The sequence below is a fragment of the Artibeus jamaicensis genome, unplaced genomic scaffold (genome assembly GCF_021234435.1).
Source record: "Artibeus jamaicensis isolate MK-2021 breed Jamaican fruit bat unplaced genomic scaffold, CSHL_Jam_final contig_2259, whole genome shotgun sequence".
NCBI classification, from domain to species: domain Eukaryota; kingdom Metazoa; phylum Chordata; class Mammalia; order Chiroptera; family Phyllostomidae; genus Artibeus; species Artibeus jamaicensis.
In genome coordinates this window covers 4627950-4688897 of record NW_026521468.1, presented here as the reverse complement: position 1 = coordinate 4688897, position 60948 = coordinate 4627950, and the positions used below count along the sequence as shown (strand labels likewise).

The following is a 60948-nucleotide window of genomic DNA, read 5'->3' as shown; positions in this document are numbered from 1 at the left end:
AATGCAGACAACGGTAATTGAAGAACAATAAAATAATTTTTAAAATAAAACATTCACATAGAGAAACAAACAAACTTTCGACTTAGGAGAAATACACCCCATACTCTGAACGACCGTTTATTTAAAATGGATCGAAACACCATTCAGAGTTGAGAGACAACCCCTGAGGCCTCAGGACGCCCTTTGCAGCCACTTTGAGACCCCGACTCGGAGAGAACGAGCTGCGGCTGTTTCTTTCCTGCCCAGTGATGGCGTCTCTCAGGATGTCCCCACCCCCTTGGACCCTTCCAGCGTCTCTGCGCTCATCTGGGGTCACGGGCAGGAGCATTCTTTAACAGGAGATCGCGGATGCAGAGAAGGCACTGTTCAAACAATTTCCCTCCTAAGGTATTTTATTTCATTTCATTTCAATTGTTCAAGTGCAGTTTTCTGCCTTTTACTCCCAATGCAGCCCACCCCCCCAGCCCTCCCATTCTCCCCGCCCCCCCCCCCGCCCTGTTATTGTCCATGTGTCTCTTATACTTGTTCCTGCAAACCCTTCCCTTTTCCCCTGAAATTCCCTCCCCTCTGGTCACTGTCAGTCTGTTCTCTATTTCAGTGTCTTCAGTTTTTTTGCTTGTTTGTTTGTTTTCTTGATCAGGTTCCTGTTACCTACCTCCTCCTAAGGCATTTTAAACATTATTGATGTCTCTTATATGAAAAATAAATCTATGTTAGAGTCCAGGGGACCTGAGGCTGCTGCCCGCTGCCGGTCTTGGAGCCACAGGCAAGCTCTCCTTGGCCACCGTCTCCCCGTCTTGGAGGTTAGGGGTCCCCATCTCGGTGCCCTGGTGACCTCCTTCAGGTCCCCCCTCCCCGGCAAGCCCAGATGCCCCCCACGAGCCACATCTCTTCCTGGACTCCCACGGGACGGAGCTTCCATCTCACATACGGCTGAGATGAGGCAGAGAGACAGAAGATGGGACAACAGCCGGCAGGACGGCAGGGAATCCCACAGGTCCCCAGTGCGAGAGGGACAGCCCGCAGGAGCCCGGCTGCCTTGTTGATCACCGTGGAGGGGAGCAGGCTGGGGCCGGGCCTGGGCTCCCTGTGGCCCACCGAGACTCCGGGCGTCGGGGCTGGAGTCAGGCTTAGGTCTTCTTGATCACGCTGTACACCGGTTCTAGCTGTGGAGGTCTCTGGGCAGGATCACTGTTGTCCTTCGAATCCTGATTCTGGGAGTTGAACACCACTGTGGTGTACTGGGGGTCTTCCTGGGGGGCTTGCTGGGGGAGAGACCGAGACTCAGGGACAGGTGGGGGCATCGTGGACCCCAGCCCAGGAGGGGAGCGGGACACCCGAGGGGGCCACAGGGAGGCTCCCCTGGGGAATCCAGCCTTCCCCACTGTCCTGCCCTCTTCCTCCCAAAAGGCCTGGGCTCCGGGACCCTGTCCGCCCGCCTGCTGCCCCACCCCGCCCGGTCCAGCACACGGCATCGGAGCCGGGGGTCCTGAGGCCCACTCTGAGATCACTGGTCTCTGCGTTAGAGAGACCAGGGCGTTGCAGTCCCAGGGCCACATGTCTGATGCTTAACTCTCTCCCCTGCGTCTCCCCAGCTTGTCCCCTTTCACTAAGGGTGGTGTCGTTTGCTGAGGGAGGTCCCTCCACTGCTTCACTTTACAGCGGCTCTGCCTGGGGGTTGGCTTGCGGCGGGTCATCCATGAAAACCTGAAAAGCAGGCTTGATGCCACAGAGGTGATGGGACAATGGTGAGAAATAACACACGGGCTTTAATAGTGGGCCCTTGGTACACAGTAGGTGCTTAAGAAAAGCGGTACTTTGTTAGCTATTAGGGCCATCGTCACCAGGCATCTGAATAGCCCCTCTGTGTCCCTGTCCCAGCCCCCACCCCCATGCCCAGCCACAATGGCACCAGGATCCGGCAAAATCTACACCTGCCCCATTTCCTGCGTGGCTCTGTCCCACAAAGACACGAGATCACCGTGCCACCCCCACGGTGACGCCTCCGGCCTACTCCGGGGTCCCCGTGCCGGAGCCGGGCCCTCGCACTCACCACGGTGCTGTATTCCGCCTCCACCTGCTCCGGCCGCACGGGCGCCTCCAGAAGGGACCAAGTCTGCAGCTCCAAATTGGCATAGCAGGGCTCACTCTCCTGGGCGGCCTGGGGTGGGCGGGAGTGGCGAGGTTTGGCGACCACCCATGGAGCCCCCACACAGGCCTCTGTTCTGGATTCCCTGAAGATGTCTCCCCTCCCCTCTATGCTCTGGGGGCCCCAGGGCCAGCTTCCTGCCCTGTGTCCCCCGTCCCCCTCTGGTCCTCCGTGGGCAACGTGTGAACGCTGTCCAAGCCTTCCCTCATTCCACTTTCCTGGGAGGTGGCGGGCGGGGCAGACTGACCAGAGCTCAAGACAAGCCCCAGTGCCCCCATCTCGAGGGCGCGGGTCTTCCTGTTTGTGTGAGCACCCCATTCCTCCATCGATGACCCACCCAGACCTGTACTGGCTGGTGGGACGGCCCAACCCAACGCCCCTGTGCCCTGCCCATCCCCCAACACTCCCCCTGGTGGCCTTTCTTACCTCGCTGGGGTTCCGGGGTGGCTCTGGTTTCTTATCAGCTAAAGAGACAAGGAGAGAGTGAGGTTTGTCCCAGAGCAAGGCAGGGACAGTGGTCCCTGTGACCCATCTGGACAGAGGTCTTTCCCCAGAGACTTCTGATCTGCAGGGCAGCTGGCACTCAAGGGCTTGTTGAGAGGGTCCAGGAGGGGATGAGGAAGTGAACCAAGGAGTGAACAGGTGAGTGAACGAATAACCGAAGAAGCAGGAAGGCCTGGAGAGTGGCAGGCAAAGCTCGTCTCCGCCCTGGAGATGGTCCCCAGGAAAGACAGGCTGCCTGTCTGAGAGGCCGTGAGGGCAAGACGAGAGAGTTCCGGGGGTCTCTTAGCCAACAACACGAATACGCTTAACACCACTGAGCTGTAAACTTGAAACTGGTTAGGATGACGTGTGCTTTTAACCACAACAGCAAAAAAAGTGCAGATCCATAGGCCCTGCCCCAGACACACGGACTCAGAGGCGCTGGCGGTGCGGTTCAGCAGCCCGGCTTGAAAAAATCCTAAAATTAGTGAAGGGAACTGTGCTTGAAAAGACTTAGGCCTGCATCAAACCACAGGTCACCATGGTCTTCCGCACCGCCCCTGGCCTGGGGGTGGCCTGTCCCTCAGGCGCAGGAGGCCCAGCAGCTCAGCAGGGTTGCAGCTCAGGGACATGGCCTGTCACTGCTGCTCCTGCAGGGCAGCTCTGCAAAAGCCCTGCCTCTGCGCACAGCTCTGCGCTCCCTGGCCCCTCCAGCCTGGGCCCTTCCAGCCCGGGGCCCCGGGCTCTGGGGGCAGTGGGTGATGTGCACAGTCGAGTGCCCTTGGGGTAGGTGCATGGCACCCCTGAGTCTGCAGTGGGTGCCGCAGGTAGGGGCACTATCCACCCTGCAGGGATCCCCCCAAGTCCGTGATGAGATACCCACAGTCAGGGACAGGAGATCACGTATGACAGACGTGCTCTCCGAGCCTGCTCAGTTGAACCGACAGAACCCACACCCAGGAGCCTGAGGTGTGAACACGCTCTGTCCCAAGTGCTGCATGCGGGTCCGCACCGCCCCCACCCGCTCTGTGGGAAGGACGGAAAGAGCAGGCGGCAAAGAGACAGGAGCACATCCCCGGGGAGGGAAGGCGGCATTGAGGAAGTTCAGCAGTGGCCAGCTGGACAGTGGAACCCAGTCGACCCTGAGAACGACAGTGACCCCCAGCACCCAGCACAGGGCCTGACGCACAGTAGGTGCTCAGGACTTTGCTGTGGGAGTGAGCGAGGGAGTGAGTGAATATGTGCGTGAGTGAGTGAGTGAGTGAATGAATGAATGAATGAATGAATGAATGAATGAATGAATGAAAAGAGCAGGCTGAAGGGGGAACTGGAGCGGCTGAGGGGACAGGAGTGGGGACCATGGGAAGTCAGCCTGGACGAGGTCAGGAGACAGGAGCAGAGACCAGCAAAGCTGGGGGCGCGGGGAGAGTCCGGGTATTTGAACAGAAAGCCCGACTTTTGTCCCAGGGAAAAAATAATCCATTAAGTGCAGAAAGAAAACAACGGGTTTAAAAGAGGAATAATGGTGTGAAGCAACCTTTTAAACAAGATGCGCATAAACAGGCACCCAGAACGAGACTGGAGAACACACCTCCACTGGGCTGGTTTTCTCCGGGAGGTGGGAACTTTAGTTTTTATTTATAATAACTAGTTTATTTCCTCTGTTGTGCCTTCACTTACTTTTGAGTTGCCTACAACCATCACTCCCCCCTCTTTTGTAAAAGGGGAACTTTTCTAGGCGAAAGGGCACTGCAGGGATCGCTGGGACCCGCAGATTTGGGGACCAGGCTGGGAAAATCCCCACGTGGCAGGCAGCGTCCACGAGTGGATGGAAGTTTAAAGGGAGGCCCAGGAAAATGAGTGTGAGCGGCAGATGGGGAACAGCAACTGGCTGATGGCCACTCCGCTTTCACAGGCCTGAGCGTGGTGGGGGCGGGGAGGCTGGGGGCCCTTGGCAGGGTGGAGGGGCTGGAGAACGGGAGGCAGTGGTCCCCCACCCCGTGCCAACATGACGTTCCAGCGCCCAGGTAGCGCTGCAGCTGCGCGTGGAGGGAGACCACCCTCCCCGCTCACCTTTAAGAGGCTGAACACAAAGATTCCCCGGAGAACCCTCTGCTCTGGAAATCAAGAAAACTCTTAGGCTGGGGAGGAAACTCTAGGCTCGCACTTGGTCTCAGGCAGAAGTCTGCGCGTCACGTGTGACTGTGGGCCTCCAGCCAGCAAGGGGGGAAGGCCACGCCCTCCCTTCGTATCCAATTCTCTCTCCCAGTGTTGACTGAGCACCCACGCACTGAGTGTCAGGCTGGGTGCTGGCTGCACCCACATGTGGTCTCTTTGCATCTGAGCCCAGAGGAGAGTAACTGGGCCACGGGAGGCCTGGAGCTCTCTGGCTGCCCACTGCGGCTGGCAATATTAAGTAACATTGACATATCAATGCAACAGATACCGACTGTGTGCCTTCTCGAGTCGTGGCCCCTGATCTTAAGGGTTTGTGCGGGCTGGAGGCAGGCAGGTGAGGAAGCAGGTGGTGCCGATTTGGTGGAAAAAAGGGCGTGACGGTGCAGATACAGAGGTGTGCCCAGGAGGGCCCCCAGGTTGCTCTATGGGGGCCAGGAAAAGGCCCTGGAGGACAGGAAATCTAAGGGCAGCCCTCAGGGCCCATGAGGCGTGAGGCAGGGCTGGAGGGCGGTGCCCAGAGCGGCAGGGAAGGCGAGACTAGGGCCTGGGCCTTGGCAACTGACAGGAAGTTGGGAACGTCTACCTTTCAGGGTGCAAGGACGGGCAGGAGGGGTGGGCAGGGCCTGATGGCGGAGGGTTGAGACTGTCCTGTAGGGGCCCAGACACCTGAGGATGTGGGAGGTCACAGAAAGGTCTTACACAGAAGAGGACCAGGGCTTCACAGGGCAACCCACCCCCCATCAAGGCCCCGCCATGGGAACGGCCTCTCGGGGACCTGCCTCCCATGGCCAGTTTGCGCCATACAAGGTCGCCTGCTCTGGGTCCGCCCACTAGGGTCACCCAGGATGTGCAGCCTGAGGACACGCGTTCCATGCCCACCCTGGGGTGGGGGGGCAGAGGGACAGGGTGCAAACGCACCTTTGATCCGCCTCCGAACCATCCTCCAGGCCAGCAGCGAGGCCCCCACCAGGAGAAACACCAGGAGCACCAGCAAGGAGAGCAGCACGAGGAGCCTGCAGGGGCACAAGGGAGGTGCGGGGTGGGGCGGGCCTGCCTTCCCCCCTTGGTTTCCACGGATGCACGAGGTCACGCAGAAACCAGACAGTGGAACCCTTTCTGCACCTCCCCTCACCCGCCCAGGTCCCTGAACCGCACACATGGCGCACCCTGCAGAATCCTCTGGAGGCTCTCTACTCAGATGCAAGAAAATGGGCATGAATGTTACTTTCCTCCTTTTGTTCACACCAAGGACAGTATAAACTCTAGTTTTTTACTTAACAGTGCATCATGCGCCCTGACTGCTGTGGCTCAGTGGGTTGGGCGTCATTTTACCAAGTGAAGGGTCACTGGGCTCACCCCTGGGCAGGGCACACGCCTGGGCTGCAGGTTCGGTTCCTGGTCCAGGCACGTAAGAGAGGCAATGGATCGATGTTTCTCTCTCATATTTCTCTTTCCCTCCCTCTCTTTCTCCCTCCCTTCCCCTCTCTCTACAAATAAAGAAATAAAATCTCAAAAAAACCCCACCAAACCCCAAAACCAATGCACCTCGGACTTGGAAGAGGATGGGAAAAAACAAACAGAAGATGCTACATCTTGGAGTTCTTTCCAAGTCAGTTTAAAGTACCCCCCGCCTGGCCTCCCCTCCCCACCCACTCTGTCCGACAGCCACACAGAATTCTGCTGCCTGGATGGACGGGCCATCATTTATTTAACTTGTCCCTCCTACTGGGCACTTCTCTTTTGCAATGACAAATACTGCGGTGAAAAATCACCTGTAGCTCCCCCCACAACACACGTGGACAGTCGCAGCAGACCTGCTGACATGAATTAGGGTTCAGGCCCCTCACTGGTTTGCTCCCCTTCTTTCACCCCTAGTTGGCCTTCATAATGTCCTAGCCTTTCTTAAAGTGGCACCGCCCTCTCCCCAAATCATCAAGCCCCTCAGCAGCTGCCTCTGCCCCCACCTGTGTACCTGCAGAGCCATTTCGGGAAGCGGCGTGTTTGGGGCCTGAGTTTCATTCTGCCTGATGTGAAGACTGTCTAGGGGGGGGGGGGAAGGTTGGGGAGGAATCTGTCGTGAAGGGTGTGACTGGCCCTGCCCCTGGCTCTGGGGAGGCAGGCCCCACACCCTCAGGTGTCTCTTGCGATTCACAAACCCCTTGCATCTGCCCCCGAGAGAGACGAGATGACTCAGGATGGGGCTGGTCACCAGAAGGAACAGCCATGGGTTTAGAGGTTTGGGGCTCTGAGCCAGCCTGACCTGCAGCGGGTGAAGGGGGCTGGGAACTGAGTTCACGTGTGCGGTCCGTGGTTCGGCCCATCAATCTACATAATAAATCCCAAATAAAACTGTGGAGCCCTGGCTGGTGTAGCCCAGTGGATTGCGCGCAGGCTGAGAACCAGGGGGTCGTGGTTCGATTCCTGGTCAGGGCACATGCCTGGCTTGTGGGGGCCAGGTCCCCAGTGGGGGCCCTGGGAGAGGCAACCACACAGTGATATTTCTCTCCCTCTCTTTTTCCTTCCCTTCCCCTCTCTCTAAACAACAACAACAACAAACTGTGTACACCAGAGCTTGAAGGAGCTTCCCGGTTGTCAGACACCTCGATGTTCCAGGAGGGGGAGGCCCCCAACTCTACTGGGGGGGTGTGGAAGCTCTGCAGCCAGAACCTTCCATATCTCTTTATTTGGCTGGTCCCAGCCTTTATTTCTAAAACTGCTATGGCTCTTTCTTGCATTTTTGCCAGTGATCTAACCAGTTATCAAAGCCCAGGGGGTTGGTGGCCCCCTAATTTGTAGCCAGTCGGTCAGAAGTGCAATGGCCTGGGGATCCCCGAAGTGCTCTGACGTCGGAAGTGGGCAGTCGCATGGGACCGGGCCCTTAATCTGCCGGCCTGTGCTCACTCCAGGGGCCAGTGCCGGGCCTGAGTCACCAGCCACCAGGTGGTGACCCAGGGGTGGCTTAGGACAGGGTGCATTTTCCTGGTCAGATCCTCCTGGGGTTTGCAACCCCAGAGAAGGTCAGGAAGTGCTTGTTCAGAAGGAAGAGCCTAGGACTTTGGGATCACATGACCCTGCGTTAGAAGCCCAACCGGCCTCTGGTAGCTGCGTGACCCAGCAAATCGCTTCGCCTCCCCGAACCTCAGTTTACTCATCTGTAAAGTGAGAGCAGTAAGGTGGAGGGTGACAGTGAGGGGCATATGGGGTCACTCATGGAGGTAGTTGGCCCCTGTCCGGCAGCATGACACCCTGAGAAGCCTCTCTCAGACCCCAGGGCAGGCCCAGCGTGGCCTCACCAGCCCGAGCTAAGAGACAGCGCGGCTTCCGGCCCAGGCCTGGCCAAGGACAGCCGGCGATCCAGCCGGCAGGGAAGGAGGTGGCAGCCATGTGCTCCTCCTGGGGAGCAGGCCCACCTCCAGGATGCGGGGACCTTACCCGTGGCTCGGTGGAGGGTCTTCCTGGCCATTCAGTCTGTGGGTGACCTTCACTGTGGTTGGAGCTGTGGACACAGTCGTGATTTGGGCTGTGGTTGTTGTCGTGGTTGTGGGGGTGGTCCAGGTCCTGGCTGCAGTAGGTGGCTGCGGTGCTGGTGTTGATGCTGGTGCAGAAACACAAATCAGACCCACGGGTCTCTCTTCTGGCTCTCCCGCCCCGGACAACACCTTTGTGGTCTGACTTCACACAAAATGCTCACTCAGGATGGCCAGAGTCTCCCTAGGACCGCCCTGGGCCAAGTTCGAGTTTTCCAATAGGATGCAGCTACCACCCCTGAGAGTCCCGATTCCATCCTGCCCAGGAGGGTCACGGCCTCCAGAGAGGCCCTACGTCACCTCTGCACCTGTCTTGTCCCCCCCGCCAGCCACTGCCACGTGCTCCCTGACATAGGTGCCTGCTCAGGGGCAGATCTGTCACTTGTTGGAGCTCCCCCTGCTCTCCGCCTCCTCAGCCCCCCCATGCAGCCCTGGGTTTCTGCTGGGCTGACCCACGGAGTCTCCTCTCTCTCTCTCTCTCTCTCTTTCTCTTTTGCATGCTCAGCTCTCTCAGCCTCCTCTTCACCAGGCAAGCACCTTCTCATCCTTCAAGACTGAGTGCAGGTGCCAGCTCCTCCAGGAAGCCTTCCGATGTTCCTTTCTCACTGACTCTTCCTCTCCTTCTCCACACACACACACACACACACACACACACACACACTCTCTCTCTCTCTCACACTCACACTCACAGTTTGCTCTGGTCTGATCCCTGCCTCGGCTGTTCCCGCCTGAGATTCTTCAGGCAGCCTGGCGCTGGGACAAGGGCAGGGGGCGTGGGGCTCACCTGCGGACACAATCACCTCAACCTCGAAGTTGGGGTCCAGAATTCTTTGGCTCAGTGATGCATCGATCCCACACCAGTATTTGCCTTCATCACGCTTTGTGAGTCCCTCCAAGGTCACAGTGAAGGTGAGGTTTGCTGGATGGTCCCTGATGGACACGTGGCCGTTCCTCACTTCTCTCTCTGACCTCGTGGTCTCCACGATCTTCTTCTTCAGCAGACGCAGACGTGGGCTTTCACACCAGTATTTGTTATTTTCTCTGAACTCCTCCTCGTACCGACACTGCACGCTCAGGGATCCCCCCACGGTGCCCCTCACGGTGCGGGGGCCGCTCAGGGACCAGCAGCCTGGAAGACACAGCCCAGTCCCCACTCCTCACCAGATGGACCTGGGCCGGGGTACCCAGGGACCACCACGTCACATCAGCCAGATCACATCGTGAGTGTCCTCCCCTTCCTCTCTGTCCCCCCAGTATGTTGATCTAGACCCCAACCTCCGTTCTTGCTGCCCTGCCCACTCCTCACTGCCCAGGGGCCTCCCACTTCCAAACGTGTCAGGACATAAGGACTGGCCCCCGCACCCTGCTCTCGCCACAGTAACATTTCAGTGTGAGCCCCTCCCCCACCCCCTTGCAGCTCTGTGTCACGGTGCCACGACCACAGAGTCCTGCCAGTCCCTCTCCAGGGGGTCCACAGGGCCTCCCCCACTGGCCTGGGTGAGCAGGCGCCCTGTAGAGAAGCCAGCTGTGCCACAGGTGTGACATTTACCACGATACTAATGACTGCAAAGGTGGGTGAAGGGGGCATCAGAGTGTACGTCTCAGCTCTGTCACAAATCAGCTGTGTGTCCTGGGGCAAGTTACTTAACCTCTCTGAGCGTCCGGTGCCTTATCGGCAAAGTGGTGATAATTGGTGGGCCTCACATTGTATTTGGGACTCTGAGTGAGATAACAGGTGTAAAATGCCTGGTAAATAATATTGGATTGAGATGCACGAAATTGCTGAATACCTACCTATGTTTGCCCAAGGAACCAGGAATTTCACACGATCCAGTCTAATGAACCCGTTATCCCTCTGTCTAGCCAAACGAAGAAGTGAGCAGAGAAAACAACCCAGATACAGAGAGAATGAAGAGAACCAGGATGGTACTTGGCACAGATTCTGGGCGGGTAAGTGTGGGGCTCTGGGTGAATGTGCGGTTTCCTAGGAACACACAGACCACTAAGATCGACAGAGACCCAGTGCTCAGTAAAAACGCGTCCGCTTCCTTCATCATCCCCGGCGAGGTTCCTGGTCCCCGTGTTGTGACTCTGCTCCCCACTCTCCTCGGTTGTCCTCTCCTTGTCACCTTTCTCTGCCTGGCCCTGGCTCCCCTGCCGGACGTGGGTCACCCCATCACCCACCCACAATGCCCAATCCTGTCCGTCTGTCCAGCTCTAGTGTCTGGCTTTCTTCTGTGCTTGTTCTTTTCTTTTTAAATCCTCACCCCAGGCTATGTGTTTAGTGCTGGGAGAGGGAGAGAGAGAAATATCGATGTGAGAGAGAAATATCGGTTGGTTCCCTCCCACACGCAGCCTGACTAGGAGTGGAATGCACAGCCTAGGTGTGTGCTCTGGCCGGGAATCAAACCCGCAGTGGTTTCGGTGCAGGGAACAACGGTCCGACCAGCCGAGCCACCCGGCCAAGGCTCCTTTCTGCTTGTTCTTCTGTGTCCTCCCTCTGTCCCTCCCCCCTTTTCTCTGTCCGCAGCCCATCACCCCCACCATTGGCTTTTCTCCACTTTACATCTGAAATCTTGGGGGGAATAATGTCATCACCTTCTCCCCTAAGCCTCTGCCCCTATGAAGGTGTCATGATAACTTGAGAGACAGGGAGGCGTCAGGAAACCTGCGGCCCGCCCCCACCCACACACCTGCAGCTGTCACGCCCACAACCCTCCTGCCTGGGTCTCCTCGTTTGACTCCATCCAACAGTTACCACCTTCCCCTCCCTGCTCACCAGCCACAAGGAGCCTGGGTACCACCCTGGGGCCAGGGTCCCCGCCTTTCCCAAAACTCTTCCAAGGAAAGGTCCCTCTGTTGTCCCGTTTTTTACTTTAGGGTCACAAAGTCCCTCTTCACCAAATCCCAAAGAAAGGAACAGATCCTCCCACTCAGACAGTCAGAAAGGGGCACACGGGAGCCCCCGACCCGGGAGGAGGGGAAAAGCAGAGACAAAGCAGAAATCAGTGAGTCACGAGACAGAAAAACAGCGCAATCAGTGTGCACGTTGGAAAACGGATCCTTCTGTCGGGAGAGACAGGTAATAAAATAGACATTCTAGCGGGTGGTCTGATCAAGGAGAAAAGGAGAAGACTCACACACACTGACACACACACACTCTCTCAAACACACACACAGACACATACACACTCACACACACAGCCAGAAAGAAATTAACCAGGGTGATCTGCAAATCTCTACAAATAAGTCTGTAAACTTGGATGAAACTGGTGATTTTCTAGGACAATACGAATGACCAGCATTGGCCCCAAACGCGTTTTTAATGCAGACCAGTAGTGAAAACTATGATCAACTAGGGGCCCTTCCCGGCGATGACTGTGTGAGTTAACGTGCGGGTCACTTCACTGTGTGTCCGCACCTCAGGGCACTGCGCGCAGCGTAAATATTCCATTTTTTTTTTTTGTTAAATATGCCTCAGTAAAGCGGGGTTTGGGGGAGAAAAATGTTTTCCCTTAAAAAAAAAAAAGAAAGAGCAAAACCCAGACAATTTCCCAAGTTAGTTCTCTCAACCTTTCAAGTGACAGACTTCCAACGGCAGTTCGGCATTTGCAGAGACTAGAGCAACAAAATAAACCTCCCCAATTCTTTTCGTGAAGTCGGCATGATACTCTGACACTGAAATCCGGCCAACCCTCTTATATCACGCACCACCTTAATGGTTTAAAGGAGAAAAGTATCATCAACTCCACGGATAATGAAAAGGCACCTGATGCCAATCAGCAAATGTTGTTGCTGATTTTAAAATGTTTCATAAAGAGACACAGCAGGTCTGCTTCCTTCAGACCTCATGGGAAGCACTGGGCCCCTGCCCTGGTCAGTGACAAGGCAGGGGTGGCCGTGCTACCTTGGTCCTGGGCATCATTGGGGCCACCCCCGGCTCGTGGCCAGTGAGAGAAAGTGAGGAGGAGTCAGGTGTCAGGAGGGAATCTCGAGCTCCCTGGCCGGCAGGGCAGGTCCCATGAGAACCCCGGACACCTGGCAGGGTCGGTGCACAAACGGTGGGGAGAGGACGGCTCTGTCCAAATGAATTCACAGAGTTGTAACTTCCCGACAGACAGCCAAGTTAGCAAATGAAACAGAAGAAAACGCGCCATTCATTTCTGAGCAAAACGACCAGAAAGATTGCAGATCTTCCAGGGAGAAGCCCGTCCAACTGCAGGGCCTGTCTGAGGAGGCGCAGAAGATGAGTGGGGGAGGGGGGAGGTTCTAGTCTTTCTCCCTGGAGAAAGCTTCTTCCCCCACTTCCTCCTCCCAGCCTCCCCTCTGTCCCCATCTCCCTGCTGGCCCCCAGGCTCTCTCCTCTCAAGGGGCCCTGCCTACAGCTGTCCTTGTTCCCAAGACCACAAGAGCACCGTGCTCCCACCCAGCCCCCACCCTTCCTTCACACTTGGGGACCAGGAGGGCGCCTCCCAAACAAATAGCCCCCTAGGTGTGCTCAGGGCAGCCTCTCAACCTCCCAAAAAGCCCCTCCTCCTGCGCCCATCCCTCTGCACCATGTCCCACCCCCACCGTGGCTCATCTAAGATTGGGTGGATGCCAAGAAGTCAGGCCCTCGCCCCTTCTGCTCCCCTGGGTACGGCCCTTTCATCCGTCCCTTGTGCCTGGGGGACCGAGGGGGCCCCATCCTGAGCTCATACAGAGCCCAGACTGAGACTGCTTCACGGAACCCCTCCCGCAGGCGCCCCCCCCTCAACCGACCCCTCACCTGGGACCCAGAGAAGCAGCAGAGATGCCTGAAGCCACAGAGCCGGGTCCTGCCGGGCCATCTCCCCAGGAAGTCACCTGATGCCTGCAGGACCTGGGGCTGCGGTCCCCCTCCAGGGGAGGGCCCAGTCTCCCGGGCTTCCACTTCTGCTTTCCTTTGTGCCGGCTGCTTCCTTGTTCAGCTTCGATTTAGTTTTGTTCCTAGAGCTGGTCAGAAAATGGAGAAAGCCTGGGGGGCCGGCTGAAACACCCCGGAACCCGCAGCTCCCCTCTCGCACATCCTGCAGAGCCACAGGGCCACATCTCCTTCCAGTCGGGCCCTCGTGGTGGGTGGTCAGGGTGGGACCTTGACCCGAGGTGGGGGAGCCCTGGGCAACGCTCAGGAAGGCCACCCCGGGGAGCTCCCTTTCCACAAGAACCCAGTTCAAGGCCTGGACCCCCTGATGGGCACAAGGACCTCAGAGTCCCTAGACGCTCTCTAGTCTTGGAACCAGGCCCTCAACTTCACCCGAAGCCCTTCGGGCTGTGACCTTTCTCCCTGTGCAACCCCCCACTGGACCCAGCTCAGGGCAGGACACATGTCGGGGACAAGGGTACCTTTCCCGGGGGTGCTCAAGGGAACTAAAGAAACTTGCTGGTTCTCCTTCTGGAAGGTTCCACGGACACTTTGGTAGGAATGAGGAGGATGTTTGTAGCAATGCAGTCATAGACTAATTAACGCTCGTAAAGACCTTGACCTTGAACTGGACAGGGAAGGGCAGAAGAGGTATCACACTTGTCAGTCTACATGACAGATACTTGCAGAGTTTCCCGGACAATGTTTATTTTGCAGTCCAACCACTGAAAGGCGTGGTGAGGAGCATCAGGGTGAAGAGGGGGGTGCCCTGGACTGAGAAGTGGGAGACGGGGTGGGTTCTCCTGCAGCTCCTCCGCGTACCTCCGGTGCGACCTTGAACAACACCCGTGGCTCCCGTCGAATGCCGAGAATAATAATAGCTCATCCGTGGGAATAACTAGTGTAATAATTACGAAATACTCCACTGGGAGGCAATTACATCCGTGGGCGCCCCCTCTCCCCGGAATGCATCTCTGATGAAAAGCAACGGGGAACTAGGATTCGATCCCGAGAAGTAGGCTTCACACACACAGTGGGATCTGCCACTCCCTGGGGGCCCAGACACACACTGGAACCACAGCGGAGGGAGAAGAGCCAGGGCATCGAACCCGCCACCCACACCCGCGGAGCCCACGGCAGCCTGTCTGTGTGGTGTCAGAAAATTAAGGGAGGGGAAGGGGTGGTGCCGGGGGAGGGTAGAAGATGGTAAATCCGCGGGGGGCGGGGGTAAATGTTGGTGGAAGGAGACTTGACTTGGGGTGGTGAACACACAATACAGTGTACAGATGACGTATCACAGACCTGTACACCTGAAATGTTTATCATTTTGTTAAGCAATGTCACCCCAATAAATTCAACGTAAAAAATTAAGGAAATGGCAGTTTTCCCGCTGCTCCCTACTACCCATTGTCAGACATGCAAAGGCTCCCCTCCCCCGCCCCTGGGTGTAGCCCCGAGTTCCCTGGTCAGGTAGGGCCCTGCGCCCACAAGACCTCTCCCCAGTGTGGACCTGGGCCCAGTGGGCGGGGCCTTGCCGGTGCCGACCGGGGCTCTCTGGGCAGGCCTGCAGCAACTTCGAGCCCTGCAAAGCGTAGGGGCCCCAGAAAGGACTTGGGGAGGATGGAGTGGTGGGACTCTCAGCAGCACTTCCCTCTGCGGGGCAGCACAGTCAGAGCTGCCCTCTCGCCAGGCCGATCGGTGGCTCCCCACTCGCTCTGCCTCTTCCTCCCCCTGAGCGAGGGGCCCAGGGGCAGCCTAAAGGCCGGGAGGCTGCCCCACGCCAGCAGTGCGGTGGGAGTGGCCCCAAGACGAGGCTGCGTGGGAAGAGCGGCCAGGTGGGTGATCCTGCCAGCCCGGTGCCTGGGTCATGGTGGAATGGACATCCCCAGAGATGGATAACTGCTGTCGATCACAAGGTACACGGGTGACTGGACGAGAAGCAGTGGGGGAGGGGCAGCAGGGACCCGGACAGAGCCTCTGGTTTCCCTTCCCCTGCAGTCCCCGTGTGAGACCAGCATCTGTGGCCTGGCCCCGCCCCCAACTGGCCTGCCTGCCTGTGGGCCTCACAACCCTGGGGACTGCCCGACCCCACCCTCCTGCCCACTTCTGGGAAAGCTACCCCATGTGGCTGGACCTTCAAAACAACTTGAAAAACCCCTTTTCCAGTGCACCCCACAGGCCACCACCTGCTGGTCAGGTCAGCCTGTAGCACACTGCCCTGCTGGGCCCCGCGCGCAAGGTTGGGCAAACAGAGAGGAAGAGGAAGCTGCGGCTGAGGGGTGGCAGTCCCAGCCAGAGGCCTGGGAGCTCCACCATCCCTGGGGCCACTACCCCCTGCAGGCCCTGTCCCAGCCCTGGGCGGGGGCCCTAGGACTGAGACCTGCTCTGATGGGGGTGGCTCAGGAGAGGCACACCCTGCTGTCATGGGCCTGGGTCCTCAGGGTCACAGTCACAGGGATCGGGGCACCCACAGCTGGAGGGTGACTCCTCAGAAGACACCCCAGCCTCCCCCAGGCCCCCCCTCTGAGCCCACCCTGCCCCCTGCCCCCTGCCCCCTGTCCCTTACAGCGTCTATTTCTGTATTTGATCACCTACACGGACAGGGCTGTCACCACCTGTCCCCTTTTCACAGTGAGAGGGTAGGACTTCACAAAAGCGGGGACCCCACGGAGCCCCCACAGCCCCGGGCTCAGTGCCCACTGTGCTTCCCACGGAAAGGGAGCCGGAACCAGGACCTCTCCCCCCTCGCCAAACTCCGCCCCCGGGTGAAAACAGCGACAGAACTGAAGTGGCGAGAGCAGCAAGAGCACGTGCAAGTCCACCAAGCGGAGCACCAGGGTCCCCACAGTTCACCCCAGTTCCGCCTCTGTGACAACCAGGCTCCAGCAGAGGCCAGGGGTCCCCACACCTGGGCGGAAAGCTGCAGGGAGCCACCCACCTCTCCCAGGTCCCCAGGTGTCTGCCAGGTGACATCACAGGTAACACCCAGGGAACCCTCCAGGGAGCAGGACCAGGGCGGGTGGTGGGTGAGGGGAGCTTTCGGGGAGGGCCCCTGACCGTGACCGTGGGGCAGAGCGGGGCTGTCCGGCCCCGTGTCCTGGCCCTGAGTGGCATTCTAGTCCGTTCCCCCTGCCCTGATGTTGGGACACTGCTCCACGCCCACGCCCACTTCACAGGAGGCTCAGCCTGAGGACGGAGGCGGGGATTCATCTACGTCACTTAAGCTGTGATTACTGACCTGCCACCACGGACACACGTCCACCTCGACTCCTCACGACTCAGAGAGATGAGACAACCTACCCGAAACTCGTGATTAGTACATGCATCCTGTTAACCCCTGAACTGTGTACCGTGACTCTGCTGGGTGGAGTCCAGTGACGTGTACCACCTGTGTACCGTGACTCCCCTGGATCCGTGACTCCCCTGGGGTGGCTGCACAGGGAGGGTGGGAGGCCCTGAGAGGCGGTAGAGGGTGTCCCATGGTCAGCATGTGGAGGGAGAGGGGATTGGGCAACTGGGGACATGAGAACCCAAACTGACGGGCTTCCCCTGCTTCTCCTCTGCATTCTCCTCCTTCCTTGCCCAGGGGACAGCCCAGGGCGAGGCCAGAGGAACACAAAACACACCCTGTCAGCTCTTGCTGCTTTGCTAACCAAGGGTAGGGTGAACCCGCAGGCAGCCGGTTCAAAAACCTCTTATATTTGGCTTCGGGAGTCCCATTCGCCCTTGACCTTGACTATGTGAGTTACCGGCATTCTGGGGATGACTCCAACTCCCAAGGCCTCAGCAAGGTCGGAAGCGCCCCCCAACCCCTCCCATGCAACCACCTTGACCTCACTGCTCATCTGTCCCAGCACCTCGGTGGTCTTTGCACAGACACTTCCAGAAGCTGGTGGAATGTGTGCCTTTCCAAGGGCTACTTCAGGCAAGCCCAGGGTTAACAGGGCTTTGTAGGGTGTGAGCGTTAACTCTGGGTGGACTGAGCCTCTGTGCCCCTTCCAGGCAGCTGTTGAGTATTAGCCACGCTGCCAGCGAGTGAAGGGCCCAGAGAGGGCGCTCGGCTTCCTGAGCCTGGTCCTCTCCACTTCCCTCGGGTTTCCGGCTCCTCTCTGCCCAGGTGGGTGGTGCGGCGTGCTGAGAGGTCCCGCGGTCCCTGGTCCAGCCCACTTCCATTCTCGGAGTCTCCTGGTACATTACGCAATGGAGAGGTTCCAAAAGAGGACTCGACGAGCCCAGGTTTTTGACAGGCAACACACGGGGGGAGGGGGGGGCAGGAAAATAATAAAACCGGGCTCTCACAATCACAAGATCTGTGACAAGACAAACTGTGGTGTGGGCCGGCCGTGGGATCCAGGGACACAGTTGTAGGAGGGTTACCTTCTCTCCTTCCCACGCACTCTGGGACTGCAGGGAGACATTCACCCGTGAGAACCTTAACTCCACGTTTGAGGGAGTGCTCTGAAACCGGGCTTGGGTCATGGTTGTGCGGTGCTGTGAATTTACTAAAAGTTATTAAATTGTATGTTTGAGATGAGTTGTTTCCTGGTGCGTAAATTATACTTAAACCTTCGGAAGGCAACTGTGATGCTGATTGTGAGTATGAGTCAGAAGACCCCCTCTCAGAGAGATGCAAATTCAAACCACAATGAGATACCACTTTACACCGGTCAGGATGGCCATCATAAACAAAGCAACAAACAACAAATGTTGGAGAGGTTGTGGGGAAAAGGGGACCTTAGTTCACTGTTGGTGGGATGGCAGACTGGTACAACCATTATGGAAAACAGTATGGAATTTTCTCAGAAAAATAAAAATCGACCTGCCTTTTGACCCAGCAATTCCACTGCTAGATTATATCCTAAGAATCATAAAACATCAATTTCAAAGAACCTATGCACCACAATGTTCATAGCAGCACAATTTACAATAGCCAAGAGTTGGAAGCAACTTAGGTGCCCGTCAGTAAATGAATGGATCAAAAAATTGTGGTACATATACACAATGGAATTCTATGCAGCAGAGAGAAAGAAGGAGCTCCTACCCTTTGCAACAGCATGGATGGAACTGGAAAGCATTATGCTGAGTGAAATAGGCCAGGCGGTGAAAGACAAATATCATATGATCTCACCTTTAACAGGAAGCTAAACAACAAAACAAACAAGCAAGCAGAATAAAAACAAAGATACTGAAATAGAGAACAAGTGGGCAGCGAGCGACCAGAGGGGAGAGGGAAGGGAATTTAAGGGGGAAAATGGGGAGGGATTTTGAGGAACAAGTATGAAAGACACAGCGATGAGGACTGGGGGGCGGGGGGGGGGAATGGGAGGGAGGTGGGGACACGGGGCAGGGGGGGCTGGGATGGGAGAAATAGACAAAAAACTGTACTTGAAAAATAACTAAATAAAATTTAAAAAAAAAGAAGACCCCCTTTCCGCCCCACCCCAGCCCTCCGCCATCTTGGCCCCGCGGGGCTTTCCCACCTGCTTTATCCCCCTCCCCCTGCCCCCCAGACCCTTCCCGGCCTGACGAATGTGCCTACAGAGCTGACTCCCTTTCCTGCAAAGTGAGAGGAAATAGCGGGACTGTCGACAAACCAAGGGCCCAAGTGTGTGGTCACAACATCCAGCTGAGGCCTGGGCATCTCCACCTCTCCTGGGGGCGGGAATCCTCAAGTGGTGTTGCTGCTGTTTGCAGGTGGAGTGGAAGGCAGGGTCCGCTTACCGCCCTGGCGGGGCCTGGCCTCCATTCCCAGCTCATTCCGATCCAGTTCTGTCGCGCTCTGAGTTCCAGCACTTTCCATGCTCTGCCTCCTGCCACCTGGCTCCATCCCAGCCCATCCCTGCTGGTCTGTCCCATCTCTGGTTGGTCCCAAGGGGACACATAAGGAGCCCAGAGACTCAGAGTGGTGGGGAGGGAGCGAGCAGGGACTAGACAGTGGAGCTGAGGTGGACCAGATGGTCAGACCCAGCCCTGTGGCTGGGAGGCTGTAGGGCACTGCTGGGAGGTCCAGTGGTTCCTGGTCCTAGTTCCCGAGGTGGCCAGAACCAGGAAATGCAAATCGGGCCGTGGGACCCAGCAGCCAGGAAGCAGCGGAGTCTGCACCTTATGGAGAAGCTGCTGTGCTTAGAACCCACGAGCAGGCCCTCTGCCAGCCGTTGGTAGTTACCAGAACCACCAGCTTTCTCTCTCGGGCAGGTAAATGCCTCCATCTGCAAGTCAGGAAATGGAGGCGCTTCTGGACAGGTATCGGGGGTGTGGCACCAATCCCTCCAGATGCCCCAGGCAGTGGACTGGGAACAAGGAGGAAGTTCCAGCCCCTGGGAAACCGGGCCTGCAGGCTTCAGAGAGGGGGGCTGGCCCTCCATGCAGGTAGAGGAACGAAAGAAGGGGTAGAAGTGATGGAGGAAACAGGACAGTGCCCAGCTCAGAGCAGGCCACCCAGGAGGAATGCGGGACACTGAACTCAGGCTTTGGGGTGTCTTAGAACCCTGGTTTACAGCCAGTGAGACCCAGTGGGCCCTCAGATACTCAAACAGACCACCCACTCTGAGATCAGCCTGGGACCACCCAGCTGCCCCACCAGCTGGACTGTCCTGGAAGAGGGGTGGGGTGGAGGCTGCAGGTGGGGGTGAGAGGGCAGCAGCCTGGCCTTGGGAACTGAGAAGGCAGAGAAGGGAAACAGGTCCCACCCCTCCCTGCCTGCTCCTCCTGGTCAAGTTCTCCACCAGAAGGCTCTGGGTTGGAGGATGCAACACCCAAGGCTCCTGCTGACCTGTGTTTTGGCCACAGGAGAAGGGACCCAAGAAGGAGACCTTAAGCCCTGCAGAGACTTCCAGCTCTAGAGAATAGGGGACTCAACTCTGTGGCAGGCACTTTCAGGGGTCGGCAGCCTGTGAGGTCGGCGGGGGGAGGGCTGGTGGGCAAAGCAGTGAGAGGTGCAGCCCTCTAGCTCTCCCAACTGCTGACCACCTGTGTTTACAAAGCCACCAGGGGCCCCAATGCAGCATGTATAGGGGTCTCCTGGGGAGCTTCTTTAAAAAGGCCCCTGCCTGAGCCGCCTTCCCTTTTCCTACCTACCTGCGCCCTGAGAGTCTGACTCAGCCCGTCTGGGTGGAGCCCACACTCTCAGGGACAGGGAGGGTGGAGAATGGTTGGGGCAGAACTGGGGTTTCAGAGACCCAGCACCCGCCCAGGAGCAGGTGGAGGAAACACGGAAGTCCGAGGGGGGATCTATTTTAGTCCTAACAACGGACCACCGAAACTCTCCCCGCAGAAGGGGGGGCTCCTCCAGGGGAACTGGGTGGGGCTACAAAGCGGGGCGCTGCGAGACCGGTGTCCCTGCCCCGACCCTTCCGTGGGGTCGGGTCCATAAAGTCAAGTCAGCTCCGGGGATGGATGCCTGGGTGGGAGAGTGAGTGCTGGGCCTCGCTGCCCAGCTTTCAGTCCCAGCCCTCCCTGGTCTGCAAGTGGACTCAAACTGCTTTCGACTCCTCCTCCTGTTTTTCTCCCGAAGAAGCTCGGGCGCTGCTTTCCCACCTGCCCCTCATTATCCTATGATAAGCACACCTTTCAGAGGCCCAGCCTGTCCCTCCCCACGAGACTTTGCCCAGGGACCCCTGTGCAGACCCCAGCCCACGCTGGTCAGGCTGCCCGGAGCCAGGGGGCCAAGCCACCACCTCCCTCCAAGTGGACTGTTCCAGCCAAGATCCAAGACACTGCCATGCTCTCTTCCTCCAGCAGGGGGCACTCCAGGCCCAGGCAGCATTTATTTGTTTGACAAACATTTCCTGGGTACCAATGTTGTGCCAAGCACTGGGCCCCGAGATGGGGACATGAAGGTTAAAAATAAAACAGTTCTTCTGTCCAGGAGTTTGTGGTTTTAGTGGGAAACATGTAAAAACAAAGACAGGAAAACAGAGGGTCACCTTGGGAGGCAGACGTGGTGCCGGGGGCCCAGGCACCATCTGGAGGCCTGGGTGAGAGAGGGCCCCTCCCTCCGTCATACCCAGGGAATGGCACAGACAAGGGACCCTGGGGGCCCAGACTCCCGCTCCGGCCCTCCACCGTCTCAGCCCCACTCATCTCTGTTCTCCTTGAGGAATTCTGGGAGCCTTGAAAAGTCCAGAAGGATGCCTGGCCTGGCTCCGAAAGGAGCCCCAGTCACGGGAGGCACTGGGGGAGCTGCCAGAGGTTGCCTCCTCCCTCTTCTCCCCCACACGCCCTGCCCCCACCACAGCCCCAGAGAAGGTGAGCAGGCGTCTTTCACAAGTTGCCACAGCCACCACGCTCAGCCCCTCCAGCCCTCCCTACAGCCCCTTGGGACCTCGAGGTCAGGGGCGGGATGTAATGATACACCTCATCTAGGCACCCCCTACAGTGGCCCGAGCTTGACTGGCTGTGCAGAACACGCGGAGCACTGGTTAACAATACAGACTCCTGGGCCCAACTCAGACACCCTGCATCCGGATTCTCTAGGGCTGGGGACCGGGAATCCGTCATTTTAACAAGATCCCCAGGTGATGTCAACCATCAGACAAGTTTAGGAAGCTCTGCTGTGAGGGCTTGTGGGAGGCCTGGGACCTTCCTCGTGCTCACAGGGGTTGGAGGGGACAGGATGGGACAGGACAGGACCTGCACATGGTGGCCAGCTCAGCAGGTACTGGCTGAAGGAATGAACCGGTGGGCCTGGGCTCAGAGAGCTCTGTGGTCCGGCACAGGCCCTAGGAGACCAGCAGGGCTGCAGCCTCCCCAGACAGCCCCCCTGCATTGCCCTCGGGACCCCAGGAGTTGGAGCATTAGGGTGTGTGTCCTCTGGAAGGAGGGCCGGGGCCCAGTGAGAGTTTAACGCTGCCCTCACTGGGCCTCTGCAGCCCCGGGCGTCAGAAATATTTGTTAAACATAGTGCGAGCATCAGAGAGACCACTGATGGCGTGGCCTCCCAGATTCTTCCAGAGCCGGGTCAAGAGCAGACTAACTGCACTCACTGGCGAAGTCCTAGCTCCTCACAATGGCACACGATTGAAGGACGGGGTCTTTACAGGGCAATCAACTTAAAATGAGCCTCCGGAACCATGAGATGACACGTTTCTGTCGTGTGAGCCACTGAGTCCGCGGCCCTTTGCCAGGCTGCCCAGCAAACTAATACACCAGGGCCCTCCCTGCTCCCGGTCCCCGTGGAGAACGGGCCTGGTAATGGCCCAGAAACTCCCCTCCAGACCTTGGTGGTTAGGACCAGGGGAGGGATGCTTTCACCCCAGCCCCACGGTCCCCTTTGGCTCCACTCTCCAGTCCGACAGGACCTCTTCCCAGGAAGCCCTCCCTCCCCACCACCCACCGCCAGGTCCGCAGACACCTGCACACCTAGGGGCGGCTCTGCCCTGTGCCCAGCTCTGCCCTGATACGGTCAAGTCGCTGGAGAATTCATGCAGAGGGGAGGGCAGGTGGCTGCCCCCAGGGACATGTGACACACCACTGAACTGCGTGCCAGACGGTCCTGGGTGCAGGGACAGAGTCCCGTGTGGGGACTGATGTTAATTAGAATGACGGCAGGGAGCAGCCTTTAATAAATATTGATGAAGAGTGGATCGAGGAATGAACGAACGAGCCAAATGTTTTTCCCGGGTCTGTTTTGCCCGCCCTGCGGCATGCGGTGTGTTTATAATGAGCTGCACACGGAGGACTGGCAAATGGCGGCCGCACACCCATCTGCTCTAAATGTGTTGCCCTCGGCCAGTCTCAGGGAAGGGCAATTACCTAGCGGGGTGGGGGTGGGGTGGGCATAGGGGCCCCGTGCACCTACGTGACCCCACCCCCATCCTCAAGCCCCTCAAAACCCCCCAAGGGGAGACACTGGGCAACGCTGGGCAGGGTACAAGCCGCCTGTCTTTCTGGGAGGGAGGACGAGGGGCAGAGTGTGGCCCGGGCCTGCTGTGAGCCTGGCCAAGTAACGGGTGGCAGTGACAACACAGGCTGATTGGAGAGGGGAGAGGCTGTTTTTCACGGAAAAGGGAAGAACGAGAGAAAGGAAAAGAGAGGAGGAGAAAACGGTAGAAAGTCTTCCTGTCCTGCATGTCCCAGGTCCTAGTGACCAAAGTCTCGGGCGAGGGCAATGTGACCCCGTTGCAGGGGCAGCCGGCAGGAGGGCAGGCGGGCGGGGGGCCTCCCACTCGGCCTCCCCTTCTGGTCTGCAGACGTCTGACTTTTCCAGATCCTGCCAACCCTACAACATTCCTCCGTGTCACGGGTCCCAGCATCTTGCAGGTCCCTGTTCCCAAGAAGGGATCTCCTGGGAGGCCCTTTGGGTTCACTACGAGTTCCAGGTGGGCATCACGGGGCCCAGTGGCCGGGGAGCCCCACTGCTGCCGTGGGTCAGGCTCTAGGGCAGGGCTCAGCCTCCCGCTGCTGATGTTTGGGGTCTGATCCTTCTCTGGGGAGGGGCCTGCCCCAGGCATTCACAGTAGGACGCGAGCAGCACCCTCAATGCCAACAGCACCACCACCGTCCTTGTGGGGACATCCATGAAACATGAACTCAGAGTGTTAGTCCTTCCATTTCCACAGATGAGCAAACTGAGGTGTCAAGAATCCCACCCAAGGGTTTCACAAAACTGGGAACCAAGGGCTGGGATCTGCACCTGCAGCTGTCAGATTCCTGGGTCACGCTCTCTCTCCTCCGACAAGCTGCCTCATGTTATAAAGGCAACTGGTCTCTGGCCCCAACCCCCTTCCCGGAAGTCACCGATGTCCTTCCCTCAATCACCCACTCACCACAGAGGGTCCCCCAGCTCACTGGTCCATCAGCATCCTTGAAAGGAAACAGAGCTGCCCCCTGAGCCCAATGGAGGAGGATGAGATCAGACTGTCCCGGGCTGGGGCTGGTGCAGATGCTAAATAATTCATGGGCTGCTGGGAGGAGGGCTGCAGCTTCCGGAGGCTTCTGTGGGTGCAGACAGCAGCCAGGAAACATCCTGGTCCCCGGTTCCTGTGTGGGACCCAGCACGTCCGGGGGCCAGAGACTGATTCAGCTTTGTGAGAATGGATCGGAAGGCCGACAGACCTTTACTAGCTGTGTGGTCATGGGCGAGTCTCTCCACCTCTGTTTCTGGCTCCCACATGAGCTGCGAGGGGCCCTGAACAGGTGTGGGAACCTCGTGTATAAACCAAATGCTGGGAGTGGCACTTGGCAGGTCCTCCTGAGCCAGGGGAGGGACTGCCCACCCCCTGGCCCGGGACACCCCCTGAGGAGCCCGGTGTTTCACAGGGCAGTGCCCTCTGCCCCCAGCATGCAAGGCGCAGCGGGACTATGACAGAGGTCGCCCCCTCTTCCACCCCATTCCCTCTCCTGCCCCTCCCCACCCCCCCGCCTTGTGTGTTGGGCAGGTGAGGGGGCACTGGTCTGGGGCTGGGGGCTCTGGGAGGCTGGGTTTCCCCTCTGAGAATAAATTCCCAACTGAGAGGGGAGTTACTTGGAATCAAACAGCCTGTCCTGGTGTAGAAGACAAAGAGAACATCTTTAAAAATATATATTATTCATAAAGCCCAGAAAAATTCTTCATGAACACAGAGGGTTCCAGTGGTAATGACCCGTTGTGAACAGGGAGTAAGGTCATTTGGTTCCGAGCGAGTCTGAAGTCCAAGTGCTCTGCGCCAGGCCAGAGTCCCACAGGGTAGCTGTAAAATGCACGGGGACATTGGCCTGACCTCACTGGCCCCGGGTTTTCGCCCCTTCGGGCCTCGCGGAGGTGCAGCTGGACCACTTCTCTCTCCGCCTGCCTGGGCCGAGGACCCGACTCAGCAGGGCCGCAGGGCCTGCCTGAACCCCGCAGCCTGCGCCTTTAGGGACCCGTCCCTCTCTGGGCCTCGCGGCAGGTCCCCAGGGGCCTGTGCACAAACCCACATTCACTGCAGGCTGCTCCCCGAGGCCGCTTGGCGCTGGGAAGGACTCACGTGATCTTCTCATCTCCAAAAGCAAGATAGTCCCTTTGTTCGTTGTGAGGGATCTTGGGGCCACTAACCTAGATCAAGAGAAGCCCGAGGCGCACAGAGCTCCCCGCCTCCCTTCGTCAGGGGGAAGTTACACTCATTCTTGGAACCGAGCAACTCAGTACAATGGATCATAAATGGTGGGGGAGCGGGGGAGGGTCACGCTGGGTGGACAGCCCTATTCTCACCTACGGGGCCCGTTCACCCCATTTAGCTCTGGAGAGATACTCCGGTGGCAAAGGCACAGGCTGCTGGGGGCAGGAGGGTGACGCTGGAACTGCAGGACTGAGCATAGAGCAAGGCTGGGCACAGCCCAACCCCCCTCGCTGCTCTCGTCCTCACCCTCTTCTTGGCACCCGGAGGTGACGCTGGGCTAAGAACGGAGCCGCAGGAGCACACCTAGGGCGACCCCCCTTGGATGAGCCATCTCTGCCTGGTACCAGAGGGCGGGGCAAAGCCAGGGTGACGAGGCTCCAGGGATGTGCCCACAGACCGGGAGCTGAGCACACTTCGGTCCTTGGAGTCAGCATCACGCAGGTCCCGCAGACGTCCCCCACTTCCCCGGGTGGCGTCAGGGCCCCCTGGGGCACATCCTGGGTGAGGAGAGCAGGACCAGCCCAGGGAGGGACCCAAGGTGAGGTAGAAGCCTCTCCTCTGCCCATCAGGAAGCGGCACAGCATTCAGGTCCGGATGCCGCTTACCTAAGGGGCCTCCCCAGGTCCCACAGGTCTGTCCCGGAAGAGGCCTGAGCCCCAGTCTGCGTGGTCCAGGACTCTCAGCTGGTCCCTGAGAATGCAGCCCCAGCCTTTGTCTTGAGTCTTGACAGAACCCAGTTCCCCGCAGGTGAGAGGGTGTGGGGCGGTGCAGCACGGGGACTGGGTCCGGGCCACCAGCTCTGCGGAGGAGCGGTGTCTGTCGGGCCTCGGTGGGCTCTGCCCCAGCTTGTGGCCTCCCGCGGTTCATTCAGGGGGTGGCAGAAGGCCCAGGTGAGAAAAGCAAGGGCCAACTTCTGCCACGGCATGGCTCCAGAGACTGTCCTCGATTCACCCAGGCGTGCAGGGGGACAGCTAATGCTGGACACTAAGGGTGGCCAGGAAGGTTCACGGTGTGAAGACAGGGGCATCTGAGGATGGCCATCTGGACAGCCACAGCATGACACAGGGGCTGGGGTGTGGGAGGAGTTTGTCACGAGGGCGACGGAGGCAGATAGGTCTGCAGACAGCTCCTGGGGCCTCCACCACTTGGGGACCAGGAAACGTGGGGCAGGGCAGGTAGGGGGTGGCCCGAGAGCCCCAGCCATAAGCCTCGGGGTTCCAGAGAGACCCCCACTTGGTCCAGTGCTCCAGATCGGTGGCCTTGGGCCCTCCCAGGTGCAATGACAAGGGTAGAGAAGGTGCGGGGCCCTGCCCGGCCAGCACACAGAGGAGGGGGGCATCAGGGCGACGTGCAGTCCAGGGAACAGGGCGTCTACCATCTCGTTTTATTTTGCGGGGACTGAGCCTAAAGTAACCAGAAAGAACAACAGTCAAAGGGGACCCCCTGCTTGGGGCCCAAGTGCTACTGGCTTATGCTAAAAAAAACGGGGCTGGAGTCCCAGGGGAGCTGGTCAGTCTGACATAAAAGGAAACACTTGGGCAAAGTTTCTTTTTTTTCTTCCAGCAACCTTTCACTCCCTTTCAAATGTCAGAAAATAGCTTCTGGCTACTTGGGGAGAAACATTCCCAAGCCTGGGAGGGGCGGGCTTGAGCCAGGGTCCTAGGGTCAGGGTGCTGCTGTGTGTCCGCGCCCCGGCCCCTGGGGCCCGCTGGCTGACCCGGAGCCACAGGAAGTCAGGGTCTCGAGAAAACCCGGCCGGGCTTGGTGAGGCCATGTCTACAGACCGAGTAGGCTCTGGGGGTCAGTGTGCTGACCTGAGGGAGGAGGCCAGGGAGCCACACCCCAACTTCCCTTAAAGCCTAGTCTAACCCTAAAATGGAAATGGTTCTGGGATTTCTGATTCTGGGAAGGAGAACACTGTCCTGCCCACCTTTTGGGGCAGCTACGAGGATGACAATGACCCAGGGCGGAAAGGCCCTGTCTGTGAAGGAGCGAGCAAAGTGGCATTTTAATCATCCCTGCCCAGGAGTGAAGCCAGACACAGTGGGGCCTGACCCATGGCCCCTTGGTAAACCCGCTTTGTAAAGCAACCTAAGAGCCCGAGTGATGCTCCGCTGTGTCCCCTATAGGATCCGAACCACAGCCCCATCGAGAGGCTGAAGTTAAGCCATCTCCCCTTACACATGCCACCTGCAGAAATGCCTGCTGGTGTGTCCACATCTGGCCAGTGGAGGGGGGCCCAGAGGAGAGCTGCCCGATTTCAGACCAGCTCAGATGCTGGTCTGGCCCCCAGACAGGCGCTGACCCAGAAGTTCATTCTGATCACACACAGCAGAGACACCGGCTCAGCTGAAGAATCCTGCACTGGGTGGGGGGCGTCGGCTACTTCGCTGCCTGGAAGAAGGACCCACAACAGCTCTCCCGTGAGCTGGACGTGGAGGGAGATGGGGGAAGGAGCCACCCACAGGCCATTGGAAAACCAAGAGCCGGGTCAGAAACGATGTGCCCAGAGGAAGGGTTAATAAAGCAGAAGAGTGTTTATTAGGACCCTGCCCCTCACAGAGGAGCAGGACCCAGGGCAGAGCACGCCTGTGAAATCTCTCGAGGTTGCAGGAATCTCTCCAGAGACCCTGGAGAACGCAGGTGCTGACTGGCCGCCACCCCGAGAAGAACACTATTTAGCTGAAGGCGACCCTGGCATGGAGCCGGGGTTGGCGCCTGGACTCCACAAACACTGAGGGTGGGTAGGGGTACCTGGGACACCCTCCCAAACACCGGCCAACAGGGGGGGCCTCCCAGCTGAGGCCCAGGCTGCCCTGAGCCATCCAGGGGGCACGGAGAACAGGAGAGCCTGGGGCTCTCGGGCAGTCCCTGGCCCAGGCCAGGTCCCCGGGGCCCTCCCCACACCTGCCGGCCACCTCCTGGCGCCGACTCAGTCCCACACGTAGGGGTTTCTAAAGACCTGAGAGTTCTTGTCATCTTTTGACGGAGTGGCCACCTGGTGGCTCTGAGCTGCGTATATGTCTTCAGCCCGCAGGGTCGAGTTGGCGCTGCCCATCACCTGGCTGTTGGCGGTGGCCCGTGGGAGGATGACGTCGTAGGCTCCTTCGGACTGGAAGGAAGAGCAGGAGGTCTCGGGGCCAGGCTCCACCAGCCCCGCTGCATAAACACTCGGCTTCCTGCGGGGCTCCGCCTGCCAGCTCCCCTCCCCTGCCCCCAGCGGGCCTGCCTGCATCAGAGGAAATGGGGGGGTGACCTCTGACCCCCAGCCCCTTCTCTCCCTTCAGAGGGCCAGGTCTCTGAGCCCGGGACCGAGGCCCGAAGGACATTCCCGGGATTCACTTGGCCCTTTCCGAAGGAGCCTCTTCTCAGTCCCCTCCTGCCCTTCACACCTTGTGCCCAGTGTTGCGTGAAACACACGGAGTGGCCGTCACCTTTCTGGAGCTCCCGGCCTCCCTTCCTTGAGACTCTCGGCCGAGTCCCCCTGTTGGCCCTACCCCCCCCAACAGCGTCACAGCGGCCGCTGTGCCCGGCCGAGGACGGGCTTGTGTCAGACACTGGACGTGCCCAGGGATTCCTCATCTAGGAGTCTCACTGGAGACTTAAAACCCCAGCTCGCTGCCTGGAACCTGGGTGGAGCCGCAGCGGTCCTGTTCCTGTGCAGGTGAGACTCGGCCGAGGGCTCGGAGGGTCCTGAGGGCCCCGCCCCGGCCCCACCTGCCTTCCGGAGGGAAAGCTGCCACGGAACCCCCTGCCATGAAGGCTCCTGGGACATCTCAAGGGGCGTTCTCGGACCCGGGTGTGCGGCTGAGTGCCCGGGACTATCTCAGCCTCGCCCACACCCCTGGGGTGGGTGGGAGACTCCACGTTAGGAAGGTGAGGCCACGGAGGATGCCGACCACCGGTGCCTCCGCCCCACTCGCCCTGCCCGATGTGCACTTTTAGCGAGATGCCACGTGCTGGTGGTGCTGAAGACCTGGGGCTGTGTTTTGAGAATCACGGTTGGTCCAGATTCTCCCCCACCCCCTACCCAGAAAGTGAGGGGTGTCAGGTGTGGGCTCAGCTCCCGGAAGGGCCGGGGCTGGGTGTTTCAGAGACCTCAGCTTCACCCTGCTCCGGGCTCCCAGCGGGAGGGGGTGAGAACACCACCCTGCTGACCGCCCTCCTTCCTGTTCCCAGCACCCTGCCAAGGCGGTCACTGCCCTCTCCGGCTCGCTGCCCTCTCCCCACGGTGTCTGCCAGCCCCGGAGGAGGAACATATAAGGAGTGAGTGAATCTAACCCACCTTCCTGTTCCCATCCCCTCCCTCTGCTAATGGAGCATCTGGCTTCCAGAACCCAGGGGAGGTGTGAGGGCTGCTGCCTGAGTGTGGGGGGAGGGGAGCCTCCCCTGAGACAGCTGGGGTGGAAGAGTCGATACCCACCCAGACCTGCTACTTCCTCCTCTGTCCCTTTGGAGCCCCCCAACCTCCCGAGAATGACACCCAGCCCAGCTGGCTGAGGCCCTCCTCCGTCCCTCCCCAAGCTTCTGCGGGGAGGCTGGCAGCGCCCACTGGCTTAGAGAGCTCAGCCAGCAGGCCCCACAGCGCCCAGTCCTAGTTAGTGTGTGATGCCCCAACAGCACAGGGCGGGCGGGCACCCCCCACGACGTAACCGAAGACAGTGGGCACCTCAACTCCAGGAAAAGGGCGCAGCGAGCTGGAGCTTGGGTTCCCCGAGGCAGATGCCCCAAACGGGGACGCCGGCCTCCTCCCCACCACCTGCACCCTGCCCCACACTGGCCACACGGCCCTCCACCTGCCCACAGAGGCTGAGCGAGGCAACTTCCACCAGGGTCAGGGGACTTGGTCCACTCACCGGGCCTTTGTGCATCAGGGCCATCTCGGTGGGCTGGTACACGCCGGTCAGCAGCTGCCCGTTGTACCCGCTATACGGTGACACTGGTCTCTTGGCTGCAGGGAAACACAGGAGAGGGTTGAAGGCCAGGCTGTTGGCTCCCTTTCCCGGCTGAGAGCAAGGTTCCAGGGCAGGGAGTGGGGAGAGGACCAGGGTAACCGGGAGGGAGCCCAGCCCGCGGTGGCCACCTTGGGGGTGAGGCCGTGTGGGTGTGGGGGCCCCTCTGGAACCCAACACCCCTCTGTCCCGATGCATGAGGAGCCGTGACGCCGCCTGCCTTCCCCACGGGCTTTCCTGCAGTGTAGGAACCCCCACCCCCGCCCTTCATCTGTCAGTTCAGAAAAATGCTCCTGTTAGCAACTTTCACATCCCCATCCGCCACCCTCTGAGGCCAGAGGCCACGAGGGGAGCACAGGCCTTCGGCCGCCTTCCAAGATGGCCAGCCTCCAGCTCTGGCCTCTAGGGCCGTGGGCCAGCGGCCAGGAGCTGGGGTAAGTACAGCAGAGACCCCGTAGCCCCAGACTCCAGGGGCAGAGCTGGGTGCCAACTCCCTACAGCCGGAAGCCCAGAGTCCCCCAAGGGGCCGAACACACATCCTGTCCTGCCACCCCTGGGAGAGTCTCCAGGACCTCGTTCGGCAGCAGAATCCTTCCCGAGCCTCCGATGGTGTGCTGGTTTCCTGATCTGTCCCACCCTCTGGGCACTCCCAGGGTGGCTAAGGAAACCTGCTAACCCCAGGCCCTGAGAGCAGCCTGGACCTTGGTGTCTGTCTGTCTGTCTGTCTGCGGCAGTCTGATGGCCCTGCAATTCTGAGGGACCACAATCACACAGGGCTTCTACATGCTGGGCTTACTCAATTGATTTTTCCATTTGGAAAGAAAAAAAAGCTAAAGGAAAAAAACCTGTCACATTCCCAGCAGTATTTGCCTCGAGAGGACAAAGGCTGGGGACTGTTCCGCCCTGACAAACACGCACAGGTGAGAGCAGAGGTCAGGGCGGCTGGGGGGCCCCCAACACCGACCCACGAGCCCCTCTCTCCCGCCAGCCTCATCAGCTGCACCCCCCAGCCCACGGACACTCAACTGGCCCCACTCTGCACAGGCTGGGAGCCACCCTGGGGGGCAGACCAAAGGCCAGTGCCTGGCAGGACGAAGGTCACTCCTCTCCCCAGAGCAGAGATTATGGGACCTCGGTGTGCAAAGAAGAGGCAGGGAGTCAGTTCTTGGGTCCTGGAACTTCCCCTGCCTACAGCACGAGCCCCAGGAACTCGACAACCAGGCAGCTAAGGGCTTCAGCCCCCGAAGATCTTGACGAGCACAGTCCAGGGCTGGGGCAGGGCTCTGAGGCCGCACCTCTGGCCTTCTGGGTCCTGCCAGACGGAGGGGCTGTGGCCAGCTGGCGAGGAAAGCCTGCTCACAGCACCTGGCACATAGCAGGCACCCAGTAAATGCTAGTGGTCCTCACAGTTTACAAGTGCCAGGGAAAAGCTCCTTGTCCCGGAGAAGGGCCATGTCTGCTTCCCAAGCTGCTCCCTGGGGACACGGGGCCAGTGGCGGGGGTGGGGGTGCAGGGGGAGGACCTGGCACACACTGCTAGGGCTTCACTCCCCCCTTCCTGCCTCTTCCGCCGGTTGCCCTCAGCCGGACCACGGAGCTGCCAGGAAAGCCTGTCCCATGAGCAAAGAGCCTGGACAGGAGCTCGGAGCCCAGCTGGCTGGGTAGTGGGTGCTGCTTATTAGACCGGTATATAGCATGAGTACTTTTATTAAAAAGGAAAATGATTAGTCCTGGCTGGGTAGCTCAGCTGGTTAACGCATCATCCTGATACGCCAAGGCTGTGGGTTCAATCCCCAGTCAGGGCACATAGAAGTATCAACCGACGATTGCACCAATGAGAGGAACAACAGACCGATGTTTCACTCGTTCTCTCTCTCCTTCTCTCCCTTTAAAATCAATGCACTGAAAAGACTTTTAAAGAAAACTAAGGTGACTAGGGACACGTACACCGTGGAGAAACAAGCTCTGGAAGGAAAGTGATAATGATCATAAAATAATAGTAATGCGCACAGCTAACAGCTAATACTTCCAGAGCACCTGCCGGGTGCCAGACGTGTGCATTCATCGGTCCTCACCAGAATCCCCTGCCGCAGGCTCCCTCCTCATTCATCCTCAGGTTACCCATGAGGCGACTGAGGCCCACGGAGACAAACTACCCATCGACAGCGGTCAGGTCTGGGGACGGAACAGGAAGGAGCCGGGTGGAACTGGGGGAACGGCTGGGAGAACATTTTGTTTCATACGTCGTGTTTGAAATTTTATGGTGAAAATATGGTCATGAATTACGTAACTATAGTAAAAAATACCTTCCACAAGGAATTTAGGGACTTTAAGGCAGAACGCGATAGTTCAGTCTCAGGGGCCTTGCTGGGGACCAGCCCCTCGTCCTGCGGCAAAGGCCGCGGAAGAAGGCGGGGAGGGGCCCCGGGACTTACCCGAGGCCGGCTCGTCCATGGAAAAAGCCTTGTTCTCCACAAACATGCTCTGGCCCTTCTGCTCTTTCAAGATGGTCTCGTAGCCCACGCCCCGGGTGGGGTACAGGTCTCCCTGGTAGCTTTGCTCCGGGCTGGCCTTGGTCACCTGGGACACCTCAGGGATGACATAGAAGAGGACGAAGGCCCAGGCGTTGGCGGCGAGGGCGATGGCCAGCGTGGGGTCGTCCCAGGTGGGCCTGTCGTGCTGCCGGTTGCCGTAGGTGTACATGACGATCCACACCACCCAGATGGCGATGGAGGTGGCTGTGGCGAGCAGCACAAAGACGCCGTGCTTCCGCCAGCGCTTGAAGCGGCCACACAGGGCGGGCCAGGCCCCCGTGAAGGCAGCCAGCAGCAGCAGCATGACGTAGATGAGCGCCATGACGAAGTCCATGTTGGCGATGTCGCAGGGGGAGGCTGCCACTCCACTGGCACTGCCGTTGTGCAGAGGGTGGCCCTCGCCTCCTCCCCGGACCAGCGTGATGATCAGCCACTCCGTGTTGATGATCACCTCCACCAGGGTCAGCAGCAGGGCCACGGTGAAGATCACCCAGCCCCGGGGCCCATGGTTCTTTCGGGCCAGGAAGTTGAGGGCGAGGACGTGGGACACCAGGCAGGAGAAGCAGATGGCGAACAGGACCCCGAAGAGGAACCGCCGGGAGGCGCAGGTGGAGAAGTCGGGCTTCACCACGCAGGCAAACACGAGGCAGAAGAGGCCCAGGGTCCCCAGCAGGAAGAACACCTGGGTCCCCAGAAGGCTCCTCTTCTTGGTGTCCTGCACGAAGGGGAGGCTGGCCACAAGGATGATGGTGAGGACAAACGTGGTGACGACGCCCGCCCCCGCCACCGCCTCCAGGACGATGCCCCACGCCCCAGACTGGTCACACAGGTTGTAGTAGAGGGGGTTGAGGTCCGGGCTGCAGCCGGGCGGGGCGCGGCTCTGGGCCTGCGCCCCCGGGAACAGGAAGAGGAGCACTCCCAGGCATGTCAGCAGGGCTCCGAGGGCGGCCATCCTGGCTCCCCGGCCAGGCTCCCACTGGGTCCCTGCAGACAGAGGGAGAAGAGGCAAACTCAGTCCTCCAAAGTCAGACTCTGACGCGGGTGCAGCTTCCCTGATCCCGAACCGGGCGGACCGTGCAAGGGGAATCATGAGATTGTCCCCCTGGGCTTCAGAATCCTTCTTAACACAGAACTCTTGGGAGGTATATGGACCAGAGAGGCAAGTGAGATTCCTACCATCCCTATTCCTAGTCGTAGAAGAGAAAGAGACTGTCATTGAATTTTCAGGTCCTACCCCTCACCAACCAGAGCCTGGGCCCCAATTTTTCCTGAGGTCTTGCGGCTACGGTGGAGGGGAGGGGGTTCATGGGCACGTCAAAACCAAGCACGCCACCCATTCGGCACTTCCCCTCTTGCTCCGAGACTTCCAGGGCTCAGCAGGCCACATACCACGCCCCTGCACTCTGTCCGTGGGACACCTGAGTCCACGGTGAATCAGCCCTGAGTTCATTCAGTCCTTCATTCATTCATTCAGCAGGCATTTAACAAGCACCTGTGACGGGGGCTTACAGCCAAACAAGGAAGGAAGAGGTGGAAAGTCGTACCGGATCCTCCTCGGCACTTCCTGCCACTCCTCCTTCCCACTTCCCTTCTCTGCCTGTCACTTTCGTACTCTCGGTGCCAAGGCCTCTCCTCAGAATCCACAGTTTCTTGTCCAGCTCAAATGCTGGAGTCTCAGAATAAAATAATTTCCCAGCTAGGGAGTTAATAACTTGATGCAAAAGTTCTCCTACGAGGCATTAACATTTTAAAAGCAAGAACCCGGCAAGGGCAATGCAAAACCCAAAGGAATCAATCTATAATGAAACACTTCAAAGCGCTGTACCTAAAAGCAAGAAAAATGTCTTTTATTCACACCAGGAAGCTCACGTAGGACTCTACCCACTCATTCAACTGGTCCTGGAGAGCAGCCGCGCCACAGGAAACCAACCCCCATGCTCGCCACCACCAGGAATTTTTCTGTACGAGGTGGAGGCGGGGAACGGGGCAAGTTAAGAGAATTAAAGACCGAGTGGAGGGAGCTTTCCCATCAAAGGCTTTACACCTTTATTTGGGAGAACAGACAATTTAAATGTTCTAAAATGGAAGTTACAAATTCCCAAATTCTATGAAATGCGGGCGCTTCACATTTAAATCATTCCACAGGTTCAAATAACGAGGGATAACTGGCTATTCTTGCTCGCGCCTCTTGGGCCCAGGAATTCTCCAGAAAGACAGCAACCAAGCTTTCCTGGGCTGATAGTGACCACTAGTGGCTGGCAGGGGAATGGCACGAGCCAACCCTCCTTCCCACCATCTTGCTTCCTTTTTTGCACGCGTTACCTCCTGTGTTCTCATCATTCCTGGTCACTTAGTTTCTTTTTTTCTTCTTTCTTTGCACTTTTTAACCCTCACCTAAAGATATTTTCTCATTGCTGGGGGAGAGGGGAGAGAGAGAACATTGATGTGAAAGAAACATCGATTGGCTGCTTTCTCCTAGGTGCCCAACTGGGGATCGAACCCACAACTTGGGTACGTGCCCTGATGGGGACGAGAACCCAGGAACTTTTGGTTATGGAACAATGCTCCAACCAACTGAGCCACACTGGCCAGGGTCTTGGTTACTGAATTTCCAACAGACAGACAAAAATCCTAAGTCTCGGTTGACATAAATTGTCTCTCTGTAATTAAATGAAAGGACACCAATACTAACTTAGGAAAAAGCGAAACTGACATAATAAAGATGTATTTTCAACATCCTTTAAGATATCCGACATGCCCCTTGAAAACATTTCAGCCTTCTTGGCTACCTCCTCGTCTTTCAAGTAAGCTTGCATTTCCCACTAACTCGTTTTAGTAAACTATTTTTCAACCCCAGCTGCCATAGTGACTGGCATTTATACACCCCAGGAAGTGATCTCCCATCAACTCAATAAATTAACGTTTTAACGTGAATCTTGCTGCTACTGTTTTCCTAAATAACGGGCACTGTGACAGCGCCGGTGCCTCCTGACTTCCGACGCAAAAGCACGTTTCCCCTACGTTGTAAGTACCGCATGCATTGGTACTTACACGTGTCGGACGGGGAGAGAGTCGGGGAGAAGGGCTAACGGGCCAGGGGAAAGGCTGTGGCCCTCCAGGAGGTGGCTTACAGATAACACGCTAGGGCACCCTGAGCACCAGATCCCATCTTGGGCATCCGTGGCTCCGCAGCACAGCAGCCAGAATTGGGGGTAAAGTTGGGAGACATGGACCTGAACCCTGAGAATGGCCACCCAGGCTTAGCCTCCCAGTGCCTGAACATCTTTGAGCGCTTCTCGTTCCACCTGCCTCTTCTGGTCCGGGTTTAGAACAGGCAATTACTCCAATCTGCAAATATTTACCAGGCGCCTGGGGGCCAAGGCCCAGTTGTTCTCAGAACTTTAGAAAGTGCAAAGCGGAACAAACACGGTCCCTGACTTGACGGTCTTTAAAAATCTACTAGGAGACAGAGCGTTTAACAGCTTGCTGCGCAGCATAGGTCATCAGTTTGGCTCAACAAACTCTTACACTTAAAAAAAAATCTAACAGGACAGGTAAGATGGGTCTGTGAGGAAAGTACACATGGAAGAATAAAATGCCACACAGCAGATGTGACCTCTGCTACAGAAACTGAGAGAAGATACTCTCCTAGGGGTCAGAAGGGATGCAATGGAGACCGGCCGTCAAGTTCACCAAGCATGAACTAAGTGGCTAGCTTAAGTCAGATTAGGAACATCCCAGGGAGGGCGAGTGGAGCACGATTCTAAAGGCAATGGGGAGCCACCGGAGGCTGAGTTTTGCCCAAAGAGGGGCATCGGCGGGTTGTGCTTCAGGATTTGAGTCTGGCACACAGCACAGGCCACTGATGGGTTGAGGACATGTTTGCCCGGTTTAGAGATGGAGACCAAAGGTAAGCTGTAATGGGCAGATCTGAGAGATCCTTTCCGAAACAAAATCTAAGGCCAGGTGGAATGTGGGGGAAAGGATACTACGCCTTTGCTACAAGTTCAAGTCTGATAACAGCCACGTCGTTCTAAAATACCAAGCCAGGGCCCTTGTAGGTCACGCCCCTGGATCCACCTTGCTCTTGGATGCTCACCTGCCTGGCCCCTCCTGCCTCCTCCAGAACCCAGCACCTCACAGGCACCTGGGCCAAGGCCAGAGAAGCTTCACAGCCCTCACCCCAATTTTCTGTGAACTTTGCTGCTGGTCGTGGGCCACACCCTTCAAGTTTTGCCTCTGGGAGCTCCTACCGACATGGGAACTTCCAAGGAAGGAGACAGGAAACTGTCCTTCCTCCTCAACGCAGGTAGCTTCTGCCCTGCAACTCACCAGCCCCAGATGAAACCAACCACTCCTACCTGGTATGTCTCATTTCTCTGGTTTCCTGGTAAATGGAAGGATGAGTGGGGAGACAAGAATACACTGACTCGGGTGGGGAAATTGGGCCAGATCGGACCTGGCTCTTGTCCACTGCCTAGGAGGACAGCGGCCCCTGGAAGCCAGCAGGAGACTTAGTACAGCAAACTCAGAAGAGTCTGATGTCCAGGAGTCCAGATTCAGCCAGTCAGCTGATGCCCCCCTTTAAGCCAGTGAAAGAGCAAGGACTTCAATGAAACGGACCCAGCTCTGCCCGAGACTCTTACTCCCATGGGCCCCTGGAGCCTACACATCTAGGCTGAGTCCTCTGAGACCTGCGCACACACGTCTCCCCTCCGGGCTCTAAGGTCTGAGAGCAAGCGACTCAGGTCCCCTGCAGTATTTCGTGCCGTGCCCTGAACACCCTAGGCACCTAACAATGACTCACTGGCCCTACTCAGTGCCCACTGCTCCCATACCAGCCCTGCCTTCTTCACTTTGGAGAGCTGTCTTCGGCTTTAAGGTTATCAGTGGGATTAAGGGGGTGACCCTCCTTCTGCTCCATGAGATTCCCCCACACCAGGGCTGCAGCCCAGCCCCCGCCTCAGACACTCCTCCTCCCTGGAATCATCAGTCCTACAAATATTTTAATCACCTCTGAAACCAGCCTTTCCCCAGGCTCCGCTACTCAGCCCAATCCAATTCCAGAACCCCCTCCTGCCCTCTGTCCCCCCTCAGGGGAGCAGAGGGGCCCCACCAGTGGCAGCGGTTTCAAGGCCCAGCCAGTTCCGACTGGCTTCACTTCACCTAGCAAGGATGCGGGGGCAGCGGGGGGGGGGGGGGGGGGGGGGGGGGCCTCAGCTTTCCCAGAACAACCAACTCCCTCCCCTCCCCCAACCCACACAAAGGCTTTCGAGTCACCCCGGAAAGAGCACCCAGGGCTTTGCCTGGCTGCCCAGTCTGTCTCCCGGGCTCAGGAGTACAGAGAGACACGGAGTATGGCCAGGTTACCTTCAAGGGGGCCGTGACCCTCGAGAGCTCCCCGTGGGAGGCACCTGTGCTCGCCCAGGAATGCCACAGAGCATCCTACTTCCTCCCCGGCGCCACCACTCAGCGCTCCGTCAGGAGAGATGGATGGACCCACCGACAGTCTCCCCCCCTCCTCCGATCCATCTCTTCCTCCAGACCTGCGGGTAAGGAGCTACCTCCCTGCCCTGGTGGGGGGAGGGTGGGGGAAGGGAGGGAAAGGGCGCTTCCTAGAACCCTGGTCTAGACCCCACACTGAAGGTGCGCCTTTGGGCCAAACGTCCCTGAGCATTCTGAAACTTGAAAGTCCCCCATCCAAGGCTCTGCTCAGGAAATGTCACTCTGGAATGCGCCCCACCCCCCATTGCTCTCCCTCCGCCAGCCACACGTGAAGGCTCAAAGCCGGGCAGGGGAACTACAGGAGCACAACGCTCTGTTTCCACAGGTTCTGGCCCCTGGGCTCTAGATCCAGGCTGTGGAGCCCTTAAGTGGCTGGGTTTTCCCGGGTGTAAAATTGCGGGGCCGGGGGTTAGGGGCGCTGCTCAACCTCTGCGCTGGGAAGGGCCCTGGGAAAGTCATTGACGGTGGGGGGAGGAGGGAAGGGATCTAGAGGCCTCGTTGCCTGAAGTAGAAACTCTTCGATCGTCTGAAGTCCCAAACTTCGGACAGGAACAGAGAATGCTCCCCTTTCACTCCTCCCGCCACCCCCGCTGGGTCCTGCGCCTTTGCTCCTTCGGAACCGAAGGAGGGGGACAGCCAGCCTCCACCGGCCACAGAAACCTGCCCTCCCTGTGCACTGTAAAGGACAAGGGCCCACATTGATGGTGGATTCTGGGTTCGCCCCCGCCCCCAGTCCCTAGCAGGGTCCGGTTAGGAAAGTTTCTGCGACCGAGCGCAGTTCCAGCCGCGTCCTCCGCTCCCAGGTTCTTGCTGCCCTCGTCCACTCCCCGTGAGTCCAAGCCGACTCTTCCGGGCGGCCGAGGGGAGGACGGAGAGGGAAGGAAGCCGTCCTTACCTGGGACGCGCCACCCGCCCTGCTCCGGCGCGCGAGGTTTGGGGCCAACTCCTGCCGGAGGCGAGGCGCAGGGGGAGGTGGGAAGGACTCGGTGCAGGGCGCGGGGCCAGGCCCAGCCCTGGCCTCCGGCGGCTGGGCCGGGGCAAGGGGTCGGGGCGTGGGGCCTGCCTCTCCCCTGACCAGGGCTGAGCTGGCCAGAGATCGGTCGCTCGCTTTCACACTGGCCTCACCCCGCGCCGGGTTTCTTTCTCTGGGCGAGGGTGGGCCGGCCCCTGAATCACCGTGACATCACCTCCATTCAGGCGCTGATCCGGCAACCGCAGCTCCAGGTGTGCGCACAAGGTTTACACTGTAACAAAGCCCGCCCGGCCCTCCCCCTCCGACTCACCCCCAGGCCTCCTCCGAGCTCCAGCTAGTCGCACTTTCCGGCAGGGGAGGGAGATCAGAGTTTCTGGCTGAGCTCGCCAGTGGGTTGTTGCTGTTTGCTGCCACGCCCCCGCGCGGGGGCGCGCACACTTACACGCACTCAGTTTCTGGACTTGGCTTTCTCTCCGGAAAGCGGTTTGGGTACAGCCCAGCGCACCTCGCGGGCGGGCTCTCTTCCCCTACGTATCAGCGCGCGCAGGGACTCGCACCGGGACCACCTTGGTGCGTTTCTCTGTGGTGGACACCTAACCTTTGTCAACTTCGTCCTGGCTCTCCCGTGAGACAACCGCCAGACACAGCTCGCTGCTCTGGGCTGGAGTGAGAAGCACACTCACAAAAAGTACGCCTTTGTCACATCTTCTGTGCCCCCCGTCCCCGAGCTAGCTTGCACACGTGGACACAAGTGCGCGCACCTAGTGCAGTGGGCCGAGCTCAGAACCACTCGGGACTGTGAGCAAACATCTCGCCCCAGACCTGACTAACCCGCGCCTGGGTTTCCAGCGACCAGCCCAGACTCCGGCCGGCTCGGAGCGTGCGCTCCTCTAGCCCCATCCCAAGTCCCTGTTCCGACTTGTCTCAATTAGCTTTCACGCTGCGGTTCCCCTAGGCGCACTATTTAACCCCGCCCCAGAGGTCTCTGCGCTGCGGGCCCCTCGGTCCTAACCCCGAGTCCCGCCCCTCCCATTGCCGGGGGACTTTTCCGCGAGTTCCGGTACCTTCAGCTCTCTCCACGGCCCACGTCCACTCCCAGCCCCCCGGGCTGGATCAACGGGTTGCCTCCCTTTCCCTTCTGGCCCCAGGAATCAGCAGAAAGGGAACCGCAGAGCTGAGGAAGCGAGTCCAGGCTGGGACCTCCTCAGCCCAGTAAACAAGAGATTTTCCAGCAGCCAGACGTCCCCCGGGACTGCGAGCTCCGCGCTAGGTGGGCTGCGCTGTCCCGGGCGCCCAGCAGGGCCTAGTTAGCACTGGCGGGAGGCCCGGTGGGACCACAGCGCACCGGGAAAGGAGAGGTTGTTGGGACTGACCGGGGCCCAGGGGACACGGAGGGAGGGCAGGGCACTGGGTCTCCGGGGTGCTGGTTCTGGTGACGCCGAGTTGCCTGGGGGATGGCCAGAGGTTCGCGGTGGGAGCCAGCTGGTGGCAGGGCGAGTTCGCTCAGCCTGGAACGCCGGTGGGGGTGGGGGGCGAGCAGGCGCAGCGGGGGAGGAGGGGTGGCAGCTGGACAGGGGCCAGGGGGTGGCAAGGTTGGGGGGAGGGGTACCTCCCGGGCTGTTTGTTTTGAGTGCCTAAGTCTATGACAACCAGGAGTCAAACTCCGTGAATCACTCTGAGCCGCAGGAGCGACAAACCTCAGACGGGCTCCTCCCCTCGCACACCTGCTTTTCGGACAGGGAAGGGAGTTGGCTTAGGGCAGAGCTGATGGTGGGGCCCTGCTTTTCCTAGAACCTGCCCCTTTTCTGTGCCTTGCTCCTTGCGGCTGGGGAATGAAGATTGAATTGTTTCAGTTCTTTTAAATATGAAGCGGAAGAGCGCAATTCTATTGCACTTGTTGTGCCTTCCCTGGGTCTCCCAGCCTTAACTCCACCCCCCACCTCATGCCCCCAGGTGAGGGTGTGCAGCAGAGCTTGTAAAATCCCAGCAGCGGGGTGCCCACTAGGGAAGGGTGAGCCGCAGGCTGATCTCAGCCAGACGAAGAAGTCACCTGGCCTTGTGCTATAGTTCATTAATGAGGCTAGTAAGGCGGAAATCAGTTTGCGGAGAGGGGTCCCTCGTTAGCATGTGTGACCAGCCAGTTCTGAGAGGCAGGAAAGGTATTGGGGGAAGTGGTCCCGGAGACTGGGACTTGGTCTAAGAGACCTCATGGAGACACAGATGGGTTGTGGGTCCCTTGAAATTTGCTCTCAAGCTGTGGGCGCCCCTTCACTCAGAGAGACCTCTTCCAAGAAGCAAGTCTCCACCTACACCCTAGGTGCAGGCAAAGGGAAGGCTGGGGGACCTGATGCCTGGCCACCCACGGGACGTCCTGGGAGTCGGGGGACAGCAGCTGGGCTCAGCCCCACAGCCCTGCACAGAAGGTAGCCCTGGAAATGTAGGGCAGTTTTCTGAGAACTGTTGCTTGTCCCCTTTTCTCTTCATCTCACTCTGGAACACGATCTGCCTTCAAAACAAAGCAAGGCCCTGGGGCAGAGGACCTGGGCCCCAGGGTCCCAGCGCCCTCGTTCATTCCCCTGGGGCCTGTGCCCCAGAGGTGGGGAGACTGAGAGCCTCACCCCTGCCCCAGCCCCTTGAGTCTGAGGTGGTGGGTGCAGCTGGCCACAGCGGGCCTCAAAGGGAAGCTCTAGTGGGAGGGACTGTTGCTTTCCAAGGCTCCAACTACAGGGTCGTCTGTGCCCCCAAATGCCCTTCACCCATTATAGTAACCCACAGGCACAGAAACCTTCAAAACTCCCATTTGCACTAAGAAATAGCACTTCGAGAAGCCGCCCCACGGAGTGTGCGTCTCCCTCCCTCTCACCCGTGGAAACTGCCTTTATTCCTTGGAAGACTCCTTCCTCTCTTTGGCCTGAAACAGTCTATGGCTCTGACAAAGCCCAGGGGTCAAGAGCAGCTCTGCCATCCGCGGCAGCTCTGTGAGCTGGGCAAGTCACTTCATTTCTCTGAGGCCCACGTTCCTCCACCATAAAACTGGTAGGACGCCACCCCCACAGCTGTCAAATAATGGGCAGAGCCATTATTCTGGGGTCCAAACAATGGCAGCAAGGTTGAGATGAAGCCCCGAGACAGCCCAGGGGCCTCGGAGACAGCGCTGCGCCCGCCCCGCCTGCCCTGCTCACGGGTGCCAGGCCTTCCTGTGCAGCAGGCGAGCCCCGGGGAAGTCCACCTCCCCAGGCCGGCAGGGCCCTGCCTTCCAAGTCCAGAGCAGGGGCCTTGCCTGGGGCCCTGGCGGAGCCTGCCTGGAGTGCAGCTGGCTCCCTAGAGGAACTTCCCTTTTGCCTGGGTAGCAGAAGTCCTGGAGTGCAGGGTAGCTGGCACTGAATCTCTTTCAGGGGCCATCTCCTCCTGGGGAGCAGGAGGCCCCCTTTCCCAGCCGGTGGAGTGCCCCTGGCCTTGCAGTCTGGGCCCAGTGGAGTGAAAACAGTTCCCTTCGGAGCTGAGGGCGGGCCTCTTGGCTGCCTGACAGATAGGTGCCTGGAATCCGGTGCTGCTGGTAAACAGACTTTGCATTTGCCCTCTGCTCGCCCCTGCGGCCCCCTCCCCCTCGTTAACTGGTTACTGCCCAGGTTGCAGTGTCTGGCTGTGTGTCCTTTTTCTCAGGCTCACGGGACTGTCTGCTCAGAGCAGCAGGTGTGTCCTGGTTTTGTAAGAGGACCCAGGTACTAAGATGGCCCCTTCAGAGGCGGGAAGCCAGGGGACAGGGGGCAGGTGAGTTAAACACGCATTCACCACAACCGGCTGCCCATGGATGATCCCTCTGGAAATGTACCCGGAAGCGGGCCTTGGACAGAGCTGGAATGTTACCTGATGCCCAGCCCGGCCGCACCTCCCCCTCAGCATCCATGGCTCAGTGACCACTGACCAACCCCCTGCGGAAGAAGCAGCCTGGATTTTTAGAGCTGCCCAGGTCGGGACAGCCTCCACCCACCGACTGAATCTAGAAACCAGGGTCAGTGCTGAGGGTCCAGGACGTAGGCCCCTCAGTTTACCCGTCCCTTCCCCTCCTGTCCCCCAAATGTGCAAACAGTGCTGCCATTAGGCCCCCTCTACCTTCAGGGAGAGTCTTACCCCAGATCCTAGACCACTCCACGGGTGGGCATACCTTCTACCTCACCTCCACACACCCTGCACATCCCCACGCACTGGGGGGCATTCATGACTTCGCCCACCACTCTGCTCACGACAACTTCACCGGCTCCCACTGCCTTTATAAGTCAGAGACCAAACTCCCTGGCCCGGCATTCACGGCCTCTGCAGCCTGCATTCACCCTGGGGTCCAGCCTCATCTCTCCTCTCCCCCACAGGAAGTGGCCGCCCCAGCCTGGAGTTCAGCTCTGAATCGGCCACCACACTTGCCTTCCTGTGGCTTCTCTCATGTTGCCCCCCCCCCCACTCCAGGCTGCCCCACATTTCGGCCTCTCTGAATCAGTCCCCCTTTAAAGCTCTCTGCGCCTGGCAGAAGCGTTAGCTGGTGATCCTGCCATGGTGCTCTGTTCCCTGCTGTGCTCCCAGAGCCCCCGCCCAGCACCGCTTTCCCCTGTTAACTGCATCTCCTGAATAGAGATCTGGCCTCAGCGACGGGAGAGGCTCAGTGAGAGTGGACTGGCTGAGATTTCCTGCTCATCCTTCCCAGCAGCCCTTCAGAGGGTGCTTTATACCACAAAAGTGGGCGGTATGTGTCAGTGGGGTGACCTGCAGAGAACTGAGAGGTGCTAACTGCCTTCTCTGAGGGGCGGGGCCTAGGCTTGGCCTGGCCGCTGCCCTGAGCCCTTGGCTCCCTGTGGCCCCCAGGTCCCCAGGCCAAGCAGTGCAGAGCAAGGCTGGCTCGTCTGTTCGTGCAAGACCCAGACTAGCAGCTGAGGTCTTCAGGGCACTGTGCACCTCTCAAAGCGTCTTTTATGTGTGTTTGAGCTGTACAACGCAGTGAGCCCCACAGGGCAGATATTCTTATCTCCATTTCATAGATTTACAAACTGAGGCTCCTAAAGGCTGAGCAACTCGCCACGAATTGGAGCCCATTTGTTTGAGCCCTGCCGGCCTCGCAGGTACTGTGCTGCACCCAGGCGCCTACTCATCTCTGGTGCAGCTCTTATGTTCCTGCCTTTTTTAAGATTTTATTTATTTTTTTTAGAGAGAGGGGAAGGGAGGGAGAGAGGGAGAGAAACATTGATGTTTGAGAGAAACATCAGTTGGCTGCCTCTCGCACACCCCCAACTGGGGACCCTGCCTACAACCCAGGCATGTGCCCTGACCTGGAATCAAACCAGCCAGGGTACGTTTCCCGCCATCCTGATGCTCATTTAGGCATGAGTCTTGTGTCCCATAAGCTCTTTGACAGAAAGCTGTGTGCCTGATCCCTCTTCGGGTTCCCTTGGTGCCTTAGCTACAGTAGAGCCTCAATAAATATGTTTGCGAGGGAATAAATAGATGAAGGATCCGCACAGGCCTGCACCAGAGGACGCTGGCGGCAGAGAGGGCCCGGTGTCAAGCAGGCAACCTCCCTCCTTGGCTGTCGTCCCTTCACCCAGCCAGCCCTTCACCTTCAGAAGCCAGCCTCGATGGTCACATCCTCTCTGCACACACGAGGCCTGCCCTGCCTCCAGGGCCGCTCGGCCCCGCACCTGCCTTGCCAGCTGCCGACATAGTCCACTCCACAGCATTCAGAAGACCCACCCCCTCGCTGGGGTTTGAGGGTGCCCTGACTCTCCAGCTGAGCCAGGATGCCAAGGTGATGGAAGGGGGGGTAGCTAGCATGCCACGGGAGAGCCAGACATGCCCGCACTCACCAGCGATGGCGCCTCCAGCAGGGCAGGGCCAGCCAGCTGGCTTCTGGGCGGTGTCCAGTCCCAGCTGTTCCCTGCGTGGCTTGGGACTTGACTCTCTTCCCTCACCGGAAGCCCAGCTGCGGGGCGGCCCGAGGCTGCCGGGAACTCGGCTGTGCTATTCTGGGAGTGTGCTGCAGCTCCCGGACGCCGGGCAGCCGCTGAAATTTTAGCCCCTCCGGTTTCCACATTGCTCTCCCCCCCTCTGATGATAAGGCAGAGTTCGGCCATTATGCTGAGTTTCAGAGCCACTGATGGCGTGGCTGAGGGTCTTAATAACAGCTGTGGTTTTGCTAAAGTGGGACCTGGCCATGAGCAGTCTGTACTTCAGCCCTCTGGTGCAACAGCCTGGGTTCTTGCTGTCACTCTCCTTTAGCTCAGATTCGCCCGCACACCCACTCTGCTGCATTAACCCCTTTGCAGGCATCTGGCCCAGTCCCCTCCGCTGAAATCCAGTGAGGGGTTTCCGCTGAGGGCCTTTCTTCCTCCATTTTTGGGGGACTGTGTGATTCGATTCTGCACTTAAAGTGTCAAGGCTGAGTTCAGGTGATCAAAGACAAGAGTCCGAGTCACGCCCACCTTACAACAAAGCTAAGCCTTTCCATGATTTACCTGTCTTTGAGTAGCCCTCGAGATCACAGGGTCGGCTGTGTTATCCCCATGTGGGAACTGGAGGCCAGGATGGGAAGAGAGCCTGCCCATGGTCCCACGGTGATGGACATAAAGGTCAGACCTGGTGTCCCGACTTCCTGCCGTGGAACTGGAGCCTCGGAGCTGAAAGGGGCCCCTTCGATGTCCAAAGAGGACAGAACATGCTCCTCCGTGAAGTGGGGTGAGGGTGAGCCTGGCCACACGTGGTTGCTGTAGGGCACGGGTGGCAAACACGGGCCCTCGGGCCGAATCCGGCCTCCGCCTTGTTTGATCCGGCCGGCACCTTGTTTCTACCTGGCGACAGGGCCCAGCTCCTTGCCCCTAGTTAAGGAGTAGTTACATTTACACAGTCCTAAAACTGCATTCGTCCCTTTGAAGGCCACTGCGAGGCGGGTGTGGCCCCCGGTGAAGATGAGTCTGACACTGCTGCTGTAGAGATGACCTGAAAACTGCAGACCTGGGAGCCCCTTCGCCAGAGCGCCCAGTAATCCAGAACTTTCTGGCTCCAGGCTCATCCCCCTTTCACTGCCTGATCTGGGGGGGGCGGGGAAGCTGGTTCTTAGACGCTCTCCGACTTCGGCACACAGCTTCCGGATAGGCTGAGTCACTGGTTGCAAAAGCAGATTTCTGGGTCCCCTTGCATCTGACCCGGAAGTCCAAGGGCCTGTTTTACAAAATCAGTGCCCCCCCACCACTGCTTTAACCATGTGATGAATGATGCACACTGACCTTGAAACCCAGCGAGGCAAGGCTGAACCAAGAATCGTTCAAGCTGGCTACGAGGAAAGGAGGGGAAACAGAGGCAGTGCACAGCGGCGTGGATGCCCGCGAAGGATTCTGTCATCGCAGCCCATGGGCAGTTCCCTGCTTCTCGGGAATGAAGGACTTGGCAGGAGGGCGTAACGGTGGAGCCAGAGTGGGGAGACAGAGCCGGCCGTCCCCAGGGGGTGTAGCGGGAACTGAGAGGCTTTCTCTGTGCCTCCCCTCCCCCTCCCCTGCCCCTCTGCGTGGAAGGGATGATAAGATCATGAGAGGACGATTGGGCTTCTCCTTCTTTGTCTGGCCCTCCTGCCCCCGACCAGTGATTTGGAAGCTCAGGGGGTCTAACCCACAGGACCAGCAATATTCTCGGGCAGGCTCCTCATTTTCCTAGCTTTGCCGGTTGCTGGGCACCCGGGGCTTTCTGCCCTGGTGACCTTCTGTACCTGGCCTGTCTCCCTTGCTCTGCTCAGGTCTGTCTGACTGCCGACCACAGACCCACATGATTGGCAGGCCCCGGATTCCTGCCTGTTGGAAGGTGAGAACCTCGGGAAGAGGGAAGGGGCAGAGCTCAAGGAGAGAGTGTGAGCAAGTCCCCCAGACAAGCCCTCAGAAACACTTTCCAGGAGCAGCCCCCGTGTAGGTCTCCTCTTCCTGGAGGTCAGAGGAACCTGCTGAATCATTTCCGGTTAGTGTCCCGTCCTGCGTCCTTCTACCCAGACTCCTCTTTCTAGACACAAAAGGCTGCAGAGAAAAACCTCATCAGCTGACCTTGATGTGAGGGCCACGATGCCTGCAGGGGGCATTTTGGGTCAACGTGGTGGTGGGGGTTGGGGGGAAAATAATGTTTTCCCCACCCTTCTAAATGCTCTGCAGGGAACTCTGTAACAAAAGATACACTCACAAGAGAAAAACAAATGTGTTTATGAACATGTATACTTTATGTGTATGTGAGAGATACCCCGGCGGAAAATGAGTAGCTCAAAGAGGAGGCCCAGAACTCAGACTTAAATACCATCATCGGCCAAAGACAGCAGAAGGAAAGCTGTGGCCGGTCAGTGTGGGGGAGGGGTGGTCAGGAAGAAACATCCTAAACAAGAGTAAGTTTTGTTGTGCAGGGTCAGGTCAGCGCCTTCTCCCTTGGTGAGACCCCCGGGGTTTTCAGAGCCATCTCTCTCTTCCTGGTGCAGAGGGGGAGATGCCCTTACAAACAGAGATTTTCTTTGTTCATAAAAATTTCCCTTACAAAAGGGCAACCGTGAATGACTTTAGGGCGTCTCCAGGGTGGGCTGTTTTTTAAAATAATGAGCTCAAAATCATGCTTATGCGGAAGAGGCATGTTTTGGGAGGGTGTGTTCTGCTGTTCAGTGATGGTTTAGGACAAAGCACACCCTGTGGCCTTTCTTGGCGCGGTACAAGGGCTACACCTGGCCCTGAGGCATCGTTAGAAAGGGATGATCACACCTGGAGATTCTTTGCATCCAATTTTCATAGGTGCGGTTGCTCATTCAAAGGTAAAGTCCAAGCCCTGGCTGGGTAGTGCAGCTGGTTAGAGCGCTGTCCAGACCCATCAGGGCTGCAGGCTGGACGCCCGGTCAGGGCACGTGCGAGAATCGACCAATGACTGCATCAGTAAGTGAAACAACACATCACTGTTTCTCTCCTCTTCTCTCTCTTCCTCTCTCTAAAATCAATCGATAATAATAAAAAATTTAAAGAAAAAGGTACAGTCGAAATGCCATTGCCTTTCTTTTCTCTGCATTTGTTTCCATTGACTCATTCCTTCGCTGCAGCCATTTGCTGCTTCCTGCTCTCAGGTGTGGGGCTTACACCCAGACTCAGAGGAAAAAGGGGGGTGGGCACTTCTGGGGGACCCAGGGCTCCCAGGCCTCTGCTTGTCCACGCTCATTTTGATCTGCTTAAACGAAAGCAGCCTGCACAGGAGAGAGTTACTCCCGACAACCCTTTCGCCCTAATCCCGTATTGCATTTCAAAGCAGTTGTCCTGCTGTCCTGGCCATTTCCTAACCTGGGTTGGACCGGCTCATTCCCTGTCCTTGGACCTGCTCTGGCAATAAAGCATGATCCAGAAAAGCCCCCTCGGGGGTGCCTAACCTGCTGCTGCCTGCTCTTTGGTCCTGCCCAACACCCCTCTTCCAGGGGCCAGGGATTCTTCCTTGGGACCAAGGCCACAGTCCGGCCCCAGTAGCTGTCCCCCTGCCCCCCCCCACTCCCCCCCCACAGTCAGTATGCACAGCCAGCTGTTGACCGTGCTTCCCAGTGCGCGCCCCGGGGTGGGATGCTAGAAGCTGTTCAGTTAAACCGGGAGCCTTGGACAGGGAGTCAGGAGACCCAGGCTCAGCACTCACCTGGCTGCTGAGTAACTGGCTGCTCATCCATGCAGGTCTCACCTCGCCTCTCTGGAGCTATTTTCTCACCCATATTAGTAACAATAACTAACACTTACCACTGTGCCAGGACCTGATGATGTTACAGATTCAGGCCTTTGCTCCTTCCAATAGTCTGTGAGGTGGATACAGTAATTCACAGATAAACAAGTATAACTGAGGACACTCAGAGAGGCTGAAGTACCGTGTTCAAGGTCATTAGCTGGGAGGTGAGAGTTGACCCCAGAACTTCTAGCGGCTGTGCATGCCGCTTCAGTTGGGGCAGGAAAACATATATTGGCTCGCTAGGGCCCTATGACAAGTTCCCGTGACATGCAGTGGCACCAAGCAGTCATCGTGGCTCAGAGTGTCTGGGGTCAGGAGCCAGGGAGCGGGTTCATCGAAGGCGTCCAGCCCGGATTCTCTCATGAGGCTGCAGTCTCGGTGTCGGCCAGGGCTGTGGCCATGTGAAGGCCACACTGGGGCCGGAGGCGCTGCCTCCAAGACAGTGCCCTCACATGGAGCCGGTGGTGGGCCAGGGCCTTGGCTTCTCACGGTGGGCAGGGGGCGGGGGGGACACACACGCTCTCAGGCTGAGGAGTGACTCCAGCTCTGCCCGTCACTGCACTCGACCTTTTTCTCTGTGTCTCTGTCTTCTTTTCTGTCTCTAAGGAGGACACTTGTCCTTGGAAGTAGGACCCACCTTAATCCAAGGTGGTCTCATCTCAAAATCTGTATCTTAACTGTATCTGCAAAGACCCTCATTCCAAATAAAGGCACATTCTGGGATTCCAGGGGAACATCTCTTTCTGGGGGGAAGTGAGAGACACGGTTTGACACATGGAACCTCCCAACCGACTCCTGTTCTTTATTGCTGTGCAACAGACGACCCCAAGACTTGGTGACTTCAAACCGCAATCCCTGTCTTCTTATCTCTCATAGGATCTGTGAGTGAGGAGTTCAGGAGGGACGTGGCCGAGAAGCCCTGGCTCCCAGTCTTCCGCACAGTTGCAGCCAGCCCTGGGTGGTGCCGGTGCCACCAGGAGCTGAGGCAGCTGGACACTGGGCAAGCAGCTTTCTCTCCTCCTGTGGCCTCCCCCTGTGGGCTGGCTGGGCTTCCTCGTGGCCTGGCAGCCTGGGCAGGGGGGGGTCAGACCACTTCTTGGAGCACAAGGCAAAGAGCTAGCATTTTGTGATCTAGCTTCCGGAATCAGTGAGGGCCACCTCTACTGCTCTATCATTCAAGGCCGCCACCCAGCCCTGCCCTCCCCGCAGGTGCACCACCCACGGCTTCTCTGCAACAGTGCATCTCCCGTTACAGATGCAGAGACACGGGCCCAGCGAGGGAAGTAATGGCCGAGTCACTGGCACTAAGGGCAGAGCCACGCCTGAACCCAGGAAGGCGACCTCAGGGCCCATCACTATAACATGTACTCAGCGCCTATGGGTGGTTTCTCTTCCCCAGCTCTCCTTCACCCCAGGAAAATGGGCCTGACTGAGCCCCAGACCGCTGTCCAGGATGTTCAGGGACAATCGGGATCCAGTGTGGATGTGAGGGAGGCCTGGGGACGGGTAGCCAGGTGACCTGGTGTCCGGCCTGGCTCTGCCACAGCTGTTGGTGTGGCCCTTCTGCAGTTTCCTGTTCTATAACGGAAGGATCCATGCCCGCCCCGTCGCCTCCTGGTTGTCACAGGTGAAATGAGGCTCAGTGTGTTCGAGTGCTGGCCAAGATGGTCAGTGCTGTTCAGATAACAGGCATCGTGTGTCCCTCCGAGTTGCTCAGAAGCCGCAAGCATCCTAGCTGCTTTGCAGATTTTTTAAATTTTAATTTAAAGCTACCAACCCCAGAAGGAGGAGCACCTCCCAGCAGCGCTGCCCTGAAGCCAAGGCTGGTTCCCCGGGAGACCAGGGGCCAAGTCGTTAATGTGGGACCATGGGCTTTGGAGCCTGGAGTGGCCAGAATAAGACTGGGGAAGGGACGAATCTTCCAGGGGACTCCTGTCATCCAGGACTATGTAAACAAAGTGCCCCCCAACTCAGTACTTCACGAGATAATTCATTTGTATCTCTTAGTTGCACGGGTCGGCGGGGCTCAGCGGCCAGTTCTGCCTCAGCAGCTGGGGTGGGTCTCCACACAGCTGCAGTCAGAGAGCAGCTGGGGCTGTGGTCGGCTCCTCTGAAGGCCCCACTGGGCGGCAGGTCCCTGGTGGCAGCTCAGGCCTCCTCCACGTGGCCCCTCCTCTCCAGCAGTGTGGCCCCATCTTCGTAAGCGGCAGCCCTGGCCTCCAAGAGCAGGTGAAATGGCCAGCGTCCCAGGGCTGGGTGCGGATGTTCAACATATGGCTCAACATCCTTCGTCTGTATTGTGTTGGCCGAAGGGTCACAAGGCAGCCCAGATACCAGGGGCAGGAGGAGTGGACTCAGCCTGTCAGTGGGCCGGGGGCACATACCTGCAAAGAAGGCAGGAACTGGCGGCCGCCGCCTTCGGAGACAAGCTATGACGCACAGCAAGGGACAGTCCCCACTCCTCAGGCTCCTGAGCTGCCCAGCTTAGAAAAGCTGTGGCTATGACGACACAGGGGGCCTGGCTTTGGCAGAAGCGTGGGGACAGGAAGAAACTCCTCCATGGAAAAGCCACTGGGCAGCCTTAGCCCCCACCCCCGTCTGCCAGGTGCTGTCGCCCTTCCCTGATGATGGGAACAGGCTCGGCACAAGCCCTGGGGCTCCAAGGTCAGGGGCGAGATACACCTACAGGTGGCCACCATCCAGCCTGGCCTCGCTCCCACGTCCTGACCGCAGCTCCGACCAGGCAGTCGGATGGCTCTGTGGGAGTGGGCCTGACTGTCCGCCGGGCAGCCTGGGCCGTGCATGCGCAGCCCCAGTGGGGGTGGGGTGGGGGGAGGGCAGCCAGAGTGGGAGAGGGAAGCCAAGCAGACAGGCCTTGCATGGACTTGGCTATCGCTCTTTAATAAAGAACTTGTTGCAGCCCGCTTATTTGCAGTTCCCAGGCACAGAGGAGACAGAGCCTTGCCCAGCCAGTCCACCGGGGCCCCACCCCCACCCCAGTCCTGGCTCCTGGGCTGTGACTTCACCTAGATTTGCACTGTGCTCCCCGGCTTTCTAAGCCAACCCTGGCCCACCGGCTGATGTCTCCCTTCGTGGGTCCTTGCCCTGCTCATTCTCTCCCACGGCGTCACTGGGGTCCTCACCAGGGACACTGGGGACCACCCTCGAAAGCTCACATGGGTGTACTAAGCTCCTGTGGCTGCTGTGACAAAGAACCACAAACAGGGCGGCCCCGAAGAGCAGAAATGCCTTCCCTCACAGCTCTGGAGGCCTGGAGTCCAAATTCGGGTGTCGGCAGGGCGGGTCCTCCTGAGGGCCCTTAAGTGGGGGGCCCTTGCATTCCTGTCTCCCAGCTTCTGGCCCCCAATAGTCCTGTAGACACCTCACTCCAGTCTCTGTCCCCACCTTCGCATGGCCTTCCTCTCTGTGTCACCAGGGACCCTTTGTGGTTCTTAATAGGGACACTCATTTGTTTTAGGACTCAATCTTAATGCAGTGGGGTCTTACCTCCACCCTGACCTACTTAGAGCTGTAAAGACCCTATTTCCAAATAAGGTCACATTTGGAAATTCCAGGTGGAGATACATGAGTGATTCACACCATTCAACCCAGTACATGGGAGCGTGGGATGTTCCCCCAACAATTTCCAAAGAATCCTTCCACCCAGGACTGTCAGCTTTGCCAGGACTGACCGGCAGCCGTTGTGCAAGAGACTGGCCCCTGGTGAGCGCAGTGTGGCTCAGACCACAGCACGCTCCCTCTCCGGAAAGTGAAAACAGTCACTCCAGTGGGCTGCCCCTCGGCCCCGTCTGCAGAGGCAGCCTAGGCGAGAATGGGAGGTTGCCCACTCCCATTCTTTTCTTCTTGGATATCTTCTACACGTGCTCTAATTCCTGCTTTTAGACAAAAGCAGATCTGTGTGCCCTGGAGCAAGCAATTGCTTCTCTGAGTCTTAGTTTCCCCGCCTGTAACACGGGGTAGCTCGGAGGGTTCCTCTGAGTATCAGATAAAGTCTGACTCAGCAGTTCCTAGCACAGGTCTGACGCAGGCAAGGCGCCCAGTGAGGGAGCCGCCGGCCCCAGTCACAGGCCCGGTCCTGCCCGTTTATATTAGGTCTGGTGTTAAATGCTTTCCATGGGTTATCTGATCTGAACCTTAGGGCTCCAGGAACCAAGTACTATTTTTATTTCCGTTTTGTGAAACAAGGAAACTAAAGCTTGGAGAGATTATGTAACTTGTTCAAGGTCATTCGGACAGTATGTGGCAGCAACTCTGAGACTTGAACCTAGTTTTACCCACTGTGGCCAGTCCTAAGCCCAAGACCATGTGGATAAGAATGAAACTCTCTCTACTCCTGGGCCCAGATCTCTAGGCTCACGTACCCTCCAGGAGATATTCCTTGTTCATCTCTAAGTGGCCACAGATGTGTTCACTGGGGAGGTATCTGTTTAGGTTTAACTATATTGGCCGAAGGTGGAGTGAGTTTCAGGGGTGGGCTGGGGGTGCTTGGGTCAGCAAATATCAGCTTCATCTCCCCCCAGACAAACTCTCTGCCTCTCTGCTGTGGTGCCAGCCAGGCTCTCGGGGAACCCGAGATGGTTACTGCAGGCCCACAGGAGTTTAGTGAGGACGGCCCATCCTTAGGATGCTCAGACCTGCCCTAGCAGGGCCAGCAAACGACACTCCACAGGCCAAGCCTGGCCCACCGCTTGTTTTTATAAATAAAGTTTTATTAGCACAGAGCCGCGCCCATTTATTGATGTATTGCCTGTCTGCTTTCAGCTGCAGCGGTGTCATTGAGCAGTGGTGATGACCTCTGGCCAGGAAGTTGAAGGTCTTTGCTATCTGGCTTTTCACAGAAACTGCTGACCCGTGAATTAGAGCGAGTCTTCAGGCTGCTGTCTGCACCAGATGAGTTCTGGCTGGGCCGATACGGGAGGGAGGCGCTTGTGTTCAGAGTAAGAGGCAGTCTGTTGGCTGGCTGGGCTGGTGTCTTCCCCAACCTGGTGGGCTGGACTTGTTCACAACGAGAATGGGTGGGGGTTGGAAGTGGGGCTGATCACTGGGCGTTCTCTTCTCCTGCCCTGAGTCTCACTGGCCACGGAGCAGCAGCAGAGAATGCAGCAGGGAACACGGTTGCCCTCTGTCCCCCAGGCCCCTGGTGCCTCGGGAGGACAGGACAGAACTCGTTCCCAGTACTCGAGGAATTCCCTCCGCACACACCCAAAGGTGACTGCACAGCCCGGGGCAGGAGGTGGATTCCAGAGCCACTGTAACCTGAGCTCAGCGGCTGGAGCGAGTTGGTTTGTGTGGCTGGCTGAAGGGGCCTGGGGTCCTTGCTACCCCTGCCTCTCTCCTCCTCTCAAGGAGGTGTCCTGGGGACTTTGCCTCAGTCGGTGGGACTCTCTCCATCAGGAGCAACGGTGCTCTCCTCAAGTGGTTTCTTTCTTTGTGTCTGGAGTATCCTGGGTTCTCCAAAACCCAGGCACCTCCAACTCCTTCCCAGACCTGGGAGGGGCTGTGAGGGCTCGTCCTGGCAGACTCCAGCCACTCAGGGAAAGCAGCGCCCCCGCCCCCCATGAGAAGAGCTGTGAACAGCAAGTAAACAAGCGTGCGTGCACACGGCCCTGTGCCTCCCTGCTGCCCGCTGCCCGTGAAGGTGTGCCAGCCCCCGGCTGTGCCCTTGGGCACTGCAGGCAGCTGGCCCAGGCTGGCCTCTGCGTCTGCTGAGCCATCAGCACACCCAGAAGCCCAGCGGCCCGCTGGCTCTTGGGGAGGGTAGCATCTGCGCTGGCCCCTCACTCTGCTGGGCTGCTATCCCAACGACTGATTTTTTTCCCCCAACGATTGATTTTTTACTTTATTTTATTTTTTCCCAGTGATTGATTTTTAAAAATGTGTTCTGTGCTGACTCCGTTCTGTTCTACAGGGTTCCTCCCTCTGGCACCGAGGCTCCTGCCTGCTGGCTGGTGCGGCCAGAGAGCCCGGGAAAAACATATGTCGCCCACTGGGGGGCTTGGAGCAAGAAGGGAGGAGCTGTGGCCACGGCCAATGAGGCGTCCACCTGCCCTTTCTCCCACCTCCCCTGGAGCCCAGGTCCTCATCCTAGCTGATGTCACTGCCCCCTTCTCAGACCAAAAGTGTCCACGCTGGGCCAAGTGACCCACACGGGGATACAGAATAGAAGCCTGCAGCCTTGGAGGGCTGGACGCCTCTGAGGACCACAAAACACTTGATTCCACTAACATGTTTAGTCACTGTGAACATTTACACATTTTTTAAATCACAAAAGGAATTCTCAGTCATTTAAAGATTTGGAAGCAAACCAGAGTTATTTGAAGACGAAGAGTAAGATGCCCTCTCACTCCACTCCCCCGCCACATACCCCATTCTGTTCCCTGAAGAACTCCAGCCACTGGGCTGGAGCGTTCTAGATGTTTCTGTGCCTGATCATGTGAGTCTCGCCACGATTCACGAGGTGGGCAGCTCAGCAGCGTGGTGGCCAGATGGGGGTTTGGGATGTCAAATTCTTCGCCCCAAGTCTAGCAGCAAGAATTGAGGACCTGGGCATGCTGAGGTGGAAGGTCATGAGGCCTGCAGTTCCAGGAAGGAGCCCAGTGTAGGGAGGGCCCTGGTAGGACCAGAGGGACCAGCAGAACCCACTGCGTTCCTACTGGGAGCTCCGCTTTGGTGCTGGACCACAGCCTCGTCTGTTCCTGAAACCAGAGAACGGGAGGGCGATGTCTTCAGACCCAGCAGTCACAGGACAAGACAAGATGAATTCCCACTCCACATATAATGCTTTAGAAAACATTATAGGTGAAGTGTCTGGCAAGCGATTTGGCCCAGTGAAAAACATGTTTTCAACAGGTAAGAATTCCCTTGCAGGATATGTCAGAAGGCTGTGGATATTTTGCTGTCAAAGAGTGAACACAACTTGGTCTTGCTACTTGGTGGAGGACACTCGTTAGTCTATGAATCTTTTTGCAAACACTTATCAACTCTGTAAAAGCAAGCAAATTTGCACTCTTTACACTCCGCAGGAAAGGTACAAAGTATTCTCCCCAGGAAGCAGATGAATGGCTGTTTTGAGTTTTTCTATAAAATCAGCGTTTCTTCTTCTCTCACAGCCTACCCAAAGCCGATCTGAGTGTCAGAGTCCTACTCAGAACGAGACCGGGCCACTGTGCATCGGTACCTCGTGCTGTGAGAAGGGATGTACGCTCACCTTTATCCACAGTTTCAGTCCGGGCGCTCCTAAAATCCTTGTAGTAGGAGTCCCAAGTGATAGGAGAGACTTCTGATGCTCATAGCAAGCCCTGGAGTTTGGGGTGACTTGAGTAGGGTCCCTGCCCAGCCTCTGGACGGGGCTGGTCACCAGGAAGACCAAGTGATGAGAAGGCTGGAGGGAGCTTTCAGCCCATCGCCGGGGCAGTGCTGGCAATTACGCTGTTACAAACATTCTTGAACAACAAGTCTGAGGAGCTTCTGGGTTGGTGCCCTGCCCCCCTACCCCGTGCCTGGAGGATGGTGTGCCCCTCGTTCCACCAGGGCCGGAGCACCAGGAGGGTCCCAAACGCTTCCCCCAGGTGCGTTCTCTCTGCCTCTCTCTTCCTCCTAATCTCCAAGGACTCTCTTCTTTTCCTCCCATAACTTGTTTCCTGAGCCCATTTCTTCTACAGCTCACTTCTAACTCTGTGACTTTGTAAATGCACTTCCTCTTACAGTTTGAGGCTTGGCTTTGAATTCTTTGAGCCAGAACTCAAGCGCCGAGACTGCTGAACCCAAGTTTGGTCCGACTCCCCCGGGTCTAATGCCGGGTGCCGTTTTGCTGCTCTGTGTACCTCTTTGTAATACCCTTTGTAATAAACAGTGTTCTAGTAGGCAGATGATTTTGCTGGGTTCTGTGAGCTACTTTAGCAAATTAATCGAACCTGGGGACAGAGTCATGGGCACCTCTACCCACCACACGTGAGTAGCATTCTGTGCTTACGACAAAAATGCCTCCAGGCATTGCCAAGTGTCCCCGTGAGGGGCAAAATTGCCTCTGGTTGAGCCTCCCTGCCCAACAGAAATAAAACATTTTGTTCATGCAAAAACCTGGACACAGATGTTTACAGCAGCCCTATTCATAATCACCCCAAACTGCAGATGACCCAAAGCACTTCACAAACGAACGGACAAGCAGAGTGTGGTACAGCCACACGGCAGAACGCTGCTCAGGAGAGAGTGGGACGGGCTGGTGACACAGGCAGCAGCCAGGATGACTCTCCGAGGCATTGGGAGAGGAGCCCATGAAGGGCACAGACTGTACAATGCCCTTTCTGTGACAGTCTCAAGGAGACGGACTACAGTGACAGAGAACACAGGGCAGCCCGGGGGTGGGACAAGGCTGTGGCTCCCCAAAGGGAGGCCTAAGGTGGGCTTTCAGGGCAGTGGGCCGGTTCTGCGCCCTGACTCGGTGGTGGCTACACACATCTAAACACTGAAAAAGGTACAAGTGAGTTTTACTATAGGTCAGTTTTTAAAAGATAAGAACAAGGAAGGGGAGACTGAAATTAGAAAGAAATGGGTTCTAATGATCAATATGCTCTTTATTTAATGGGTGACAGGCAGAAGGCACCTGTGTTGAACCCGGAAGAGGGCCTTCACCAGAAGGAAAGCGTAAGGCACCTTGATCTTGGACTTCCCAGGCTTCCAAATTGCAGGAATGCAGACATTGGGGTGAATTCCTCTCTCCACCCACCAAGCCATGGGTTCTATCCGCTCTTTTTCTTCACACAAAATACACGTCCTGTTAGCTACTGTGCCACGGAGCGGCCTTCCCCACCGTGCAGTCACCTTGAACTTGTCTGTCTAGAGCAAATATCCCTTTGTTCCTGCAAAGTGACCTTCCCCTGGGCCAAGACTTGCACGTCCTCCCTTTAACATTTGCCAAAAGGCCCTTGGGGCCGTGAAACTGTAAAGCCTGCAGGAAGGCCCAGAGACAGCTGGCAGCGAGTCAGCCCCCGCCCGCAGCCAGGGTCTCCAGGAGAAAGAGGGTCAGGCAGTTCCCAGGGCCGCACCTGGCTCTCGGATGGACTTTGAGGCACAGAAAACCCCCGACAGACACGACGTCCCACCGCCAGACTGCTGTCTGAAAGAGAAATACACTTCTATCCTATTAAAAAAACCCCACAAAAGGATGCTGGCCACACAAAGGCATAGCATTCAGACCTATCTAGTGGGAGAACAAAGGAAGACAAACTCCTTTATTTCTTCACTCTTCCCCTCCATCATCTATTTCTGGTTGGTTGTGATTTCCAAGGCAAACCCATCTTGGATATTTTCGTGGAGCAGCTGGTGGGGGGCTGTGGTGAGAAGGGGCAGAAGTGGGCTCCCGCTGGGGGAGGCACAGACGGCGCCTTCCTCTGCAGAATCTCGGGCCTCCTCTCTCCAGGCTGCTGGGGGCCAGTGCAGGCCCGGGAAGGGCCATCGGCAGGAATGAGAGAAGATGAGGAGAAGGACCGTCAGAGTGAATGCCCTGCATGCTGGTGCTGCGGAACAGGCAGGGGAGAGTGCAGAACACTTCTTTCTGACTCGGGCAAGGTCCTGGGAAAGCAGGCCTCCTGGGCAGGCAACTCGGGCCTGCAGGAAGCTGGGCCTGGGTGTTCTTCTAGGCTACCATTGTCTTGTTGCTTAGCTCATGGAATCCTCCCGACCACCCTCTGAGTGGGTGGCATTATTATTCTTGCTTTAGAGGTGAAGCGACTGAGTCGCTCATCTCCTGGGTGGAAATGAGGACATCTGTGACCCCAGCCCCTGGGGGCTTCTCCGGCCACGAGGTGAGGTGGCAAAAGACAAGACAGAGAGCCAGTGACCTGGACACACATCCTGGCTCAGCTGCTTGCTGTGGGACTTCTGAGAGATCTGTCTGCCTTTCTGAGCCCCCATTTCTTCAACTAAAAAAAAGGGTCTGCTCTGAGGATCGAACGTGGCGCTTTGTAGAAGATGGCGCGCCGTGTGACCGTGAGACGGAGCGACCGCTGCCCCTACCAACTCCTTCTGGCCTGGAACTTGCTCAGTCGGGGCCATCCCAGGCCCTCACTGAGGTCAAGTGCACACATTTTCAACTGTCCTTTTTTCAATGGGCAATATATGCACACAGTTCGAAAGTGTGAAGTTGCAGAAAGGAACACAACGAAAAGGCTTGCTCCCCTACAACCGATGAAACCAGTTTCCTGCATCTCCACCCGCCGAGACCTTCGGCACAGACACAACCAGACGAGCCAACGCGCTGGGTTTCTCTGCGTCTTTTTAACCGTGCACCGGCACGCCAGGCCACGCCCTCCTGGAGAACCGGAATCAGCCAGCGGCACAGCTGTTCCGCTCCTGCCTTGATTTTTTGTTTTCCCCGCTTTGCAATGTCTCTGAGACTGGTGGCCACAGCCAGACCTCTCCGGTTCCGAGTCTTTGTTCCTGCCCCGGGCGTACTGTGCATGTGGAATCGGTCCCTGGTGGAGGGCGCCTCCAATGCCTTGTCATTCGTATTAAAAAAAATGTCACTCAGGTCATTTCACAAATGTGCATGCACAGCTGGAGGCCACTTTTCCAGAAGTGGAATTGCTGGGTGGAAGAATTCGTGCACGTGGCAGATTTTGCCAAAGTGCCCTCCGTGGAGACTCTGTGGCTTTGCAGTCCTGCCTGCGTAGCAGGGCAGTGCCGTCCCCACCCTGGTCAGCGTGGGCGGTCGTCAAACCCTGGATCTTTGCCAATGCGCTCAGTGCACAGTGGAGTCTGGATGGTGTTTTTGTCCGACTGCTCTCATTCTTAGTGAGGCCGAGCGTCTATCTCCACAGTGCCCATCCCTATGGCTAGCTTGTTTCTGTCCTTACACTTGACCTTGCCCACTAGGCTAGGCCCAGGTCTAGCTTTGTGTTTCTATCTGCCAGCTTTGTGCTGACTCACTCTCAGGAAGGAAAGGGCAGAGGGCTCAAGTTATTTCTGTTCCCGGGAGCTGTCCCAGCCTCCAGCCCTGGGGATACCTTGGTCGGTCTCTGGCACTCCCTGTGGGCACCCAGCACTGGTCAAACTCAGGCTCTCGGGTCCCCCTGGAAGAAATGGGGGTGTGCAGGTGGGGGATCTGGTCAGACGTGATTGCAAATTAAGCGTGGAAAGGATTCAGCTGGAAGTAGAGCGGGAACACCTGCAAGGAGCTAAGGCGCAGTCAGCTATAAACGAAAACAGGAGGAACCAGGCCCAGCACCGGGGAGGAAGGATCTAAGTTGGTGGAAAGAACGTTGGTCAGGGAGGGTGGGGAGCCACAGGGAAGGGACTGGGGAAGCTGGGTAAAGATTCTTAGTGGAAGCCTCTACATGCATCTTGTAGGAGATGCACCCCCTCCTGGTTCCTCAGCTCATCGCCACCCCTTTAAGGTGAATGCTAAGAGCTGCCTGGATCGCGAGTAGAGAGACACCCCCTTGGCTGCCCATGGAGGATTCAGGCCACTCCCTGGACTAGCGAGAGGCGTGGAGAGGCCCGGAGAGGCCCAGAGAGGCCCAGTGACCCTCACTGACCTCTCCTAGTGGGGTCTCTGCACCCAGGGGCAGCCAGGCCAGGTTGCTGTCATTGCCCTAAGCGCTGTCCTGTGCATCCGGCTGAGTCTTGCTCCGGACGGAAGCCAGGAGGAGTCAGTGGCTGCATTCCTGGCCCCCGGGGAGTCTGCTGCCGTTATTTCCAGACTCAAACAAAAAGCAAATTTGCACTGAAAATTGCTGAGGCAGAGTCATCCTGGAGCCTTCGCAGCTTGGATTTTATGACCTCCGGGGCATCTGTGAGCCAGAGCAGAGCCCCAGGCCTGTTTTAGGCGGTGCTGCCGTCCACTCCAGCCTCTTCTCCCTGCTGGGCTGGGGTCCTGAGCTGTGTCCTTCAGCAGTGGTCAGTGGGGAGGGGCTACCTTGTAT

The 60948-nt window shown here is 57.9% G+C and overlaps 2 protein-coding genes and 2 long non-coding RNA genes across 13 annotated transcripts; 2 read left to right on the top strand and 2 right to left on the bottom strand.

The window, feature by feature from the left end:
* Positions 1-471: 471 nt before the first annotated feature.
* On the bottom strand, positions 472-24416 carry CD300A (CD300a molecule). Of its 3 annotated transcripts, none has more exons than XM_037167269.2 (8): positions 23986-24416; positions 13106-13311; positions 9122-9466; positions 8243-8405; positions 5729-5823; positions 2576-2613; positions 2054-2161; positions 472-1265 (listed from the first exon to the last, which is right to left on the bottom strand). In XM_037167269.2, exons 2-8 carry the CDS (start codon positions 13164-13166, stop codon positions 1131-1133), a joined length of 945 nt encoding a protein of 314 aa, XP_037023164.2. In that variant the 5' UTR covers positions 13167-13311; positions 23986-24416; the 3' UTR covers positions 472-1130. The 3 variants fall into 3 exon arrangements, with proteins under 3 accessions (XP_037023164.2, XP_037023163.2, XP_037023165.2); XM_037167268.2 differs by lacking the exon at positions 23986-24416 and adding an exon at positions 16458-18079 and having other exon boundaries at positions 13106-13847; XM_037167270.2 differs by lacking the exon at positions 23986-24416 and adding an exon at positions 16458-18079.
* Positions 14836-17750, top strand: LOC119065291 (uncharacterized). 2 transcript variants are annotated; one of them, XR_008390510.1, is made up of 3 exons: positions 14836-15135; positions 15386-16197; positions 16396-17750. It is a non-coding gene; the product is annotated as an uncharacterized LOC119065291 (long non-coding RNA). The 2 variants fall into 2 exon arrangements; XR_008390509.1 differs by having other exon boundaries at positions 14836-16197.
* Positions 24417-24723: 307 nt separating the features above from the next.
* On the bottom strand, positions 24724-45196 carry GPRC5C (G protein-coupled receptor class C group 5 member C). Of its 7 annotated transcripts, none has more exons than XM_053659432.1 (5): positions 45109-45196; positions 32683-33765; positions 30153-30247; positions 28259-28408; positions 24724-26700 (listed from the first exon to the last, which is right to left on the bottom strand). In XM_053659432.1, the coding sequence occupies exons 2-5, from the start codon at positions 33731-33733 to the stop codon at positions 26668-26670; spliced, it is 1329 nt and encodes a 442-aa protein (XP_053515407.1). In that variant the 5' UTR covers positions 33734-33765; positions 45109-45196; the 3' UTR covers positions 24724-26667. The 7 variants fall into 7 exon arrangements, with proteins under 7 accessions (XP_053515407.1, XP_037023130.2, XP_037023129.2 ...); XM_037167235.2 differs by lacking the exon at positions 45109-45196 and adding an exon at positions 40324-40601; XM_037167234.2 differs by lacking the exon at positions 45109-45196 and adding an exon at positions 39570-39928.
* LOC119065278 (uncharacterized) lies at positions 38016-56906 on the top strand. The gene is made up of 3 exons (XR_008390512.1): positions 38016-38333; positions 53789-53964; positions 54936-56906. It is a non-coding gene; the product is annotated as an uncharacterized LOC119065278 (long non-coding RNA).
* The last annotated feature ends 4042 nt before the right edge of the window (positions 56907-60948 follow it).

Excerpts from the sequence above, each read along its gene's own strand:
- CD300A (XM_037167269.2), bottom strand. The coding sequence starts at position 13,166 with ATGGCCCGGCAGGACCCGGCTCTGTGGCTTCAGGCATCTCTGCTGCTT. Across the intron at positions 8,406-9,121 it reads TGAGGTGATTGTGTCCGCAG|CATCAACACCAGCACCGCAG; the intron begins GTGAGCCCCACG and ends TTTCTGCACCAG. Across the intron at positions 1,266-2,053 it reads AGGCGGAATACAGCACCGTG|CAAGCCCCCCAGGAAGACCC; the intron begins GTGAGTGCGAGG and ends TCTCTCCCCCAG.
- GPRC5C (XM_053659432.1), bottom strand. The coding sequence starts at position 33,733 with ATGGCCGCCCTCGGAGCCCTGCTGACATGCCTGGGAGTGCTCCTCTTC. Across the intron at positions 30,248-32,682 it reads CATGGACGAGCCGGCCTCGG|CCAAGAGACCAGTGTCACCG; the intron begins GTAAGTCCCGGG and ends GTTTCCCTGCAG. Across the intron at positions 28,409-30,152 it reads CCCTGATGCACAAAGGCCCG|TCCGAAGGAGCCTACGACGT; the intron begins GTGAGTGGACCA and ends TCTTCCTTCCAG.